This window comes from Oryctolagus cuniculus, chromosome 1 (assembly GCF_964237555.1).
Source record: "Oryctolagus cuniculus chromosome 1, mOryCun1.1, whole genome shotgun sequence".
Classification (NCBI taxonomy): Eukaryota; Metazoa; Chordata; class Mammalia; order Lagomorpha; family Leporidae; genus Oryctolagus; species Oryctolagus cuniculus.
The window spans coordinates 67,570,645-67,639,052 of NC_091432.1; the positions used below are offsets into that span (position 1 = coordinate 67,570,645).

General features: G+C 59.5%; 1 protein-coding gene and 1 long non-coding RNA gene across 3 annotated transcripts; one reads left to right on the forward strand and one right to left on the reverse strand.

The window, feature by feature from the left end:
* Positions 1-35,906: 35,906 nt before the first annotated feature.
* LRRC32 (leucine rich repeat containing 32) lies at positions 35,907-47,096 on the reverse strand. Of its 2 annotated transcripts, none has more exons than XM_051850863.2 (3): positions 46,870-47,096; positions 43,053-43,143; positions 35,907-39,763 (listed from the first exon to the last, which is right to left on the reverse strand). In XM_051850863.2, the coding sequence occupies exons 2-3, from the start codon at positions 43,137-43,139 to the stop codon at positions 37,856-37,858; spliced, it is 1,995 nt and encodes a 664-aa protein (XP_051706823.2). In that variant the 5' UTR covers positions 43,140-43,143; positions 46,870-47,096; the 3' UTR covers positions 35,907-37,855. The 2 variants fall into 2 exon arrangements, with proteins under 2 accessions (XP_051706823.2, XP_008261952.3); XM_008263730.4 differs by lacking the exon at positions 46,870-47,096 and adding an exon at positions 46,176-46,488.
* Positions 47,097-47,574: 478 nt separating this feature from the next.
* On the forward strand, positions 47,575-49,493 carry LOC138850045 (uncharacterized). Its single transcript, XR_011389406.1, has 2 exons — positions 47,575-48,103; positions 49,077-49,493. It is a non-coding gene; the product is annotated as an uncharacterized lncRNA (long non-coding RNA).
* The last annotated feature ends 18,915 nt before the right edge of the window (positions 49,494-68,408 follow it).

A 68,408-nucleotide genomic window follows, 5' to 3' on the forward strand; every position in this document is an offset into this window, starting at 1 on the left:
TTCTTCAGAAACAGACATTAGATTAGTGGCTGCTTGATTGGGACAAGTGACTGCTAATGAGCATGTGAGATTGTGTGTGGGGGGGCAAACAGTCTGAACACTCATAGTGGTGATGGTTCCCCAACTCTATACACATACTAAAAATCTTTGAATTGTGCATTATAAATAACTGAGTTTAATGATATAGAGTTATATATTAATAAAATAATTTTTAAAAAGATGGAAGGATGAAAAGAAAAGAACAACAACAACAAAAAAAGATGGAAGGATGAAGAAGCACTATTGTGGATGTAGCAAAGTGGCCTGAGTGTTAGAGAGTGCCTTCTAAACCAAGGAAATGGCGTGTGCAAAAGCCCTGTGGCCAGGCTCCTGGTCTGTTCAAGAAAGCAAGGAAGCTCATGTGACAGGAGCTCAGGGGAAAGCCAAGAGGCTGGACAGCCCATGGGGCCAGATTGCCCTGAACCTCCAGGGTCCAGCAGGGCCTCAGGACCAGTAGAGGCAGGTGAGTGGGGCAGGTGACGGCTTACAGCTCTCCACCTTCCTCTCTTTCTGACCTGGCCTATCTGCCCGGGGAACCCCAGGACTTGGCAGGGGTGAGTCCTGGAGGAACCGCAGGGGTCTCCTGTCAGAAGCACCCACGGAGGATGGTTCAGGTCCCAGCTCTGCCACTTGGCGTGTGACTCGGACCTGGGGCAGGCGATTTCCTCTCTCCCCGGCAGTCCTGGCCCTTCATTCCCCTGCTCCCCCCGCCTGGTAAAGCGGGTTCAAGCGTGGGGGCCGGCCTCCATGGAGGAAGTCAGCCAGACCCTTATCTCCGGGCCGCCAGCTGCCTCCTTTCGGAATTCCAGCTCCTGGGATCTGCCTGCCGCGCCCCCACCCTGGGCTCTGCTGCAGCGTGTGCTCTACCCCGGGTCTGTGGGCTGAGGGCCTGGGCCACCGGAATCAGCCCGCTTCTCCAGACAGGCACAGGGGCCATCTGGGTGAGCTTAGCAATCGTGCTGGCTCCGCGTTAGCTGGGGCTGGGGCCCAGCGTCGGGGAAGCCTGGCATCAGGCCGCAGGGTCAATAAAGGGAAAACAAAGATAGCAGAAAAAGCCAAAGAGGGGGCTGGAGGCGGCTGGCCCAGCCTTTGCCTGGTGTGTGGAACAGGAGCTGCAGTCCCCAGGGCCTGGGCAGGGATCTGCCCTGCTCTCCAGGTTTCTCTGCGCCAACCCCGTGCCTCCTGCTGACTCCCTGGAGCGGACGCTGCCTCGAGCACTTCCCCTGCACCCATGCCTTGTCCTGCTCTCCCCACCCGCCCCACCCTGCACTGGCGTCTCCCACCCCCTGCCCACCCCTGCTGCATTCTGCTGCCTGCCCTGGAGCCGGCCTCACCTGACCTTTGCTGGCCCGGAGCCCGGGGTTGCAGCCACCCTCTCGTGCTCCAGTGTCCCAAACACAGCCCTCTGCCTGGCCTCTCCCTACCCTCGGGTATCTGCCATGGCTGACCCCGTCCCCCCATCTATGCCCTGGCCGGCTGGACCCTGGGGTCACCCCACCCCTGATGACTTCTTACTTCCCAAGGCTGCCCCTTCGTCTCCAAAAGAGCCCCTCCCTGCTGGGGTACCTGCCAGGACACTCCCCCAACCCCTGGCCAGGCCCCGCCTCCTCTCAAAGCCCTTCCTTGGCTCCCTGGCACAGCCCATGTTTCCAGCCAGTGAACCACTACATCCAGCTGTTGCCACAGCTCTGCCACCGGCCCTGCTCCAGATCCCACCTCCAGGCCTCGGTCCCCTGGCTCTCTGAGCTTCTGCTCTGCCTAGCAACACCTGCTCAGCCCTCAAGGATCACGTCCCCTCAAGATTTCCCCAAGGCGGCCCTGATCCCCGCTCCTGCCTCCCCCTCTGCACTGCACCCTGCACAGACCTCCACAGAACCCGCTGAACACCCAGCCCCTCTGCAGGCTCCGAGTGCCTCTGTGGGGACAGCCGCACTGGGCTCTATGTGGGATGACTGCTCATTGCCTCCTCCCCCAGGGAGACCCCCAGATAGGCGGCCTCGCGCATCTCTGTGTGGCACAGTCACTGTGTTTCTGCTGGGTCTGGAGTGCCGGGCTGATGGCCACAGCCAGCTTCACAGCTGGGGGAAGTGAGCCCAAAGCTGAGCCTGAGCTGCAGGGAGCGGCTATGCCAACGGAACAGGACCAGGATGGACTGATGTTGCCTGAGTCTGTCTGGCGCCGGGCAGGGACCTGCTCCCAGGGACAATAGAGCCCACAGGGGCCTCGCCTGGACCAACGGGAGCCCCAGGCTGCAGGCCCTAGGGGGCGCGGAGCGGGGCTCTGGGCTGGGTGGGCAGTGGGGCAAGGCCTCTGCAGGGCACCTGCTCTGTGCCAACCCCTCCCAACCCTCTGTCTCACAGCTGAGCTGAACTCCTGATCCCATTCCCCTCCCCCTGCGGTGGGCTTAGTTCCCAGCTCTAGAACTACCCATTTGGGAACTTGTGCAACTGCAGCGACCTCCCAGGGCCTCGGTTTCCTCCCCAGTCAGCCAGAGAGGCCACCGAGGCTGCTTCCTAGGGCTACTGTGTGCCCTCTGTGAGTGATTGCTCATGCGCCACTTGGAGCCATGCCCAGCATGTGTTGAGTGCTCAGGGCCTTGGGGCCTCATTTTCACCCTCATTGTGACCTCTCTGGCCAACCCGTCAGCGAACCCCAGGGCATTTTGTCTCCTGGATCCCAGTCCTGCTGTGTGAGGAAGAGTGCTGGGTGGCGCACGTACAGCCACCTGCGGGTCTTGCTTCTCATTCTCTGGCCAGGTAGGCACTGTGCTGCTTGCACGTGGGGCATTGTGGACACCATGACATTAACAGAAAAGGTTTCTGGGCGGTGGTGGTGGGGGGAGGGCTGCAATGTGGCATAGCAGGTAAAGCTGTTGCTTGCAACGCCAGCATCCCTATGTGCGCCGGTTCGATTCCCTGCTGCGCCACTTCTGATCCAGCGCCCTGATAATGTACCTGGGAAAACAGCGGCAGATGGCCCAAGTGTTTGGGCCCCTGCACCCACATGGGAGACCCAGAAAAGCTCCTGGCTCTTAGCAGCAATAGATGGAAACTCCCTCTTCTATGACTCTTTCAAATAAATAAATAAATCTAAAAAAAAGGGCGGGGGGAGAAAGGGTTGCTGGAGGCCCCTCTACACCAGGGTGACTGGAGGGGAAGAGAATGCGACAGGGAGGGAGTGGTTGGCATGGGGGTGGGGTCTGCTTTGTGTCTTCCCAGGGCTTGCTGGCTTCCCAGTGAGTTTACATTCCCAGAGCTGCAGATAAGAGAGCCTGTGACTGGGAGCCTGGCCGGGACTTTATCTCTTCAGATAGGGTCCTGGCGCTTCTGAGCTGGCTCAGAGGCAGACGCTCAGGTGCGGCTGTGGTTTCCCGGCCTCCTCTTGGGCCTCACTCCTGCCTGCTCTGCCCTCCTCCCCAACCTCAGTCCAGCCCCACCCCACTGCCAGCCTACCTCGGCTGGGTCCCGCTGGGGCACCTGCCTGGAGCTGGATACCTGGCTTTTTTTTTTTTTTTTAAGTTTATTTATTTATTTGAAAGGCAGAGTTACAGAGTGCCAGAGGTAGAGAGGGGAGAGAGAGAGAGAGAGAGAGAGAGAGAGAGAGAGAGAGAAAGATATCTTCCATCCACTGGTTCACTCCCCAAGCAGCTGAAATGAATGGAACGGCTGGGCTGGACCAGACAGAAGCCAGGAGCCAGGAGCCCCATCTGGGTCTTCTATGTGGGTGGCAGGGGCCCAAGGACTTGAACTGGCGCCCATATGGGATGCTGTTGGTGTCCTGTGAGCCTAGCGCTGCAGGCCCAGCCACCTGAGACCTAGTGGCCTGAAACAGCGACATTTATTTTGTTCTCTAATCTGCACTGGGGCAGGGCTGGGAGGGGGCAGCTCATCTCTGCTGCACTTGGCATTGCCTGCAAGGCTTTGAGCTGGAATCACTCGAAGACTCACGGGCGTGCAGGTCCAGTGTGTCCAGCGGTCGGGACTGTAGAGGGGCTGTTGACCTGAATCCCTGCAGTGGTCTGGCCGTGTGTGGCTCAGCTTCTGTTCAGTATGGAGTCTGGGTCCTGAGGGAGACAGAAAGAGAGAGAGAGAGTCAGAAATGCAGGTAGACAGACAGGTGGCAGCTGTGTATCCTAAGAGACTATGGAATGCCACACCTGCCACATTCTCTCTTGACACTCTTGGGATTTGGGTCCCCAAACTCAAACACACATTTAAACCCCCAAGTCTTTCGTTTCCAGTTGATGAATGAACCCTGCTGGTTGATAGATGGGGGTACTGCTAGCTCTCATGACAAGGCCTGAAGGAGTAACCCTTGGGAAGTCATGGTTCGGTTGGGTTGGGTTGAGTTGGGCTTCGAGGGTGAGGCCCACGGCGGACGCACACGGAAGGCAGGAGAGCAGCATGCTCCCCGGGGCTCTCCGCCTCCCGGCCCACCGCATGATCAAACCTCTGCCATCCTCCGGCCTCTGCAGATACCCCATCTTGGATGGTGAACCTCCAAAACTGGAAGCCAAGAGCCCTTCTTCCTCCCAAAGGAGTCCTTCTCAGGGCTTCCCACCGAAGTGAGTGCCAACTGTGGTCACAGTCACAAAGGCAGCCCACTTCCAGGGCAGGCACCCTGGGCTCTGTGTCCTGATGTGAGCGACAAGGCTCCTGTGCATAGACCTGGAAATGCCTCCGGGACTTGCAGTCGGCCACGGGGACTTCCTCTCCCAGCCTCTCACCAGTGGTCCCAACTCCCTGGCCCTGGCAAAACCCTCGTCTCGCCTCAACTTTGGAAGCGTGGACCTCAGGGGCGGAGAGGGAGTCAGTGAGTGGCTGTGCTGAGCCCCAGCCTCATGCCCAGCCCTCGAAGGGTCCTCACCACCACCCTACGTAACAGGCCATGTGGCCCCTACTATGCCGGTGAGGCAGTTGAGGCTGAGACAGTGGGGTGACTGCCAAGACCCCAGGAGTCATCAGAGGCTGGGATTGGGAACCTGGAAGCCTTGCCTGTGTGGCTCTGAGGCCCCACTCTTTCCCCTGGGCCAGCTGTCCTCGGCCAAGGTGGGGAAAGCATGACAGTGAGGATTGAAGCTCTGCGACTCCATCTCCCCGAGCCTCAGCTTCCCCATCTGCCCAATGGGCTCATAACCTCTGCAGCACAGTTTTAAAAACAAGGAACTAGAGCAATCTCCGTTATAAGCTTGGCACAGCCTACACACGACCCAGGCCACCTGGGTTCTCCCTAGGGGCCAGAGAAGGTCTTAGGCTGGGGGCTGGGCCTTTGCCACCCACCAAGGGGGAGCCCCAACATTCCTGTTGGCTATTTTTAGGCCTGTGCGGGCAACCACAGAACCACACGTGGGGTTTACCATGGCCTGGCCAAGGCCGTAAGAGCAGGAAACCCTTCTGAGGACAGAGGGTGGGAACTGAGGTCAGGAGGGCCCTCCCTATCTCCCCGCCATCTCCGGGATGACTTTGGACCGAGTCAGGCAGCCCCGCTCCGAGCCTCAGTTTCCTCATCTGTAAGATGGATAGCGGCAAGCACCACAGCCCCCGCATGGCATCCAGATGCTGGCAGAATCCTCCTGGGCGTCGGCTCACCGGAGCTGGGGGGGGAGGCTCCCTGGGCCAGGGGAGGCTGGAAGAGGCGGAAGTCGCTCAGCTGGGAGAGGGGACAGGAATGCAGTGAGGGCCAGCTCTCTAACTACTCTGCAGCCAGACTGGAAGTCAGGTCCTGAGGATTAGGCGGGATTACGGATGTGCATGTGTTGTTTAAACTGCAAACTGGAATGTAAACGGAACAGGCCCAGGGACAGCCCAGGCTAAAGGCTTAGAGCTGAGTTCCAGAGGACCTCCTGCCCGAGCCCTCCTGCACCCCAGCCTTCAGCCAGCGCTCATCAGTGAAGATCGCTGGCCTGCTCTCCACGGAGGGGTCCTTGGAAGATTCCATTTTGGCTCCACTACAAAAAAAAAAAAACAAAAGTCTTTGAAAGCCCCTGAGGGTCAGACTCCAGATCAGAGCTGGTAGTGCTGAGCCCAGGGCATATGGTGGGGAAGTGGGGCGCTGAGGCCCTGCTCGGCTGAGAGAGGAGCACACACCTCAGGCTCACCCCCTTCCTCACTCTCATGGGGCCCTGACGTGCTCACGACTCGGGTCCAGGAAAGCGTGTTCCTGGAAGAGCCACCCACCGGTTAGTGCTCAGAAGCTCTGTTAATTCCCCACATGGCAAGGAAAGCCAAGGGCAAGAGGGTGTGCTTGTGTGTGCACGTCCACAGCACGACCGCACCACCCGTGTCACGGCCACTCATAGACACACCTCTCACGCAGGCACACCCACAAACCCATCACACCTGGCTGCGTTCCTACACCCACAGGGAAGGGCACTTGGAGCAGCAGTTCAGATGCAGCTCGGGACACCTCATCCTGTACTGCACTGCCCAGGTTCGAGTCCCAGCTCCCTGCTGATGTGCACCCTGGGAGGCAGCAGGTGATGGCCCAAGTGCTGGAGTCCCTGCCATCCACGTGGGAGACTCAGATGGAGTCCCAGCCTCCTGGCTTAGGCCTGCCCAGCTCTGGCTCTTGTGGACATTTTGGGAACAAACTAAAGAGAGATAGGAGATCTCTATCTCCCTGCCTTTCAAATAAAATGAAAAGAAATTTTTAAAAAGCTTTAAAACTTGAAAAGGGTGCATAGAGTATTGTACATCTTATACAAACAGACACACATATCCCTCACACTTACATGGATTAGTATACCAGTGTGTATTTATGCAAGAGTGCAAATAGGCACGCACACATCCTCCCACACAGCCAATCATCATGCACTTCTGTGGATAGACAGGTTATAAAGGCCCCATGTACTTGTCTTGTAAAAGCTTGCACACACGCGTGTGTCCACCTCGATTACACGTATCCAGAGACAACAACAGCCCATACAGGTCTGTAAACACACGTGTGCACACAGCAGTGCCACCCACCCCAGCTGCCCCATGTGCATAAGCAAACCGCAGGCATGCACACCCACAGACACACGTGCACATGTGCAAGCTCACCGGTGCTGCACGCCGTGTGCACACACAGCCTGTGCTGGCTGTTTTGGTACTGAGCCATCCTGCGAAGGTGTAGAGACACAAGCACCTAGCTCAGCTTCACCTGAAAAGCTCCAGCCCCTGCATGTGTGGGAGGGTGAACCCCACGCCATCCCTGCAGGGGGCACAGTGGAAAGTATGATATAACCCGAGCTGGCTTTTGCAAGGGGAGCAAAGGTGAGGGTTTTTCCCACCTTGTTGGCTCACTGTGTCAGGGTGACCAGGCCCACCATGACTAACCCCTCCCCTCTCCCCGCCATGGGCCCCTCCAACCACTCAGGCACGCAGAGCCAGCACCAGAATCCCACACCTGTAGCTTACTTGTCGCAATTCTGAGTGCCAGGCACTGGGCTGAGGGTTAGGCGTAGGGAGGTGAACTGGCCCTTGGCCAGGCCCCTGGGACTCAAAGAGGGAAGGGAGATGTGGTGGGGGGATGGATCTGTGGGGGCTCAAGATCAAGTCCCTAAAAATGCATTCTCTTGATGCCAACTTGTCAACTGATCAGCATTTTGATGACCAATTTGCTGCATATTCTAGAGCTGCTGTATTTTTTTTGAAACTCAAAAGCTTAGGGCAGTTACATTGGCCAGGATGGTGTTTTACTCCATTTGGTGTGCATAGCAGCATTTCAGGAACTGTTGGGGCGGTCGACAGCTGAGGGTAAGGGGGTGGCTCCATTGCATAAAGGCGTTTGGTATCTGGAACTGAACATGGACTTTCTAGGGGCAGTCGCCGGAAACAGGGCATTCTGGGAGGCTCCTGGGACCACCTGACTTGCAACTGTCACGTGACCTGCTCTGTGGCCTCCGCCAGGTCTGCTCTCTGACAAGCACTGAGACCTGGAGCTCCCGGTGACTTCAGTTCCCATGTGTGGCCAGGGTGCCAGCCACGGGCCCCAGAGAAGGTGCTCACGGCGTGGGGTGTGGGCCAGGCCTGCTCAGAAGACGGGGCAGATGAGGTGGTGCCTCTGTGTGAACTGTGACATTTCTGGGGCCCCCTCTCAGCCCCAGGTGGTGGGGGAGTTGCCTAGCACGCTTTTTGGTGGGGAGCAGGGCTGCCGAGGTGGGGCCCTGAGCACTTTCCTTTCCTGCTAACACGCTCGCTAACCTCATTTCCTTTTGTTCTGAAGGGAAATGCCACTGACATCACAGCTGGATGTTCAGCAGGGCCAGGGGAGGACGTGTGACCCCTACACCGCCACGGGGGATGCACACTGGGCTAGACACAAATCCGTCCAGGCTGTGGCTCCCACCCCCTGCCCTGGAGGTAGGCCTGCTCACCCCGAGGCGGCAGAGACAGGTACTGGGCTCCACAGGCAGACAGCAGGTGAGGGCCAGGACTCCAGCCCTGGCCTCCAGCCCCCAGCTCTGGGTGGAGAACCGTGTAGCTCAAAGCAGAAACTGGCCTCCCTCAGGGCTCCTGCTGACCGCTACCCAGACCACTGCCTAGCTCAGGCCTCTTGGTTCGGTCTGTTTCCAGGACCCCTGCCCAGGGCATACCAGCTCCGCCTACACACACACAGGCCTCCGGCTCCCATCCAGCCTCTGTCCAGTTGGCCGGTGACATCACTGGGTGTCACTGCCCAGTGCGAGCCTTCCCCGGGCTCGGGGGCAGGGGTCCGAGGCCCTCTGCAGTCTTCCCAGCATCCTCTCAGCCGCTGAGGCCCCTCTGCTCTCAGCCCATGCAGAGCTAGCTCCCATCCCAGGCGCACAACTTTCTCCCCTAGGAACGCCTCCTGCTTAGGCTCACTCCTGGGCAGAGCTCGGCACTCCCCCATCCACCTCCCTTGCCCCTCAACCCATCTCTTTGTCCCACCTCCTCGAGAGCAGCAAAGGAATTTGTTTTATTGTGGGGAATGTCAAGCACAGGGCCAGCGCTGTAACACAGCAGATTAAGACACCGCCTATAGCGCCAGCATCCTATTTGGGCCCTGGTTTGTGCCCCAGCTGCTCCTCTTCCAATTCAGCTCTCTGCTTTAGTCCTGGGAAAGCAGCAGAAGGCCCACGTCCTTGGGCCCCTGAACCCACGTGGGAGACCCAGATGAGGCTACTGGCTTTGGCCTGGCCCAGCTTTGGTCATTGTGGCCATTTGGGGAGTGAACCAGTGGATGGGGATTTCTTTTTCTCTGTCTCTCCCTCTCTCTCCATAACTCTACTTTTCAAATAAATAAATAATCTTTTAAAAAACTGTCACACACACAACAAAAATAGAGACAAAGGCCCTGCTTCTTCCTCCCCTGGCCTCAGCCCTCACCAGCTCATGACTACTCTCATTCAATCTGCAGCCCCCGACCCCTCCCACCGTGGGTTAGACTATCCAGAGCATCAAGTAACTTTTTTCAATTATGCTTTTAAAAGGCTGGGTGAAGCTGATACGCCTGAAGCTATGGCTTTTTAAAGTTAATCAACTTATTTGAAAGGCAGAGTTACAGAGAGGGAGGGGGAGAAGGAGAGGGAGGGAGGAGAGAGAGAGAGAGAGAGAGAGAGAGAGAGAGAGAAATAGAAGGATCTTCCATCCACTGGTTCACTCCCCAAATGGCTGCAACAGCCAGAGCTGGGCCACTCTGAAGCCAGGAGCCAGGAGCTTCCTCTGGGTCTCCCATGTGAGTGCAGGGGCCTAAGCACTTGAGCCATCTTCCACTGCTTTCCCAGGCAATCAGCAGGGAGTTGGATCAGAAGTGGAGCAGCTGGGACTCAAATTGATGCTGATGTGGGGTGCTGATGCCACAGGCGGAGGCTTAGCCTACTATGCCATAGTGCTGGCCCCAAGATTTATTTTTTAAATTTATTTGAAAGCAGAGTTGCAGAGAGAGAGAGACAGAGAAACAGAGAGAACAAGATCTTCCATCCACTGGTTCACTCATCATATGGCTGCAACAGACAGAGCTGGGCCGATCTAAAGCCAGGAGCCAGGAGCTTCTTCCAGGTCTCCCACACGGGTGCAGGGGCCAAACACTTGGGCCATCTTCTGCTGCTTTCCCAGGAGCATTAGTAGGGAGCTAGATTGGAAGTGGAGCATCTGGAACTCAAATGGTTGCCCATATGGGAGGCCAGCGTCACAGGTGGAGGCTTTACTTGCTAGGCCCCAACGTGGGTCACCTTCTGCTGCTTTCCCAGACACATTGGTGAGGAGCACCCAGGACTTGAAACAGTGCTCTTATAGGATGCTAGAGTTGTAGATGGCAGCTTCACCTAGTGCATCACAACGCTGGCCTCAGCACCAAATACTTTTATCCCCCCAGTCAACACAGATTCATTTACTGTATTTTTCTCGAGTTTGGGGATTGCTCTTGCCTTTCATATGGGTTTCATTTCATTTTGCTTTTATGACAAGCTTTACTTAGCTCTGAGCATCACTTACAGAAGGAGGCTTGTTCAGAGAGGCCCGACTTGCACCTCTGCTTGCCTTACCCCGGTTCCCCCTCCTCCAGCAGGGAACAATCTCTAAGTCGACTTGTGATACATATTTTTAAAATTTTATTTATTTATTTGAAAGTCCAAGAGTTACACAGAGAGAATAGAGGGAGAGAGAAAGATCTTGCGTCCGATGGTTCACTCCCCAACTGGCCACAATGGCCGGAGCTGTGCTGATCGGAAGCCAGGAGCCAGGAGCTTCTTCCAGGTCTCCCACGTGGGTGCAGGGGCCCAAAGTCTTGGGCCACCTTCTACTGCTTTCCCAGGCCATAGCAGAGAGCTGGATCAGAAGAGGAGCAGTCGGGATTAGAACTGGTGCCCACATGGGATGCCAGCACTGCAGGCCAGGACGTTAACTCGCTGCACCACAGCGCCGGCCCTGACTTATAATATTTTAATCAGTGTTTTGATCAAAGAAAGCATGCATATGCTTGTGTAAAGAATAAAGTGCTACTTATATTTTATTCCAATTTTCCACTTAACATTGTGCCCTGGGGTCTCCCTCGCTCCCCTTGCCAGCTGCAGGGTCATCCACTGTATGGCCAGCTAATGCTGCTGATGGGCATTTGAGTTGTTTCTTTTTATTTCTTTTTTTAAAAACTGGAGTGGCAGAGACATAGAGAGAGAGGGAGAGGGAGAAAGTTGGTTCACTCCCCAAATGCCTGCAACAGCAAAGGCTGAGCCAGGGTCAAAGCCAGGAACCAGAAACTCAATTACTTGAGCCATCACTGCTGCCTCCCAGGGACCACACTGTCAGGAAGCTGGGGTCAGAGCCGAAGCCTGCATCAAAGCCAGGCCCTCCGACACGGGCTGCGGGTGTCTTAGCCGCTGCTCCCCCGTTCCCAGTATTTCCTGCTGCCATGAATAGCCTTGTGCATACATCTTGCCTTATTTTTGCCAGTTTATCTTTGGGGTGGATTCCTGGAAGTGGGACTGGCAGATCAAAGGGCACACACATATGGAACTTTGCTAGAAACTGCTAACTTTCCCTCCATATAGGGCCTGCCTCATGTTGTGTTCCCACCAGACAGGGTATGAGAGAGCCTGCTTTCCCACAGTCTCGATGACAGCGTGCGCTCTCACACTTTTGAGTTTTTGCCAACCTGATAGATGAGAAATGGCATCATGAGTTAGCTTTAGTGGGCATTTTTCTGAGTATGGACAAGGTGAAACATCTTTTTGAATGTTTAGATTCTGATTCCATTTTGGGTTCCTAGTGTCCAGCTTGGGGCCCTGCTTAGATGAGAAGCCCTTGGGAGAGCTTTCTAGAATGATGGGAGGAGCGGATGAACAAATCCGGGAGTGAGTGAAGTCTTACCCGAGGTTGTGTGTCCCTTCGTTACCAGAGTCGCAAGTATAATTGATCTCTGTTTTTAATCTCTTGTCCAATTTTTTTCCTGACTATAAAATGGAGAGTTTATAGGACAAAGTTTGGAAAGCACAAGAAAGCATAAACATGAGAAAACTTTGAATCCTTCTACCCTAAGCCAACCGTTTTTAGCACTTGCGTCTATGTCTTTCCAGTTATGATCATATCACATGTATGGCTTTGCCTTCTGTTACTTTGACTTCACGCTTTTTGCCGAGGTGACGTTCATGGCCATACAGTACTTCACTATTGGAACATGCATCCGTATATCGTCCTTCTGTTACTGTGAGGCTTCCAGATTGCTTCCAGATTTTTGCTGTTGTAGCTAAATTCTGCCATGCTCATCTTTGTTCACATCCCAGATCCTTCCCCTTAGCACGGATTCCTGGAAGTGGAGCTCCTGGAATCCCAGCCCTGAGTTCCAAGTTCAGGGCTTTTCTTGGCGGTGCTCAGAGGGGAGTGTTTGCTAAACTTTGCCCCTGTGACCTGACCTAGCAAGGCCCAGTTTTTTTGGTCTAGTTTCTTTCTTTCTTTTTTTTAAGATTTATTTATTTTGTTTGAAAGACAGAGTTACAGAGAGGCAGAGGCAGAGAGAGGGGTCTTCCATCCACTGGTTCACTCCCCAAATAGCCTCAGCGGCTGGAGCTGGCCAATCTGAAGCCAGAAGCCAGGAGCCAGGAGCTTCCTCCAGGTCTCCCACATGGATCCAGGAGCCCAAGGACTTGGGTCATCTTCCACTGTTTCCCCAGGCCAAAAACAGAGCTGGATCAGAAGTGGAGCAGCCAGGACTTGAACCGGTGCCCATATGGGATGCTGGCACCGCAGGCAGCAGCTTTACCAGCTATACCATAGCACCCCCACCCCCACATTTTTTTTTTTGACAGGCAGAGTTAGACAGTGAAAGAGAGAGAGACAGAGAGAAAGGTCTTCCTTCCGTTGGTTCACCCCAAAATGGCTGCTACAGCCAGCGCGCTGCAGCCGGCACGCTACGCCGATCCGAAGCCAGGAGCCAGGTGCTCTCCTGGTCTCCCATGCGGCTGCAGGGCCCAAGCACTTGGGTCATCCTCCACTGCCTTCCCGGGCCACAGCAGAGAGCTGGACTGGAAGAGGAGCAACCGGGACAGAATCCGGCGCCCCAACTGTGACTAGAACCCAGGGTGCCGGCGCCGCAGGCGGAGGATTAGCCAAGTGAGCCGCGGCACCGGCTTTTTTTTTTTTTTTTTTTTTTTTTTAGAATGGCAGAGTTACAGAGAGAATCTTCCATCCTATGGTTCAATCCCCAACTGGCTGAAACAGCTGGAACGGCTGGGCTGGACCAGGCAGAAGCCAGGAGCCAGGAGCCTCATCCGGGTCTCCTATGTGGGTGGCAGGAGCCCAGGGACTTGAATCGGCATCCATATGAAGTGTCAGCATAACAGGTGGTGGCTTAACCTGCTGTGCCACAGCACCAGCTCCCTGGCCTAGTTCTTGAGTGCAGACCCACTCAGACCTGCTCAGTACGATGACATCTCCTACCACTAGCCCCCTACTCCTTGCCTTCCCAGGGCTGTGGCCAGAGAACCTGCAGGCAGCAAAAGAGAACTGCACAAGGGCCAGGTCCAGCCTGGTTCAGGCACAGGGTGGGCACGATGCTGAGCAGAGTTGGTCTGTGCTTTGTAAGCACTGACAGGGCAGCAGGAGAGATGCCAGGGCCAGACCCTCCCACCCTGCAGAGGGCTCCTTGATCTGGTCAGACAGCACCGCTCACAGATGGAGGGGGCTGGGAAAACTGCCTGGAGGAAGCAACAGCTGAGTGTCGCAGCAGTGGACTGTCCCAGGCCGGGGTGGAGGTGGGGCAACGTTGTGGCACAGCAGGTTAAGCCTCCACTTCAATGCTGGCATTCCACATCAGAGTGCCGGTTCTAGTCCTGCCTAACTAGCTTCCAATCCAGCTCCCTGTTAATGTGCCTGTGGATGAGAGCCCACGTGACTGGGCCCCTGCCACCCACATGGGAGACCCAGATGGAATTCCTGGCTTCTGGCTGCAGCCTGGCCTAGCCCTGGCTGTTGTGGCTATTTGGGGAGTGAACCAGTAGATGGAAGCTTTCTCTCTCTCTTGCTGTTTCATTCTCTTTCTTTATCACTCTGCCTTTCAATAAATACAAAATAAATATTAAAACAGCAAAAAGGCCCGGCTAGGGACCCTGCATCTTGTCCTCTAGGCAGTGAAGCAGGGCAATGGCACTGCGGCCTGCAGAAGGGACAGTGCCTCTGGCCACTGTGTCGGGGCAGGACCGCAGCTGCGAACTGGACAGACCTAGGATATCTGCATCACAGCAGTGGGCACGAGACAGACAAGTTGGATGAGAATAAGGAACACCGAGATGTATTCAATTAGCAAAACAGAAAAAGTTGGGCCAACATACGACCTTCCAACGCTGGGCGGGAAGAGCGCCGGGATGAGACTCAAGCCCCTGGTCCCAGTCCCGGCCTTGTGTCTCTCTCGCCTCTATCAGTTCCCACTTGCACACCCGAGGAGATCACAGTAGGTCATCTCCAAGGGCGCGTATGTTTTGGAAACTGTGATCCTAGGGCCGCTGAGGTCCCTGGAGGGAAAAGGGGGGAAATGCAGGGGTTGAACAGAGAGAGCAGCCAGGGCTGGGTTTCTGGAATCCGAGCTCTGTCTCCTGTGCCATCCATTTTGCAGCAGGAACATCAGCAAGGCCAGAGGCCAGCGGCCAGCGGTAGAGAGGGAGGGGTTGTCTCCGGCTCAAGAAGCAGAGAAGAGAAAATACAGAGCTCCCCGCAAGTCCCGAACAAGCTGTCAGCTCTGGCAGGGTGCCCGGGTTTCGTAACTGCCCTGCCGTGAGCACGCACAGGGAGGGCAGCCTCAGCCCCCCCCCCGCCCCCCGCCCCCCCGCAAGGTGATCAGGCCTGGATGCAAGTAAGAGCAGGGAGAGGCCCCTTCTCCATCACCGCAAGTCCAGGGTCAGGGGTGTGGCACTGGCAGTGGCGCCCACTCTGCTACTCTCCTCTCCTGGCCTCAGCTGCTTCCCTGCGTGGCCCCTGACACGGCTGCTCTCCTCAGAGGTGAACGGTGGCTGTGGGTGGCAGCAGGGGCCCCACGCTTGTATGCAAGTGACCAGGGGAGGGCCAGACAGGACTTTTCTCCTGACCTTGTTAGTCCTTCTCTTTGGTCTGAATGGGCCAAGTTCCAACCAATCACTATCCCTCCAGGAATGCCGCACGCTGACTGGCTTAGATGAGCTGGGCTCTAGGGCTAAGTGTGTATGTGTGGGGGATGGGGGAGGCAGAGTATCCCGACAGAACCAGAGTGCTCTGAAGACAGAAGAGGAACAGGTGCTGGGTGAGCGAACAGCATGCACACACAGCAGTGAGCCTCCAACCCCCAACAGCAAATCCAGGGCCCACCCAGCCCGGGGCCAGTGGGGCAGGCAGCACCCTAGACAGCCAGCTGGCTCTGAGAGGCAGATGGGAGGGGTGTGTGCGTGCCCAGGGGCAGTGGCCCAGCCTGCATTGAGAAAAATAATGATGTGAGGAACAACCTGACCAGGCTGCCCTCGGCTCCTGCCCCTGCGCCAAACGCAGGGAGATGCTGTCTCCTCAGGGCTCCCACGGCCCTGGTCCCAGGGGCACCTCTGTCTCCAGCCTGGGCTTGTATGACTCACTGATTGCATGAGGCTTCCTGAGAGCTTGGCAGGATCCAAGGCAAGGGATGTGGGTTCTAATCCTGGCTTTGAACTTCCACGTCCTCCACTGGGAGAAGGGGCTCTGAGCCCCATCTCCAGTGCCTCTTGGCACAACTGTGGTGGTGATGGTGGGGTGTGAGATAAGGAGGCTGTGCTCTGCTAACCGTGAAGCACTGTGGAACCATCATTCCCTTCTGGGTTCTGGCGAAGGGCTCATTCCATGGGCCTGGTCTGAGCTGAGCACCGGAAGATGGCAAACGGGCAGCCAGAGGACCCACGGGAGAGCCAGACCTGGATTTGTTCAACTGCAGATGCACGGTGTGAATCCACCCACTAGCAAATGGGGAGACCTGTATCCAGAGGGAGGTGGCACCCCGCCCAAGGTCACCCACCACTAGAACCCAGTCCCCCAGTTCCCAGCCCCGTCCTTCTACACCAGGTCCATCCCCTAGCCTGGGGGGAGGGGGCAGCACAGCTGCAACACAATCCCAGCTGCTAGCACATCCCCAAGTTTCTCGGGGGGCCACCCTTCAGGGGTTCGCCGAGGCGAGGCCATACTTCCCCTCGGGCAGCTTCCTGTTTTGGCCAAACAATGGCTCTTGGCGGCTCCGGTGCCAGCTGGCTGCAGTGCTGCGGCTGTTGCCAAGGCCTTGACTTCTCGTATGCAGAGAGGGGAGAAGCACCGGGCACTGAGGACATGCTGCTGGCCTACCCCCACCAGGGGCCCCATGCTCAGGTGTGGCCTTCGGGTGCCTCTGACTTGGGTCACTCGTTCGAGTGCTGCTCACCGCAGGAACACCTGCCGTCTTGATGGCACAGGCGCGTCCTGACCCATGAGAAGCAGGGCACTGCGCTGCATACGAGGGACATGGGTGTGAGCAAGACACACCCTCAAAACCTGCCAGCCAATCTGTTTATCCTCCTGGCATCTTGCAAAAGCCCAGAGTTCACAACAGCCAGGGCAGGGCCAGGCAGAACCCAGAGGCCACAAAGCCCACTCAGGTCTCCAGCATGTGCGGCAGGGACCCAAGCATTTGAGCCACCATCTGCTGCCTCCCATGGTTTGTATTAGCAGGAAGCTGGCGCCAGAAGTCACAGCTGGGAACGCAACCCTGGTGCTCGGACGTGGGACACAGGTGTCTTCACCATTGGGTTAAACACCTGCTCCTGACGAATTCTTTTTAATGGGCAAGGAAGTCAAGATCGGGAGATGAAAGAGACTAGCCTAAGATGTGGGACAGAGATGGGCTCTAGCCCAGGTCTGCAGACCCCTTGCACACCAGGGGGCTAAACAGCAGCCACGTCCCTGGTAGCCTACGCACGGGAGCTGCAGTGCGAGGGCCGGTGTGTGCACAGGGCGGGGCGCTTGCTGCTGAGTAAAGTACTGGAGGAGACCAGAGGCAGGAAGGGAGGCGCTGACTGCCCGCCGTGTGACAGGCAGCTGTCGTCATTCCAGCTCCGAGCACCTGCTACAGTGCAGGCTGCGGCTGCTCGGCCAGGTCTCGCGCTGAGCTCCTGCCCAACCTCTGTCAGCCCCCAGGCCCCTTCTTCCTGCGCCTTCTGGGCTGACCGCTGTGGAGGTATCACCTTCCCTTGGCCAGTGCATGGCTGTGGTGGACGGCAGAACGAGCAGGAGAGGGGGTCACAGCTTCCAGCTCTCCTGCCCCTCTACCTCCCCATGAGGCCATCTGCTGCTGCTGCACTCTGAGCTCCCGGCTGCCGGGGGGCGTCCCTGGCACGCACCTGGCCGCCGTCTGCCCCTGGCCCCTCGCTGCTCCCTTCACCCTGCCCACAGCTCCACCCTTCACCCTCGGTCTCCTTGAGTGGGGCCCGCTTCCTCCTGGCGTCTTGCCTGGCACAGCCACCAAAGCCGCGACCCTGCATGCTTTGCCCTGCCTCTTGCCGCACTCCGTCGGGACGCCCCACGCCCACCCCACTCACACTAGCCTGAGGCCAGGCAGTGACTCCACAGTTCCCCATGAGCCACTGGCATTGTTTCTGGGTGCTGGAGCTGCTGCAGAGATGATGAGAGGCAGGGGGCCCACCACTGGCCCTGTCCCCCATCTTCTGAGCCAGCCTCTTCCTCCTGGGCTGTGTGTCCTGCTGGTGGGTCTTGGGGAGTACTGGTTTGGCCTGGGCTTCTGTGCTCCCCACACTCTGGCTGGGGCAGGACGGTGCTGGAGACCATGTGGAAGCAGAGGCAGGGCCCCTCCTGCTGAGCAGTGGGCCCTAGGAGCCACCTGAGGGGACGCTTTTCCCTCCAGCAGCAGGAACAAGCCAGGCCATGGGACACAGCTGAGGCTACAGGGTGGACACCTCCTAAGTCCTAAGTGTGCTTCCAGCCCAGGTCTCCCTCCTGAGAGCCACGCACACGCCTCCGCGGGTCTCCAAGGCCCTTAACGACCCATGAGAAGCTACCAGCCAACCTGGACGCCCCCTCTTCTTCCGGAAGTCTGGTGTCAGCCCTGCCTGTCTCACTCTCCTGCACTTGCCCAGGCTCTGGTTGAGTCTGGGGTGTTCTCCTCTCCAAGGTGCAGGCTTGGCCTCAGGCCGCCGCCACCTCCCCAGGCCGGGTCTCACAGCCACTCTGTTACCCCAACTTCCGCTCACCATTCTCCCTGACAGCTCTCTGTCCTCCCGCCGGCTGCCAGGACGGTCTTCCAGAAAGATCCATCTAAGAATGTGAACAGAGCCCAAACCCGGGGACCCGCCTCCCTTTCCCACTTCACCTGTCAGTCTGTGCCACCCTCCTCACCAGCAACCTCTGCTGCGGTCTCCTTAGAGCGGGCCCTGGCATGGGGCACCTTCCCTCCGGCAGCGTCCTCACCTGCCTCTGGGACGAGGACTCGGCGCAGGTATTGGCAGGCGGAAGGTCAGTGCTGGCGTGTTCCCTTAGCCCCCGCCAGGGCAACAGGGCTGCGGCCCCGCAGAAGCCTACAAGAGGCCTCGCAGAATCTGCTACCTGCAGAACCGGAAGCGGAAATGCGTCGGCGGGCTCCAGTAAGGGCCCTTAGACTTCCGGGCTAGGTCGCTTACCAGGCGCGCTGCCCTGGTGCCGGGGAGCCTGTGGCAGACGCCGAAGCTTTGGCCCAGGCCCGGGAAGGAGGGGGACAGTGACCGTGTGAGGTGAGTCTGGGGTGGCCAGGGGTGGTCTGAAATCCGCCAGGGGCCGAGGTGGCTGCCCGGAAGCATGCGTTCGTTCGCTGATGCGCATGCGTGGTTCGCAGTAGGCCACGCACGGGCTTTGCTGCTACCCTGGCTGAGCTCCCGTCCCGCTTATGCTGGTAGCTGCGGTGGGACCCAGAATGGGAAATGGGGGTTGTGGGAGCGCGGTAGAAAGTGGCCGTCACGGGCTGCCCAGCAGTCACGTGCTTTTGTAATCCCCATCGGCCACCACTGCCTTCCTCCAGCCGCTGTTCCGACCCGGCTGCCTTTTCCACTTCGGCCCATGTACCCAGAGCCAGAGCACCAGCAGCCCCGTCCCGCCACACTCCTGCCGGCCCTCCAGGTTCTGGGCTCCCCGCATCTGTTACGGTTGGGTGTCCAGCCCCTCTCTAATTCGTTTGTTGAAGTCCTAACCCTCAGGACCTCCTAATGTGGCCGTAGCAGAAACAGGGGTGCTGGGAGTGTTAGTTGGGATGAGGCTGAAGCAGGTGGCCCTGGAGCCAGTGGCCACTGTCCTGTTTATAAAGGGGCATTGGCGCTCAGGGCCACAGCACAGGGAGGGGCCGTGTGGCGTTCTGCTGCCCTGGGCCCAGAAACTGGAAGGGAGGCCTGGGATCTGTCCTTCCCAGCGCCTTCCGAGGGAGACGCCCTGCCAGCACCTGGACCTTGAACTTGCAGCTTCCAGAACCAGGAAGCAGCCCCAGTTCGTGGGACTTTGCTACAGCACCGAGGACACTGACCCACCAGCTGCAAGGGCCACTTTTGTTTCTGCTGTAAACACGGATCTCCCGTCCTCCCCTTCACACGCAGCCTGGCTTATGTTTGGATTTCGCGACTTCCTCGTGGACTCTGCACCCCTTGGAGCCAGATCCTATGTTGATGCTTTTGGTTGTGTCTTAAGGGCCTGGAACAGAGCCCGGCCATGGCAGCCAGTCAGGAAAGGATTGCTGAAGACCTTGTCGTAGAGGAGGTTTTAAAAATTCATTTGAGGCCGGCGCCGCAGCTCGCTAGGCTAATCCTCCGCCTGCGGCACCGGCACCCCGGGTTCTAGTCCCGGTTGGGGCACCAAATTCTGTCCCTTGCTCCTCTTCCAGTCCAGCTATCTGCTGTGGCCCAGGAGGGCAGTGGAGGATGGCCCAAGTCCTTGGGCCCTGCACCCCATGGGAGACCAGGAGGAAGCACCTGGCTCCTGGCTTCGGATCGGTGCAGCGCACCTGCTGTAGCGGCCATTTGGGGGGGGGGGTGAGACCCAACAGCAAAGGAAGACCTTTCTCTCTCTCTCTCTCTCTCTTTCAAATGAAAAAAAAAATTTTTTTCAGAGAGAGAGGAGAGAGAGAGAGATTCCATCCACTGGTTCACTCCACAGATGCCCACACAACCTGTGCTGGACCAGGCTGAAGCCGAGAGCCTGGAACTCCACCTGGGTCTCCCATGTGGGAGGCAGGGCCCCAGCACCTCCCACAGCACACATCACAGAGGTAGCTTTGACGCATGCCCTTGAGTGGTGGTCCCGACTGGGACAGGCAGCACTGTCCATGGAAGGCATTCCGGGGCTCTGCAAAGGCACAGTGATGGTGGGAGGCAGGAAGGGGCGGCTAGGAAAACTCTGGGCAGCCCACAGCTGGCTGGGGTGCAAATCCCGGGCATGGGGAGAGGTAGGCTGTGAGCAGAGGGTGTCAGGGTCAGGGTTCAAGAATGCTTTGAACTATGTAGGCAGTGCAGTGGTCGGGAGCCGTGGGAAGGCGGCAGGCCTCTGGGAAGGTCACTCAGACCCAGAATAGACCGAGCACGGGACACAGGGGGTCTGTGGCTGGGGCCAGGGCAGATGGCGGGGGCTCGCACCCTCCCATGAGGCTGTGAGGATGGAGGCAAGCTGAGCGACGTTGCAGAGGGAGCTGCCGGCCTGGTGACCGACTCGCAGGTGCTTTCCCCCTTGAGGCCCTGCCTCCAGGCTCTTCCTCCTTCTGAAGATGCCACGCTGAGACTTTCCGTGATGTCTGCAGTGACATATAAATCACCCCCCCTGCCCCTAACAGTGCACAGCCTAGGGGGAGAGCAGAGGAATGAGCTGCCCCCGCCGCAGCCTGCTCAAATGTCAGTTCATGGAAGCAGGTGACTTTTCACCTTTCTGTAGAGCAATGCTGTACCCACTCATGAGTGATATATAAGTAAGTTAGCTGCACAAAAAACCAAAAGCACAGTGGCAATGACAGGGTATATGATGAAAACCACATATGGTTAAAAAAATGCCTCTGGATATGGGAAATTCAGAGGGCAAAGATTTCATTATTTAATTCTCTTCACCGTTTGCCAGGACCTCCTTTGTCCTGGAGAATCAAAGGCCAAGGCCCCGCTCAGAGTGGGACCAGAGGGCAGGGCTTGGCGGTGGTGGGCGTCTCGATTAAATGCTTGTTGGGGATAAGCCCACCAGATCGCTAAGTCAAAGAGGGAAATAAAAACCACCAGCAATCTTTTTTTTTTTTTTTTTTTTTTTTTTAATGACAGGTAGAGTTATAGACAGAGAGACAGAGAGAAAGGTCTTCCTTCCATTGGTTTACCCCCAAAATGGCCGCTACAGCTGGAGCTACGCCGATCCGAAGCTGGGAGCCAGGTGCTTCCTCCTGGTCTCCCATGCTGGTGCAGGGGCCCAAGCACTTGGGTCAATCTCCACTGCCCTCCCAGGCCACAGCAGAGAGCTGGACTGGAAGAGGAGCAACTGGGACTAGAACCCAGCGCCCATATGGGATGCCGCGCTGCAGGCGGAGGATTAACCAAGTGAGCCACGGTGCCGGCCCCACCTGCAATCTTTCTCCTACTCTTATGTGTGTGTGTGTGTGTGGATATCCTCATTCAGCCCCTCCCTCCACCAATGTGTGTTGAAAGTTAGGCCCAGAGGTGGGCATTCGGCCTCGCAGTTAAGTCACCATTTAGGGAGCCCCCATCCTATATTGGAGTGCCCGGGCTCTGGTCCTGGTTCCATTCCTGATTCCAGCTTCCTGCTGCTGTGTATCCTGGGAGGTGGTGCTGATGGCCCAAATAGTTGGGTCCCTGCCACTCACATGGAAGACCTGGATGGAGTTCCCAGGTTCTGGTTCCTGGCCCCTGGATGGTGCAGGTATTTGAGGAGTGAACCAGAGGATGGGTGTTCTCTCTTGTGTCCCTGCCCCCCAACCTGCCACTCAAACAATTTTTTTTTTTTTTTAATTTTTGACAGGCAGAGTGGACAGTGAGAGAGAGAGACAGAGAGAGAAAGGTCTTCCTTTGCCGTTGGTTCACCCTCCAATGGCCGCCGCTGCAGCCGGCGCACCGCGCTGATCCGATGGCAGGAGCCAGGATCCAGGTGCTTTTTCCTGGTCTCCCATGGGGTGCAGGGCCCAAGCACCTGGGCCATCCTCCACTGTACTCCCTGGCCATAGCAGAGAGCTGGCCTGGAAGAGGGGCAACCGGGACAGAATCCGGCGCCCCAACCGGGACTAGAACCCGGTGTGCCGGCGCCGCAAGGTGGAGGATTAGCCTATTGAGCCACGGCGCCAGCTTTCAAACAAATTTTAAAGACAGAAAACCCGAGGCTCGGAGGGGCAGAATCATGGACTAGCTTTCTCCTTCTGATGAGGCTCTTTCCAGCCTCTTTCTTCCAGTGGCCTGCCTCTCCTTCATCCCACATAGTGAAACCTGAAGCAGGTGGGCTGTGGGTGGGGAGTATGTCAACTACCCATAAAGAGTTTCATTCTATTACTCTTTAAAGTAAAATAAGGGGCCCGTGCTGTGGTGTAGCGGGTAAAGCCACTGCCTGCAGTGCCAGAATCCCATGTGGATGCCGGTTCATGTGCCAGCTGCTCCTCTTCCAATCCAGCTCCCTGCTATGGCCTGAGAAAGCAGTGGAAGATGGCCCCAGTCCTTGGGCCCCTGCACCTGCGTGGGAGATCTGGAAGAGGCTCCTGGCTCCTGGCTTCGCATGGGTGCAGCTCTGGCTATTGCAGCCAATTGGGGAGTGAACCAGAAGACCTTTCTCTCTCTGCCTCTCCTCTCACTGTGTAACTCTGACTTTCAAATAAATAAATACATCTTTAAAAAAAATAAAGTAAAATAAAAGGGCTGGGGTGAAGTGCCTCCTGATGTGGTTTCCTGAGAAAAACGCAGCCTCACTTCTGGGGGGCGATACTGTGCTATAATAAGAAATAGATACTTGGCCTCTGCCCCTGGGTCCTGGCACACAGCCCCAAAGCCCTCGGACTCTCTGGAGTGCTGCGTGGCTTTTTATGCCCATGAGGTGGCTGGTGGCTGGGTCCCTACATGGCTTCTGGATGGGGGCTGGCCGCTGGAAAGACTGAGGCAAGATTAGAGAGTTGGAACTTCAGCCTGCCCTCCAACCTCAGGAGAGGGGTGCGGGGCCAGGGGTTGAGTTGATCCCAGTGGCCGAGGGTACAGTCACTTCTGCCTGTGGTGAAGCCTCTGTCCGGACCCCGAGGGCGGGGGAGCTGGACATGTGCAGGCTGCCAGGACAGGCACCGTGAGCTCCACGGCTCTTCTGTCTGACTGGTCATCTCGATCCCTTATGAAATCCTCTGGGAACAGGGAAGCATAAGTCAAGTGTGCTGAGTCCTGCGAGCCACTCCACTCGGCCCTGAGGAGGGGGCTGTGGGAACCTGGATTCTTAGCCCTCTGCTCACAAGCCAGAGCTCGCAAATGGCACCTGAGGGGGAGGCTGTGCTGGGAACTGAGCCGTGAGCCTTGGGATCTGGCGCTGTCTCCACGTGCTCAGGGTCCGAAGTGAAGTGAACCATAGGACACCCAGCTGGGGTCCACTGAAGAAAGAATTGGCTGCTGGTGGGGAGGAATCTCTGGTGCACAGAGATGAAGTCCAGAAAGACTTCAAAAAGCTTTTGGGGAGGGGTCAGTGTTGGAACACAGCGGGTTAAGCCACAGCCTGCAACTCCAGCATCCCATATGGGACTGGGCACTAGTCTGAGTCCTGGCTGCCCCACTTCCGATCCAGCTCCTTGCTAATGCACCTGGGAAGGCAGTGGAAGATGGCCCAGGTACACCCACATGGGAGGCCTGGATGGAATTCCAGGCTCCTGGCTTTGGCCCAGCCCCAGCCTCAGCCATTACAGCCATTTGAGGAGTGAACCAGTAGGTGGAAGATTCTGTGTCTCCATCTGTCTCTGTCACTCCACCTTTCAAATCAATCAAATAAATATTTAAGAAAAATTAGCCCAGGGGCCGGCACCGTGGCCTAGCGGGTAGTCTCTGCTGGCAGTGCCTCATCCCATATGGGCGCCAGTTTGAGTCCCGGCTGCTCCACTTCCGATCCAGCTCTCTGCCATGGCCTGGGAAAGCAGTGGAAGATGGCCCAAGTGCTTGGGCCCTTGCACCCACGTGGGCGATCCTGAAGAAACTCCTGGCTCCTGGCTTTGGATTGGCGCAGCTCCAGCCATTGCAGTCATCTGGGGAGTGAACCAATGGATGGAAGACCTCTTAATTTCTCTTTCTCCCTCTCTATAACTTTCTTTCTAATAAATAAAATAAATCCTAAAAAAGAAAAACCAGGATATTTATAGCAGCTTTATTCACCATTGCCAACATGTGGAAGCAACCAAGAAGCGCTTCAGTATGTGAACTGATAAGTAGATTGTGGTTCTTGCAGACAATGTAAGGTTGTTAAGCACGACAAATAAATGATCTAAGGAGCCATGACAAGACCCAGAGGACATCTACATATGTGTCTTACTAAGTGAGAGAAGCCCATCTGAAAAGACTACGTGTAAATCAAGCTGCTGGCCAGTGCCGCAGCTCACTAGGCTAATCCTCCGCCTTGCAGCGCCAGCACACCAGGTTCTAGTCCCGGTCAGGGCGCCGGATTCTGTCCCGGTTGCCCCTCTTCCAGGCCAGCTCTCTGCTGTGGCCAGGGAGTGCAGTGGAGGATGGCCCAAGTGCTTGGGCCCTGCACCCCATGGGAGACCAGGATAAGTACCTGGCTCCTGCCATCGGATCAGCACGGTGCGCCTGCCACAGCGCACCAGCCGTGGTGGCCATTGGAGGGTGAACCAACGGCAAAGGAAGACCTTTCTTTCTCTCTGTCTCTCTCACTGTCCACTCTGCCTGTCAAAAAAAATAAAAATCAAGCTGCTTTATTTATAATTGCTTCAAAGTGCAGACAATCAGATGCCCTTCAGCGGTGAATGGTGAGTTCCAACAGCGTGACATCCCGGGAAAGGCGAAACTCCAGCCGAGGTAAAAAGGTGTGTCATCAGCAGGGCGCGGGAGGGAGGGGGACGGGGAGACAGAGGACCCCTGGAGTCGGGAAGCCGTGCTGTGTGATGCTGTGATGGTGAGGACAGGTCATTCTGTTGGTCAGATCCTGCAGAATGTGCAGCACCCGGGGGAACCTGGGGGAAGCTGTGTGATAATGCTAGCGAGCTGATCGTGAGGCATCGGTGTAGGCTCACCAATTGACCGTAGCAAAGGCACCGCAGGGGAGACGGGGGAGGCTCTGCGCGTGCGGGGGCAGGGGCCTGTGGGAGCTCTGCATTCTGCTCATTTTGCTGTGAGCCTGGAACTGCTCTAACGTACAGAGTCCATTGAAAAACCAGAGTCAGCCCCCTCCTATGTTCTCATTAAATGGATTTTTCAAAAGAGTGACAACACTCAGTGCTGGTGAGGGCGTGAGGCAGCTAGAACTCTTCTACCTGGCTGTTGGGAATTGAAAATCAGGACTCATTCTGGAAAACAGTCCGGCGGTGTCTTTGACAGTTAAGGATATGTGCACCGCATGACCCAGCACTCCCACTCCTGGGTACTTGCCAACGAGAAACGAGCACTTGTGTTCACGCAGAAACCTGTGTGTGACTGTTTCTAGAAGCTTCCCTCAGAGCAGAAACAACTCGGATGCCCTGCAGTGTGGGTGGTGAGACAAGCTGTGGTCCATCCACTCAGTGGAATGCCACTCGCTCCTGGGGAGAAACCTCTGGCACCGTTGCATCTGGGATGAATCACAAGTGCCACGCGCTGGGCGAGGAAGCCCGGACCCACAGGTTACACACTGTGGTGTACTTCCTGTGAAATTCCGGAAAAGGGGAAACCAGATCAGCGGCTCCTCCGAGCTGGGGATGCCGGAGGGCGTGACTATAAGGGGCAAGAGGAAGGAAATGTTTTATACCTTGATGGTGGTAATAGTGGCGCAACCGTGTGTTAAACTCAGAGCGGAGCTGGATTGAGGGCGCCTTTGCCCACGTGTAAATGATGCCCCAACAAAACAGGTTCCCACCCAGCAGCCAGCTTCTGTCCTGCCCTGTGGCTCTCTGGCAGGCCCAGGCCTTGGCAGGAGCCTTGTCCCTCTCTTTCTGTTCTGCATCTTTGAATTGGGCCCAAGGCTGAGCAGGAGTTGAGCAAGATTGAGGCAAGGTCTCCTCTCAATGGAGTCATTGCACATTGGTGATGGACCCCTGGGAGTGCAGAGGCCCAGTCCCCTTGCTCTCCAGGGACAAACACCTTTTGGGTTGTGTGGAGTCCCCTGTATGGATTTCCTTCAAGTACCTCCTGGCCTTGGAGGACGCAACACCCCCCGGCTGGGCTCCTTGTGCCTGCTGCCTGGAGGCGACCTGTGGGCAGGGTTGGGGTGGCTGACATCACAGCCTGCAGTGTTGCACTGGGGTCGGAGGCTCCTGTTGTTCTCCGCCCTGCTCTGCCCTCGTGGGCCACTCCCACCGCAGTCCCCATCCCACATGCTACCACCAGCAGCAGCTCCCCTGGCCTCTCCCATCTCCTGGGAAGAAGCAGGCCAGGCTGTGGTCCTCCCCGCTCCCAGAACTCCTTTGGGGTCCAGCTGGTTTGCAGCTGGAGGTGGGGGCTGGGGTGAGCCCTCACAATCTGCCCGACCCCTGCTGGGCTGTGTGTGGGGCTAGGCTCTGGGTCTCACTACAATTCTGAGACAGGAACAGTCCCAGTTCATAGCCTGTTGCACATTACTGATATGGCATTTTAACAAAACCAGGGTCTTACTGCGTGTGTCATTTTATAACTTGCTTTCCCCCCCACTATATTTTGAGCATTTTTTTCCATGTCAGTAAATAAACCTCTACATTCACAGCTTTTTATTCTACTAAAATTGTAATTGTGTTAGTTGAGAGGCGGGGGGAGGGGGGGAGTTTGTGCTTGTTCACACCCTAAGTTCCTGCAATGGCCAGGGCTGGGCTGGGGCCAAAGCTGGGAGCCAGGAACTCAATCCAGGTCTCCCACAGGGGTGGCAGGATCCTAAGTGCTTGAGTCATCACCTGCTGCCTCTTAGGAGCTGCATGGGCCGGAAGCTGGAATCAGGAGCTGGGGCGCGGGATTGAACCCAGGCACTCCGAGTGGGACCAGATGCACGACAGCTTATTCCAACGATCCCCCCTTGTTGGCTGCTTGAGCTTGTTTCTGGTTTTAGCTTATGATTAATGATGTCATGTTTGGGATGAATTTCTTTGAAATGGATGAAGGGGCCCTCCTGCGCACGGGACTTTTTCAAGCGCCTTGAAGAGACCTGGCAGCTTGAGGCCCGTCATTTTGTATTTGTGTTCAAGGGGCTCCCGAAGTTGTATAAACTGCAGACTCCATAAAAACTGAATGCAGCCTCAGTGATGATAAACATCCTCACTCAGTTTTACTGTTTCTGTTTAAGCTACAACTTTATATCCTTAGGATAAACTCCCGGAAACAGAATGGCTGGACCAAGCAGGTGCACACTTTTAAGATTCTTAGACGTATTACGCAGGGTCACCCAGAAAAGCTGATCTGATTTACACCCGGCCCTCCCTGACCCAGAACGCCCCTCCCTGGGTGGGTTCCGTGCGGTTGGGTTCCAGCTGGAGCTGCTCTCAGCACCTCCTCCCAAGGCGGAGCTCTTGCTCTGAGACCCACTGGGCCTGTGTGTGGCATTCCTGAGATCTGCGAACCAGGTTGACGTAAAAAGTTCACTCTGGACTTTGTCCTCAGCCTCTCCTTGAAATGGGATGGTTCTTTCCCTCTAGAAGGTAGACCGCGGATCCCCGTGGTCTCTGTGAGCAGCACCTGGGGCCTGAGCCGTCCTGGAGGCAGCCGGGATCACAGGTGTCCTCCAGCCTTGTGCGGCTGTTGCAGGTCTGGCAAGACACCGCTGCTGTGGGTTAGGCCTGCGGAACGGCCGTGGCAGCCACGCCTAGATCTTGTTACCTGGGGTTCCTGGGAAACGTGCATCTGAATAGCAGTTTAGCTGTTGACACCCTGATAACTTCATGTATGTGAGAGTGAGAGGGGTACAGAGACAGAGAGAAGGCTCCTCCGTCTGTGGGTCCACTCTCCAAATGCCTCCAACAGCTGGGGCTGGGCCAAGCCAAAGCCAGGAGCCTGGAGCTTAATCTGGCTCTCCCAAGGAGGGGGCAGGGACCCCATCACCTGCCACCTCTCAGGGTGTGCATTAGCAGGAAGCTGGAATCGAAGTGCACTTATTTTTTTAAGTGAATTCTAAAACCTTATTCTGAGAGGGGCTCACAGGTTTCACCAGACTTCTAAGGGGGCCGTAACACAATCAAGTTCAGAATTCTGATTGCATGAATTCACTTGCATCTCTTTTTAAAAAAAAAAAGATTATTTATTTGAGAGGTAGAGTTACAGACAGTGAAAGAGAGAGGAAACATAAAGATCTTCCTTCTGCTGGTTCACTCCCCAGATGGCTGCAATGGCTGGAGCTGCGCTGATCCGAAGCCAGGAGCCAGGAGCTTCTTCCAGGTCTCCCACATGGGTGCAGGGGCCCAAGCACTTGGGCCATCCTCCATTGCTTTTCCAGGCTACAGCAGAGAGCTGGGTTGAAAGAACAGCCAGGATTAGAACCAGCGCCCATATGGGATGCTGGTGCCGCAGGCGGAGGATTAACCTACTATGCCACAGTGCTAGCCCCTCACTTACGTATCTTTAAAACTTGTGCCTGGCCCTGCACCCACATGAGACCAGGAGAAGCACCTGGCTCCTGGCTTCGGATCAGCGCGGTGCACTGGCCGCAGCGTGCCAGCCGCAGCGGCCATTGAAGGGTGAACCAACGGCAAAGGAAGACCTTTCTCTCTGTCTCTCTCTCTCTCTCTCTCTCTCTCACTGTCCACTCTGCCTGTCAAAAAATAAAATAAAAATAAAAATAAAAAAAACTTGTGCCTGACACTGAAGGAGAGAAGTTAGATTCTCCTGAGTCCCCTGCCTGGAGCCTGGCCCTGTACTGGATGTGGGAGTGGAAGAGGGGTGGGAGGAGAGACAGGGGCTCCCCTCTGCCATGCATCATCTGTGGGCTGAGGCTCTGAGTTCTCAAATTGTCCAGAATTTTAAGAAAAATCAGAAATCCAGATTTCTATATATTCCCGTATAAAACAACTCAGATCATTTTTAAATATTGGCAACTAATCAAAAATGTTGTGGGCCAAATAAGGCATGTCTGAAGCTAAATCTGGCCCCTAGGTTTTCAGTGTTGACTCTAGAAGAATTAAATTCCAGTTAAGAGGGAACAAATATGCTCTGTGGAACAAAGCAACAGGGCCCCCGAGTCCTCTGCTGCCACCTTCACCCCACTCCTGCAAACCAGAGGGGTAGACGGGAGCCCTGGGCTGGGGAGGGCTGGGGAGGGCCAGGGCGGGGCTCTGTGGGGCAGTGGGAGTTCCCGTATGGGCGCCGGTTCATGTCCCAGCCACTCCACTTCCAATCCAGCTCCTTGCTAATGCCCTGGGAAAAGCAGCAGAAGATGACCCAAGTGCCTGGGCCCCTGCACCCACATAAGACCCAGAAGAAGCCCCTGGCTCCTGGCTTTGTCCTTGCTTAGCCCTTGACTGTTGTGTCCTCTGGAGAGTGAAGCAGCGGATAGAAGATTCTCTCTCTCTCTCTCTTTCTCTCTCTCTCTCGATTTCTTTGTCCCTGCCTCTCCCTCTCTTTCTGGAACTCTGACTTTTAAATAAATAAATGAATCTTAAATGAATAAAGAAATAAAGAAGTCAATGTCTAAAAATAGACAAAAAGGTGTGGGAAGTAATAACAGTGCAAGAGGACTTGTCTCACAGGTATCAGAGCAAACTCTAAAACAAGCCAATATGGGGCCAGCGCTGTGGCACAGGGGATAAAGCTGCTGCCTGCAATGCAATGCCAGCATCCCATATGGGGACTGATTCGAGTCCCCACTGCTCCACTTCTGATCCAGCTCCCTGCTAATGCACCCAGGAAAGTGCTTGAGCCCCTGCACTCGCGTGGGAGACCCTGGCTTCAGCCTGGTCCAGCCCCAGCCGTTGTGGCCATTTGGGGAGTGAACTAGCGAATAGAAGTTCGATCTCTCTCCCCACAAGCCTGTCTGCAACTCTGCCTTTCAAATAAAAAAATAAATACATAAATAAATAAATCATTTAAAGAAATGTAAAAAATAAAACAAAAAATCATAAAGAAAATTTAGGAACTGTATGAGCAATCTGAAGGAAACAGTCAAATTGAGAAGCCATGAAAGAAGAGTGAGGTCCAGAAAACAGTGCGAGCTAGAACACTTAGTGCAAGTCAGCCGGCACGTGGAGCCAACATTGGCTATGAAGATGCTTGGCCAAGTTTAATAGCCACACTGCACCGCACTTGACAAGTTGACAAGGAGTCGTGACCTCAATAGTGGGCGGGCCAGCGCCGTGGCTCAATAGGCTAATCCTCTACCTGCAGCACCGGCACACCGGGTTCTAGTCCCGGTCAGGGCGCCGGATTCTGTCCCCGTTGCCCCTCTTCCAGGCCAGCTCTCTGCTGTGGCCAGGGAGTGCGGTGGAGGATGGTCCAAGTCCTTGGGCCCTGCACCCCATGGGAGACCAGGAGAAGTACCTGGCTCCTGCTATCGGATCAGCGCGGTGCGCCGGCCGCAGTGCGCCGGCCGCGGCGGCCATTGGAGGGTGAACCAACGGAAAAGGAAGACCTTTCTTTCTCTCTCTCTCACTGTCCACTGCCTGTCCAAAAAAAAAAAAAATAGTGGGCGAAGGACAGAAGTGAGCTTTTCATAGAATTCATCCAAATGGCTGAGAAACAAGTAAAAGGCTGCTCAGATACAGCAGAAGGGAAATGCAATTCAGAATCCCCGTGAGGGCCCATTGCACAGCCGAAGCCAAAGCTGGAGAGCACAGGGCCAGACATCGTGGAAGTGGAAAACGTAGATTTTCTCGAACTCTGCATTAACATATGTTAAGTAGATAAGCAGATAGCTATTGATCTAGAATCTCATCTCCAGGTGTCCCCACAGATACACCACCCCCAGAGGGAACAGGGGCAGGAACCAGGAATTTTGGGGGCAGCATATTTAAAGATTTATTTATTTATTTGGAAGGCAGAGTTACAGAGAGCCAAAGAGAGAGAGAGAGAGAGGTGTCTTCCATCCGCTGGTTCTCTCCCCAAATGGTCAAAACAGCCAGAGCTGCGCCAATCCAAATCCAGGAGCCAGGAGCTTCTTCCAGGTCTTCCACACAAGTGCAGAGGCCCAAGGACTTGGGCCATCTTCTACTGCTTTCCCAGGCCATAGCAGAGACCTGGATCAGGAGCGGAGCAGCCGGGACTAGAACTGGCATCCATATGGGATGCTGGCACTGCAGGCGGCAGCTTTACCCGCTACGCCACAGCACCGCCCCAGATGGGCAGCATGTTTATAGTTGCAGGAAAAGGTAACAAGTGAACTGCAACAAGGAGTGGTAACCCAAGGGGATTTCGTGTGTTGTGGGAATGAGTGGGCACTGGCCCTATCACGGCTGGGCCATTTCTCTGGAGTATTACTGGATAAAGCAAACTGCAGGGGAGTGTCTAGAATAGGATCCCATTTTTATAAACTCAGGATCAAAAATCCCTAATGTGTATCCCACATGTGTATTTGGTCTGTAGCTATTTATTGTGTATTTCTTGTTTGGGAGGCAGAGAAAGAGAAGGTCAGGCAGAGATCTTCCATCTGCTGGTTCACTCCCCAAATGCCCACAATATCAGGGCTGGGTCAGCCCAGTCCAGGAGCTGCGAACTCAGTCAAGACAAAACCACTAGATCTGTCTCCCAGGGTTGAATTAGCAGGAAGCTGGAGCCAGGGGCTGGCTGCAGCCAGGTATGGACCCTAGGCACTCCAGTACAGGAGGAGGGCATGGCACCCCCTGCCCCTCCCTGCGCAATCCTGTTTGACTGTATCTGTCAGCTATTGTGCGGGTCTGTCATTGTCAGTGTGGGCCACTGGGGGTGGCGCAGGTGGACAGGGGTGACAAGGAGGTGACAGAGGAGCCAAGCCCGTGCTCTGCCTCTTCCACACACAACCCTCCCCTCCATCCCTGAAGAGCTGGGGCCTTTGGGAATGGGGTTCTCTCGGCTCGCAGCCCCTGGTGCTTGACTCCTGGGGCCCCCTCAGCCTGTGTTTCCCTGACGCCACCCTCTTGGTGACCTTCGCGTTTTTCTTTCTTTCCTTTTTTGACAGGCAGAGTGGACAATGAGAGAGAGACAGAGAGAAAGGTCTCCCTTTGCCGCTGGTTCACCCTCCGCACTGCGGCCTGTGCACCGCGCTGACCCGAAGGCAGGAGCCAGGTACTTATCCTGGTCTCCCATGGGGTGCAGGGCCCAAGGATTTGGGCCATCCTCCACTGCACTTCCTGGCCACAGCAGAGAGCTGTGCCTGGAAGAGGGGCAACCAGGACAGAATCTGGCCCCCCGCCCGGGACTAGAACCCGGTGTGCCAGTGCCACTAGGTGGAGGATTAGCCTATTGAGCCACGGCGCCGGCCGACCTTCTGCGTTTTTCTCCGTGACTCCAGGCTGAGGTGCAGGGAGCCTGGGAGGGCCTGGGAAGGGGGCTGCCTCCAGGGCCCCCCCGGGGTGGGAAGGAGCTTTCACTGACACACGGCGGCCTCGGGGGACTCTCCATCTCGATGGCCTCCTGTCCTTTCCTCCCATTGCACACATCATGACTCTGTTGTTGTGTGTGTGTGTTTAGTGTCCTTTCCTTAACAAGCTGTCCGATTCCCAGAGGGAGGGCTTGTCTCCCGTAAGGACCTCAGCGGGGCTTGGGCACCGTGGGTCGCTCTGGGAAACTGACTCACGGACTCTGGTTTCACTGATTCACTCTTTCAATCACTCCTCGATTCATTTGTTCCCTTATTCACTCCAGAAACATGTGCTATTGGCACTGGCTTTTCCCGATTGAGTCCTCCACTTACTGGGGTGGCTTTTTTTTTTCTGGTGGGGTGGTGGGGGGCAGCTGGGAGGGGAACATGACGGCAGAATTCTGGGAATGCATCCACGGCTTGGGAGCGCTCCTGGGAAGGAGGGAAGATTCCAGAGGGCCAGGAGTTCTGAGCAGGAGGTGCTGAAGGAACACCAGCAGAGGGCGGTGGCTCTGTCCCCAGGCTCGCCGGGACCTTTTGGCTGCCGGGTTTGTTCTGCGTGGAAGGCCTCTCTGGTCCCCCACATGCTGAAACCCGACCCTTCTTGGCAGGCCAGCCCAGATGTCCTCGCTGTCTGCCATCTCCCCTCACTCCTCCAGCAGGAAGGGCTGCTCTCTGCTTGCAAACAAACTCCCCATGCACGAACTCTGGACCTCCCTCGTGGTGTGGGCCACTTCCTGCTCAGGCCATAGTGTGCCCCTCTCTGCAGCTCCTAGGCAGGGGCTCAGCCAATTGCTCCCACATAGGCACAGGGCTCCGCGTCCAGGGCCCAAGCCACTGTGTCCGACAAATGAACAGTGCTCTGACTTGAGTGGGGGCAGTGTGTGGACAGCAACGGTGGCCCTGTTTCATGGGTGGGGAAAGGAGGCACTGGCAAGTGACTCACCCATGGGAAGGGGTCGCAGGGCCCCGACTTTCTGGTCCCAGAGGCCATTCCTTCCAGACAGCTTGGTGGGAGGTGGGGGTAGGGCGGGGTGGAGCTGGTTCTCAGGACCCAGCAGGCCAGAGAGACTTGGAGTTCAGATGGCCAAGTTCAGGGAAAGCACAGCTGGGGCGGAGCCAAGGTATTTATTATGCTTGGTTTCCAGCTCCAAACAGAGCTGATGGATGGAGCTGCTCCAGTTCCTATAAACAGCTCAGGCCCTGCCCCTCCAGCCCGCCCTGTTTCCAGTGAGATAGGGGATGGGGGCAGGGAGGAGATGACCAAGGGAGGAAAGGAAGGGAAGGGTGGGGGGAGGACAAAGATGAGCGAAGGCCCTAGAGGTGCGGGGAGACTTGGCGGGGGAGGTGGTCAGAGTGGGTTCTTTTTTTGCCTCCCTTGGGGCCACTGCTTCCCCCCATGCCCCTGCGCTCTGTGTCTGTGGATCTGTCAGGGACGCCTCAGCACCCCATTCCCTGGCTGAGGGCGGGTCTGGGAGTCGTGGAGGACAAGGGCCCGTGGCCATCTGTGTTGGCTCACAGGCCCCAGGGACACACAGAGGCTCTGGCTGGGAGCCCCCTCCAGGAGCCCTTGGCCTGGTGGCAGTGTGTGCAGCTGGAAGAGGGAAATCCAGGCAGTCAGCCCCGAGGAGGTGATGTGGGCCGAGGCTGGAGGAGGAGGCGCTGCAGGTGGTCTGAGGGGGGGGCGGGGTCGGGAGGCAGTGCTGGCTCTGGAGTGGGACAGACCTGGGTTCAAGCCACAGCTCTGGAATGAGTTTCTCTGAAATGAGGCTGGGAACAAGGAAAATCTCTTCCAAGCATGTCAGGATTAACGATCGCAGCGCCCACCGCGTGCTCGGACACGATCAGCTTGGAGCACGCGGGGAGAGGCACCGGGCCGTGGAGCTCGCGGGGCCGGCACAGAGAGGGGGCGGCAGCCGTGGCCGTGCGCCCCAGTAGCACCCTGGCTGACTGTGACTGGGGCCCAGGGGAGCCTCCCTGCTCCCTGGAACTTGCTCAGAGCTCGGGCAGCCGGATGCTCCGATGACCTAGTTGGCAGCTGTGTCCTCATTTGGCTGAAAACAGGAATTTCTGCCTGGCTGGGGGTCTTGGCCAGGTGAGCAAACTCCCCTGTTTGCCAGGAAAGGGGGTCAGGGCCCTGGAGGGCTCCGGGCTAGAGCAGAGGCCTCAGAGCCTGGGCCGAGCTCAGCCTGTGCAACTGCCTCGCCCCTCGGCCCTCACGGACCCCACCCCGAGGAACGGGCATTTCACATTGTCCTCGGAGAGCGTAAGCCCTGAGCCCTGAGCAGAATGTGAGAGGTCAAGGTCAGAGAAGCAGGTGGGAGGAATCTCGGGCAGGCAGAGCTGCCCACACCAGGGCCAGCAGGTGCGGGAGAGGTGGGCTGGGGCAAGGGCGGGCACCTGCAGTGGCGGCAGAGTGCGCTCTGGGCTGCTGAGAAGAGGAAGTGCACCCATAGGACAAGGGTATGTGTGGGCTGCAGAACAGCCGTGGGGAGGCCGAGCCGGTGGCTGTGCCTGGGGTCTCTCGCCGCCTCTCACTGCTCACTTTTCCCCCCCATTCTCACCCCAGGTGAGGCAGCTCCGGCCCCTCCCACAGACCACTGCCTCTTACCCTTCAGCTCCACCCAGGAGCCAGGAGTGCTCTTCCGCCACGTGCAGCTTGGCCTGCAGCCCCGCTGCCCACATTCTGCCGCCCCAGTAGGCCCTTAGCCCTCGGGCTTGGGGTTGGACACTCGGGAGGCGTGCAGTGGGCACCACAGCAGTACCACGCAGTGATGGCGTGCGCGTGGGGCCACAGAGACCCAGGCCCCCCCTCGGAGACCTCGGCGGGGCAGTGTGGCTGGGGTGAGGCCAGGAGGGCAGGGGCACTGCCAGGGGCTTCTGACTGTGACCGGCAGAGGGAAGGGGGTGCAGCTTAGGATCCTCCCACGATTTTGTAGGTGGGCAGGACTTGAGTCTGACTGGTGGCTGAGAGGAAGACGTGACCAGAGAGGGAGCGGATGAGAGAGGAGGGATGAGGCGGGGAGGGGACAGTGCCTCTGGGCAGGGGTGAGAGAGATGGGCATGGAGAAGGAGAGGGCAGCAGCAGGTGGGCATGGGCAGGGCTGGGATGAGGGTGGGAGTGGGGGTGGGGGACAGCAGGGTGGCGGGGCGGTGATGGTGGCTGAAGCCCCAAAGGTCCAGAGCCTCAGAGCCCTCAGGATTTGCCACCAGGCTGGAAAGACCGCAGGGGAAGTTGAGGCAAGCTGGCCCCCGGACGCTGCGATGCTGGCTCTCCGTGCACGGGGGATTGGCAAGCTGCAGTTTCTGCAAAATTACTTTTTAATATATTCACGTGCGTGTGATACAAAGAGCTGGTCCCCAGGCTGCGCTGGGGCCCGGCCCCTGGGGCTGACAGCAGCACCGTGTAGTGTTTTCAAGATCAGACGCCGGGGCCAACACTGCGGCCTCCAGGCCTGAGGGTAGTGTTCCCCGGTAGCACCCTTGAGCTTGGCTCCCACCGGGATGGTGGCTACGCCGACTGCCCCAGGCTGGGGCCGGGATGCCGGGCTCTGCCCATGACCCGTCTGAATCCGTGACCCTGGGCCTCTGTTTCCGCATCTGTAAAACAGGGTGCGTGAGTGGCATTTTTATTCCCTCCCACGTCACCGAGTGCCTGTCCTGGACCCAAGCAAGGACCAAGCACGGGCTAGAGGATGGTGATGGTGACAGTGTGGTTCCTGGTTGGGTCTGGGGCTTTCTTCCCAGGCAGCTCCTGATTCCACAGTAAGAAGCACAGGGGACTGTCTGCATGGGTTTTTCTAGTCCTTTTTCAAAAAGGAAAAACAAACCCTGCATGAGGAACAGATGAGGAACAGAGCGTGGAGCCAGCGGTACCAGATGTGACCCGGGGAGAGGACAGTCCCACCCCCAGCCGCCTTTCCCACAGCCTCTGCGCCGACTTGTGCAGCTCTGAGCATTCCCCACTCTCGGGCCTCAGTTTCCTGTTCTGTGCAATGGGGAGGTTGGGCGGATGAGTCTCAGACTCCAGACCAAGCTCATTGGAGAGAAGAAATGAGAGCAAGCTGGATAGGAAGGGTACGGAAGAGCCCACGCTAGCCTGCAAGGGAGGGAAAAGGGGGAAACTGAGGCAGCAAAGGAGGACAGGGCCTGCAGCTGCCTGGGAGAGAGGGGAGCATGGGTGCTCAGCCCTGTCTGGGTAAAATGGGGTCGCTTCTTGTCCCCCCACCCCGGCAGTCAGCAGCCCCTGCAGCGGCAGAGACAGAGGGAGGGACCTGAGTCTCAGCTCCACAGGGCTGAGCTGTGGGCCACGGACACTTTTGGAGCCTTCGCTTCCTCTCCTGGGAAATGAGAATAAAATACCCAAACCTCTGCAGCTGGCAGGCACAAGGCTGGGATTTGCATCTGTGGCTTCCAAGACGGGTGTGAAACAGCAGCAGCCAGCAGCCAGCATGGGGCCTGGTTGGAGATGGGGCCTGGCAGCCACTGGGGTTCAGGAGCAGTGGGGACCATGGGGGCCGCAGGAGAGTGTGGGGGTGGGGGCAGGGCTTGTCAACAGCAGGAAGCAGAATGGCGCAGGGCTGGGCCACAGCCCCAGGGTGGAGGGGCGGGGACCACCTCTTAATCAGACCCTGTGGGAGCTGCCGCAGCCCGGCCTCCCAGCGCTGGATTCAACACAGACTCCCGTGGCTCTTCCGGTCACAAGGTCTTCATTTTCCAGGGGCTGAGAGTCATTATCAGAAGATGTGACAAACAGTCCTCTTGGAAACATCTCAGACACATCCTCCCAGGCACGGGCCTCCCTTGCCTGGACAACAGCCAGGGCAGCGGGCCACATGGCACCGGCCGTGGCTGCAGAGCCCTGACCACGCCGTGCAGTCACCGCACTGCCGTGTCTCCCACCAGGCTGAGGGAGCCTGGAGGACACGGATGTGTTTCACTGGCGTCCTCCATGCCCAGATGCGTGCCTGGGAGTGGGAGGACACATGCTCGCTGAAGGTGTGCTCATCGGCTGGGTCGGCTTTATTCTCCGCCACCCCTGACACCGCCCACCTTCTGGCTGCCAAAGCTGGACGCACGTGCAGCGGCGGCCATGGGTCACCTGCTGATACAGCAGGTTGCAGAGAAGGCAGCCCTGCGCTGGGGTTGAGCAGCCAGAGTCCTTGGACCTCGGCTCCCTTTGTGACCGCGAATCAGCCCCCCTCTCCTCTGCCCCGCCGTGCACCCCAGTTGGCCTGGGTCTCCTGGCTTCCCTAGGCTTTGTACTGCTGGTTAAACCTCTGCCGGCGGACGCAGCAGCAGGTGGCCAGCGTGGTGAGGACGATGGCCAAGAGCAGCGTGAAGGTGAGGATGATGATGAGGTTGACGTTCTTGAGCCCTCCCTTCTCGCAGTCCTCGGGCCGCACGTGGCTCAGGGACACCTCCTCCTGGGAGCCAAAGCGGCAGATCAGGCCCTGTGTGGCGTCCACATCCACGCGGCCCTGGTGCAGCTGGGCGGCGAGCCAGCCGTTGCCGCAGCAGCTGAGCGGGTTGCCCTGCAGGTAGAGGCGCCGGAGGCTGGGCTCCAGGCCGCCCATGGCGCTGCCCGGCAGCAGGCTGAAGCTGTTGTTGCGCAGGTCCAGCACCTCCAGCGACACGGCCTGCGTCCAGGCGGGCAGGTGGCTGAGGCGGTTCCCGGCCAGGTTGAGCCGCTTGAGGCAGCTGAAACAGGGCAGGTCCACCTGCAGGACGGCCAGCCCGTTGCCCTGCAGCGCCAGGACCTCCAGGGAGGCCTCCAGGCCCGCCAGGGCCCCTGTGGCCACCTCCAGCCCCGGGTTGGCAGACAGGTCGAGCTCCGTCAGCGGGGTGCGGAGGAAGGCCCCCGCCCTGAGCGTCCCCATCTCGTTGTCCACCAGGTTGAGGACTCGGAGGGAGGAGATGCCGGAGAAGGCCACGCAGCCCGGGGGCGCGGGCTCGGCCGGGCCCCCACAGGGGCTCACGCGGTTCCCCTGCAGGTTGAGCCTCTGCAGGCTGGCCAGGCCGGCAAAGGTGTACGGGGGCAGGCTCCGCAGGGCGTTGTCCTGTAGCAGCAGCGTCCGCAGGGAGCCCAGGGCTCTGGCGCCCAGCTCCAGGGCCTCCAGCGCGTTGTGACTGAGATCCAGGAGCACCAGGAGGGGCAGGGAGCCCGCGTGCCCGGCCTCGAAGGCCCGCAGGCAGTTGCGGCTGAGGTTCAGGAAGCGCAGGGAGGCCAGGTGCTCCAGAAAGCCGCCAGGCACCAGCTCGATCTCGTTGTAGCTCAGATCCAAGTTCAAGAGCTGGGAGAGGGGCTGGCTGCTGGAGTTCCAGCCGGGGCTCCCCCCCGGGGGCCAGGCCGGCCAGCCTTGGGAGGGCGCGGGGCTGGCCTCGCCACCCTGGGGCGGCCCCGCAGGGAGCCGGATGAGGTTGTTGGACATGTTCAGGTACAGGAGTTTCGGGAGCGCGGCTAGGTCCGGGAGCTGGAGCAGGCGGTTCTCGCGCAGGTCCAGCCAGGTGAGCTGGTACTCTGCGGGGGGCTCCGGGGCCGTCTGGAAGGCCTCGATGCTGTTGCAGCTCAGGTCGAGCACCTGCAGCTGCGGCAGGCTGAAGTCGGAGATGCAGGTGAGGGAGTTCCTGGAAAGGTTGAGATGGGCCAGGCGGGGCAGGGCCTCGAAAGCGCCGTCCTCGATGTCCATCAGCACGTTGCTGTGCAGGTCCAGGCGCTCCAGTGCGGGCAGGCCCCGGAAGGTGCGGCGGCCCAGGCGCGTGAGGCTGTTCTCAGCCAGCGAGAGGCTGTGCAGGTGGGGCGCCTCGCCCAGCAGCTGCTCCAGCAGGCCGCTGTACAGGCTATTCCCCGACAGGTCCAGGGAGGTCACGTGCGGCAGGGGGCTCAGGCTGCCAGCGCTCAGCGCGGTGCCCGCCGCCAGGCGGTTATGAGCCAGGTTGAGGTGCTGCAGCTGGGGCAGGGCCTGGAAGACTCCTGGCTGCAGAAAGCTGATCTCGTTGGCGCTCAGGTCCAGGTGACGCAGCGACGTATAGAAGTCCAGGGGCGAGGCCAGGACACTCCGCAGCTGGTTCCCAGACAGGTCGAGGGTCTCGATGTCGGCCAGGAGCATGGCGGGGACCTGCAGCAGGCCCAGGCCCTGGCACAAGGCCTCTTTGCCCACCTGGGGAGGGAGAGCAGCCGGCATTAACAGGTGCGGTAGGGATGCACCCTTCTCCAGGGAGACATTCTGCCCCTCCCAGGCTCTGGCCTTTCCCCTGGCACCGTGCAGGGCACAGGGAAGGCTTGACGAGTTTTGGGTGGAGCGATGACAGCAGGCATAGGGAAAATGAGCTAACAGACAGCGACCCTGATTATTAGCCCAGGTTCCAGGACACGGAGCCACACAGCACCCAGAGTGACACGGAGTCAGGGAGCAGCCACGCCAAGCCGGGCCCCAGGGCTCTGGGTTCCACATGCAGGTCCCCTGTGCAGGTCCATACAGTTACCATGCTCATGTTACACTGGAAAGCATGCTGGGACAATGTCTCCAAAAGGGAAAGCCAGTTTGCTCTCCTGTCATCAGTTCTCATTTTAGTCTCTCTCCGTCAGGTCTCATGCAAGCCGTCAGCCCATGAGGCAGGAGCCTGGAGCGAGCTCTGCGGATGCTGCCCCTCCTGTCCAAGGCCTGGCTTCCCACGGCCTGGCCCAGCAGCAGCCCCTGGCAGGGAGGAGGGGGCACAGAGAGGGGGGACGGCCAGGGTCCCAACATGCACGCTCGGGTAACGTGGCAGTAAGCTTGCTGTGTGACCTCCATCAAGTCACGGGACCACTCTGGGTCCCTCGGCAGTGAGTAATTCAGCACCCACTCGGCACTTTACAGCTGACGTTCAGGCCTGGGGTCTCACTGGAGCCGTACGACAGCCAACCCACCACTCAGGGAGGGTCACGGGGGCTCCCGCTGGCGAGGAGTAGACCAGGATTTGAACCCAGGTCTTTAACAACCAAAGGCCTCACTCTTGTCTTTCAACAGAGCGTTGACTTCTGGGCCAGAAGCTTTGTGCAGAGGCGGCTGGCTCTCCCTTCCAGCCAGCAACCCTGGCCTCTCCCAGCAGAGTCCCTCGCTCAGGCCTGCTCCTGCCCTGTCCCAGCATCTCCCTGCCAGTGCCCACGCATGGCCTAAAGCTCCGCTCTGAGCCTGCAGCACCTCCCAAGGCCCCCAGGGCAGTGACCAGGATGCTCGGCAGGCATTTATGGCTCTCTGCGGCCTCTGCTAAGCTGTCCCCTCCCCTCCTGCCTCACTCTACACACGGTGACCATGGCCGACCACTGCCACCTCTGGGCCTCCCCCAACCCATGCTGCTTACACCACACCTACCTGATGTGGGGGGAGACTCTTCACCCTGAGCCCTGGGGTCTCCTCTACCAGGGAGCCCTACCTGACTGCTTCCTCTCCATTGGCTTTGTCCCAGTGAAGTGTGGCCGTGTAGGGGGACCTGCTGGACACTGAGACCACCCTGAACAGAACCGGCTTGGTTGGTGTGGCTGCCTGGGACCTGGCCCACAGGAGGCGGTCAGTAATTCTTTTAATGAATGAGGAAAGGCCTGCGACACTGAGCCAACCACCTGGCTGACAGGAAAGAAAAGCTGACCCACTATGTTCAGCCTGGAGACTAAGACCATCAGGGCAAGGAGTCTGGCTGCCCACTTTCAGGATGGGGAGACTGAGGCCCAAAGAGGCAGTGACGCAAGTGAGGTCACAGTGAGCCTGTGGCTGAGCCGGCAGGGAAGGAGCCCAAGCTGGTTGCTCCTCACCTGGCCCAGTTCTGTCCTGTGAGGATGAGGACGGAGCTGCCCGGCGGAGCTTCTGTGTGACTCCACCCAGCGTGGTGATGGGCCCTACCCTCTCCCGGGGAGGCCCCTGCTGCTGGGTGCCCACCCGGCCACTGTGCCTGCCCTTGCCCCTCCCTTCCTTGTCACTGCCTTGCTGGAGCCGCCAGGCGGAGCCTCCTCATCGCTACACCCAGCCCCCCCACCCGGGGCCCCCCTGGCTTGGAGAAGAGACAACACAAAGGAGGTAGCGGCCGCTCCTGTCGCCAGGCACCAGCTCTGAGCCCAGTGCACAGGTCCCAACATCCCACTGTCACCGCACGCCCTAGGAAACTGAGGCTGGAGGTGGGCCGAGGCTGCCGGAGTCAAAGGGCCCGGGGCTCGGAACTCCTCTCCCCACCCAGCAAGGCGAGTCCTGCCTTCCAGGCCCTCGGCTGCTCAGCACCAGGCTGATGCCTTCTGCCCAGCAAACACCCCCAGACACTGCCGGCAGAGCGGTCACAGGGCAGGGCGCCCCACATGCACACCCACGCCCCGCTTCACCTCGGGACCGGCACAGGAGCCCTGGGGCGCAGCTCCTGAGCTGGTCCAGCCCAGGGCCCGAGGCTTGCTGGCTCTGACTGCCACGTGCGTTCTCTGCCATGCCCTCCCATCCACTGTCTCGCCTCCCGGACACCATGGTGCACCCAGCCTTCCCCACTCTGTGTCTGAGTCTCCCCGAGGCGGAGGGCGCACCTGTATTTGGTGACACCTGGGGCCTCCTCTGCCCATTCCTCTAGGGTCTGAGAATCCCCGAGGGCCTCTGAGGAGCAGGAAGGGTGATGGCCACAGGGGGACAGTGCAACCTCAAAGCCGTCGGCCACTCTGTGCCCAGGGCCTGTCCTCCCCCCAGCCCAGGCTTCAGCCTTGACCTCCGTGACTGCCCAGCCTGACTCTTGGACCTGGGGAGCCTCTCCCCTATACCACAGCCTCACAGCAACTTTACGACCAGTCTCCTTGGCTCAGGGCAGGAACAAGGAACAGAAGTGAATCAAATCTGGTCCCCGCCCTACAGAAGTTCTTGGTCTGGCAGGTGAGACAGGAGGGAACCCGTCACCGACACCCCATGTGCACAGTGGGCTCAGTGTGGACATGGAGGGAAGCCAAGGGACTGTAGGAGCCCAGAAGAGGGCGCCACCTCTGGGAAGGGCCAGGGAGGCTTCCTGGAGGAGGCAGCATTTGACCTAGGTAGTAATGGGCAAGAAGCATCCCAGCTAGGGAACCCAGCTAGGGAAGGGGATTTGTCCCAGGAGGAACCAGTCCAGAGGAGCCCCTCCCAGCTGGCACACCTCACATTTCCCCGACATTGACACATCTTAGATCCCCCGGTGGAGCCAACTGCCCTACAGAGACAGCGTCAGGGTCCTACTGTTCCGAGCTGAGTGAACCTGGACAAGCCACCTACCCTCTCTAAGCTGCAGTTTCCTCCTCCAGGACGGAAAGGTATTTAAACATTCCACTAGGTGCTCACTCAAGGCAGGGGACACGTCCCCTCCTCCTCTGACTCATCCCAGCTCCGGCCTCTGGGGCTGCTGCAGGAGGACAGCGAGGCCAGGGGCCCCGGGAGGCCTCTTCCCCGCCCCGGCCAGAGCAGAGCATCTTACCATCTTACAGGGCACCTTGAGTCGGTGCTGGGAGGTGGCCAGGGCTGGGCTCAGCACGGTCAGCAGCAGCAGCATCTGGGGGCTCATGGCTCTGTGCAGGACAGGAAGGAAGGGGACACGGTCAGTCCACTGGCTCCCTCCCATGGCCACCCCCGCCACTCCACCCTTTCCGTACCTGCCCCTGGGAATGCTGGACTGGAGTAAGGGTGTTAGGAGAGGGGCAGGGGGCAATGGCCCCTCTCGAAGGGCTTCCAACCCTGGGTCTGGGCGCGCAGCCACATTCAGGGACAGCAAGTCTTACAGTGGAGCATGGCTTGGCCACATGTGGGTTTTTAAGAGACAACATCTGGTGGAAGACAGGCTGGAAGTGGTGTCCAGGAGGCAGAGGGACCCTGCGGGCTGCACTGGGCCACTCTCAGGGTGGGGTCGGCCGGAGGTGGGGAGGCGGGCTCTGACTCCACTTCCTCCCTGGCCATAAGCAGTTCCCCCGTGCCAGTCCCTCAGGCCCCTCTCTGCCCCTGCCTCCCTCCCCACTCTGTTTTGCCCATTTCTTTTGATTCTCCGATTCTCCGGGGCCTTTGCCATTGTTCAAGGGGAGGGCCACGGCCTTGACCGGAAGCCAGCCAGGAGGCCAGCCCTGCCCCAGCCCCGCTCCTGCTGGCTTCCCCAGGAGCAGCCGGGGCCCTGCACTTTCACTGAGGCCACCGGCTGTGCAGGGGTCATGCAGGGCTGCTGGGCCGGCCCTTTGTTGCTGACAGCCAGGGCTGGCATGGAAGGGGAGGCAGAGGCCCCTGCGGGGTGAATCCCAGGGCTGCTGGGGCCCCCTCGCCCCCTCACTGAAGCCCTGAGCGAGCGCCAGGGCTACACCAACCAGCTGGTGCATTTCTTTCAGGCGTTCACGCATTCAATTGGCCTTCCCTGCCTGCCTCATCTCTGGCTCCGTGCTAGGATTGAGGACACACAAGACTGCACAGAGGTGACCAGAACCTGTACAGAGCGGGTTACCAAGGGGGACCCCCAAAGTCCTCCTAGAGAGAGCACGGGGCTCAGGGTCCCACGGACGGCTCTCTCCTCTACTGACTTGCCCTGTGTCCCTGTACAAGTGACTTCGCCACACCGAACCCAGCGCCGGCCATAGCAGGCTGTGTTGAGGACCAAATGAGATGGCGTCCTTAGGCACTGGGCGCCACTCTCCTCGCTCTCACAACAGCTCTGTGGCCAGTTCCACAGTCACCACTTTGTTCTCGGAAGGGGAAACTGAGGTTCAGAGAGCCCAAGCCACCCAAGAGGTGCCCAAGGTCACCCGGCTAGCCAGTGGTAGGCCACGCCAGTGTGGCCCCTGGCTCTGCGCCCTTAACCTTGGCACTCTCAAGCCTCTCCCAGCAGGTGCTCTGTGAACTAGCGCTGAGTTGGGATTCCGTGAGCCGCGTCAGGAGACAGGACATCGGCAGGGCCTTTGAGGGCTGTGACTTGGACCGCTGAACCCTCTAGTGGCAATGAACATGGCTGCTCTGGGGCTCTTTCCTGCTGGAACGTGCAAGGGACATTGCTGAGTCTTTCCAGCCGCAGCCACATCCCCGGGCTCCCTCCTCCGGGCCCCGGCCCCAGGCCCCTGCCACCACCATGGTGCTCCTCTCACCTGCAGGGGTCTGCTCTGTCCAAGGTAGAGGCTCCTGGACCTGGCCAGCCCTGCTCCCCAGCCTCCTCTCTCACCACCCCCTCTCCCTCTGTTTCGAGGTCACCTCCTTCCAGAAGCCTCTTTGGTTTCCCAAGTCTGGGCCACGGCCCGGAGCTTTCCACACCTCTGAGCTTCCGGTGGGCACAGCACCATGCACTGCAGGGCTCGCCCCACTCCCCCGGAACACACCCAGGCAGAGGCATGCTGTCCTCTGAGAGACCCCTCTCACAGCACAGGCCAGCCGAGGGAGGACAGTGTGGGTGACATGGTGACAGCAGCCCTCCACGACCTTCCCTCCCCTCCCTGCCACACACCTGCTTCCATCCGTGGGTGTGACCCTGGGTCTGCCCAGCTCCCTCCTCCATCCCTGGCCCCAGGACTTGAGGGTGGCAGGAGCAGCCCCAGTCACTTCTTCCCCATTTCCACCTGACCCCTTATTCAAAGCAGCCAGGGGGATATTTGAAAGTCACTTACGTGACTCTGCTGTTGGAAGACCTCCAGTCGGGGCCAGGCTTCACCCAGTCTCCTCTCTGGCTCCATCTACCATTTCCCTTCCCCACCAAACCCCAGACTCGGCCAAGGTCACTGCTGCCTCGGCACCTTGCCCTGCCATTCCCCTTGCCAGCAGTGCCAGTCCCCCTCCCCTCGCAGCCGTCACTTCCTAAGCACTTATTCAGATGGGAAGGGGACAGGGGCTCACCCAAGATTCAGTCAACAGGTAGCCGAGCGGGGCTGGGCTCCACGGCGGCCGACTGAGTGGTGAGTGCGAGGGAAGGGCAAGGTCGGGTTCAGCTCCGAGCCTGGAGAGCCCTGTCTCCTCCTTCCCGAGGCGGGCACCTGCACACCCAGAAGGGCCTCGCAGCACACGGGGACTCCACTCTGGGGAGTGCCCGAGGACACAGGTCACTTGAACCCAGGCTCACCGGGAAGCTCCACCACTCTGCCCCGCTGGCCGCCCCAGCCACAGTGACAGCAGACAGAGAGTGGCCAGGAAGGTGTCCAGGCGGGACGATGAGCTACAGGGCTGAGCATCCCAGGTGAGGCATGCAGAGGAGGGAAGCCCCGGGGAAGGGGGAAGAAAGGGCAGCTCACTGCTGACTCAGAAAAGAGCCAGAGGATATGAGAGAGAGAGAGAGAGACAGACAGACAGACAGAGAGGACACTGGCAATGCCCGCAGTCACAAGCCCACCCTACTACATAAGGATGTCACTCTGCTAAGCACCAGAGTTCTATCATCTCATTTAACTTTCACAACCACCCAAGGAGGTGACTGCTGTGCGTCCCAATTCACAGATGAGAAGAGGGAGGCTCAGGAAGCTGGGGGAACTGGCCCCCAGGGCTTCCAGCTCCCAGTGGTTTCACCCAGGTATGCAGGACCCCAAGGCTGTGCTTTCTCCAGCCCCCTAGAGAACTGTGCCCATTCTGCCCCGGAGACATGACTTACCCAAAGTCACCCAGGCAGCCAGCCGGAGATCAGGATCAGAACCCCGGGCCAGGCAGGCCCTGCGCTCCCGGGCTGACCCCGGCCAAGGCCCCCCACACAGACGCACAGCGGCCGCCTACTCACAGAGTCAGTCTGGGCTTCTCCCCTGCCCCGGGTCAGACTGAGTGGCTGAGGAGGGTCCCCGGAGGGCCGCAGTGAATCAGCGAGGCCAGCCCTCTCTGGAGACGTGTGCGTCCCACGGGGATCAGACCTTAACCCAGAGGAATGCGGCCGCCACGGCAGAATTCCAGGCGGCCCGGGGCGGGGTGGGGGTCCCTCCCTCCCCCGCTCCCACTCCACCCCCCTCCCCGCACCTCGGCGGCTGCGGACAGACGCGCGAGCGCGCCCAGGGGCGCTGGGACGAGCCCTGGAGGCGGGCAGTAGAGACTGCAGGAGACCTGGATTCAAATGCCAGCGGGGTGTTCCTGAGCCTCCTACCTCGGCTTGCCCAGCTGTCAAATGGGCGCGCCGACCTCAGCCCCGGGCGGGAAAGACCCGCCGCGACAGCCGCCCCGAGGCGTCCTGGGGACCGAAGGAGGGTCAAGTCCGGCTCGGCGCGCGCCTCAGGGGCGACCGGAGGGCGAGGGCCCTGGCCCCGGCCCCCGCCGGCGAGCGGCGCGGGACAGCGCTCCGTGGGGCCCCCGGCGGCTCCTACCTGGTTCAGCGCGGCCGGCGCTCCGCTCGCGGGTCGCCCCGGCGCATCGTGCGTACACCTGCCCCGGTCCTGCCCGGCCCGGCGCCAGGCCCCGGGTCCCGGCCCGAGGAGGCGCTCGGCAGCTCCGCTGCCCCAAGGGAGCCGACCCGCGAGGGGGCGGCCCCGGCGCCCATTTAAAGCCCGCTCGCGCCGGCCCGCCCCCGCCCCCTCGGCGGCGCCGCGCGGTCCTAGCGCCCTGCGGCCGCCCGAGACCCGCGAGCCCCCGCGGCGTCGGCGTCGGGAGGCCGGGGCGTCTGCTCCGAGTTGGAAGCCCGCGGGGAAGACGAGGCGAGCGCCAGCGGGGAGCAGGGTCGCCAGCACGCTCCGAGGGGGCGAGGCGAGACCGGCGTCGGCAACCGCACGTGCGGTCCCCAGCCCCGAGGGCTTGGGGGCTTGCTTGGTGGCTCTGGGAGCCGCAGGTCCGCGAAGGAAATCCGGCCTGGCCGCGATCTTCCAGCTGTCGGCGGCGCCGATGCTCTTCGCCCGGGGCGAGCGGGAAGGCCGGCGTGGGGGACGCGGAAGGAAGTGACCCGCACTGCGGCGCGGCCTGGCGGCCACTCTACCACCTAAACGAGCTATAGCGCCCGCGACCGTCCTCCTCTATCAGCTCTTGGGCCGTCGACTTCCGCAGCTTTGCGGCTTGAAAGCCAAGTGCGTGAGACCGCGGGGACCTGCTTTGCAGCTGCAGAAACTGAGCCTTAGCAAGGCTAAACGGCAACCCCACCGTCGCGCAGCTTTTTGGCATTGGCACTCGGGCGCCCGCTGTCCAGTTGGGGCACCATCGCGCCTGGTGGCTTAGCTGCTGTCCAGATGCTGCGCCATGGCCTTGGCGCCAAAGATCGTGGGCGTCTGGCCCTTGCCACATCCCTGTGCTCTGCTCTGCTAGGTGGCCGTTCCTCCAGGCCCTGGTCCAAGCAGAGAAGACTCCTCTTCCACAGTGCGTCTCTTCCCTGCCGGCCACCAGCCCCGAGAGTGGGGCCTTGGGGCCAACTGGGCTGAAGCTGGGCGATGTGGACACTGGCTTCCCTGGAGCCTACACAGCTGTCACTTTTTTTTTTTTTTGACAGGCAGAGTGGACAGTGAGAGAGAGACAGAGAGAGAAACGTCTTCCTTTGCCGTTGGTTCACCCTCCAATGGCCGCCGCGGCCGGCGCACTGCGGCCGGCGCACCGCGCTGATCTGATGGCAGGAGCCAGGTACTTATCCTGGTCTCCCATGTGGGTGCAGGGCCCAAGGACTTGGGCCATTCTCCACTGCACTTCCTGGCCACAGCAGGGAGCTGGACTGGAAGAGGAGCAACCGGGACAGAATCCAGTGCCCGGACTGGGACTAGAACCCTGGGTGCCAGCGCCACAGGTGGAGGATTAGCCTATTGAGCCACGGTGCTGGCCTGTCACCTCTTCTTGCTCCTGTCCAGTCCTCAGGGGTAGACCTGTGTAGATGGGACTCGTGTCAACCCAAGAGAGGCCAGCGAGTAGCTCCGGGGGCTGAGTTGGCTTCAGAAGAGACCTGGGATGGTTCCCTAACCTGGGCCTGGGCTGCATGTGGGGGGAGCGTGGGAGGTGCTGTGGGGACCCCTACAAGGCCAAGGAGGAGGCTCCAGCCCTCCCCCACCCCACGCCAGCCAGTGAGGCTGCAGATCTGTGCTCGTAGGAGTCTGGGCTGGCCCTCTCTGGTCTAGTGGAACATCAGTGTCCCTGCCCATCAAGTGGCAAAAACGTAGCTACATCTTGGGGTTGGTACCAGAGCTAGGGGAAGGGATCCAGGCTGGGGCCCGCAGCCAGTGGGTGCTGGGTGACTCTGGCTGTTTATTGCGCTGTGATTGGCGGATATTTCTGCTACACCCTGCAGGCTTCCTGCCAGGTCCTTGTCCTGGGAAGGGCTTCACAGCCCTGCAGCGGTGGGATCAGAGCAGGGTCCAGGTCATCACTGGACCCGCTCTCCCCCCCCCCCCCGCCCCCAGCTGGCGCCCTGCCTCCAGGCCCAGGCCACTGAGCATCGCCTCACCCTCCCTTCCCATTCCTGGAGCCGCCTTGAAGCAGAAACTCCTGGGCTGACCCAGAGCTTGGGCCAGGGCTGGGGCCACAGTGGGCTGGGGTGGGCAGCCTGCCTCCCACACACCCCAGAGCCTGTGGTTGTGGTTAGTTCATGGGGTTCCACCTTCCGCAGTGCTCAGATGGGGCGCCACATGAGTTGGGGATGGACGGGCAACCAGGCGAGCCCACCTGCCACCCAAGCCCCTCGGGACCTGTGGCTGGAAGCCGGGAACTCCTCAGCACCCCGCTTTGGTGACCTCTTCAGCAGTCACGTCGCCGTGTGTCTCCATCTCGCTTCGTCTTTCTGACCTCAGTTTGTTGATCTGGACAGGAAGTCTAATAACAGCACCGATGTCGTGGGTTTGTCTTGAAGATGGGACCTGACTCTGTGTATGAGGGGCGGGAGGGCAGACCTGGGCAGAGGGCCTGGCCCATGGGATTTGCTCAGTAAACATGACACCACCCCCCTCTCTGGTGGGCCCCAGGTAGCTGGCAAATAAAATCATCCAGCACTTCTGGTCGGGCTTCCAGTCCAGCTGGGATGACAGTCGGAGGCCTTTTTCTGAATCTGTGGGGGTGGGGGGTTGGGAACTGGCTGGTGGCCGGCAGGGAAGAGACCCACTTTCTTTCCAAGGCCACTGAGGTCAGCTTTCCGTCTGGCAGCTGGGAGCCGGCTTCCTCGCCCTGGTGCTTTGTTCAGAGCTCCTGTGCCTTGTGCACCTGTGTCTTCAGGACCCCAATCGGAGGTAGGAGAATCCTCTCTGGGGCCAGGTTAGGCTCAAGCCTCTCCCGGAGGTCTCACTCAGGCTGGGCTGAAAGCTGAGGGTCATCCCCAGGAGCTAGGGGCCATGAAATCCTGGGTGACCACGCCCAAGTGGCTGCACCCCTGGGAGCCTTGCCATCCTCTTCTAACTGTAGAAGCACCGTGGGTGCCAGGGACCCCCCACTTAGGCTCCGCTGCTCTTTGCTGAGCACCCACTGTGGGCCAGCACTCCCTCCCTCCCTGGGTCAAATCCAAGGACAGAGCCTTTATTCTCAATTACAGACCAGGAAACTGAGGCTCTGAGACGTTACGTAACTGGCCAAGTCACACAGCTTGTAGAGCCAGGCCTCCTGACTCCCAGACTCGTCTCGATGCAAACATGTGGCTGTTCTCACTCTCTGCCTCTGCCGAGCACCCACACTGGCCCCTGGGAGTCAGGGAGTTCCCCCGGCAGCCCCCGCTGGGGCCCTGCCTTCTGGGGCAGAACCCTGGGTTCCCCAGTTCTCCCCCTGCCCACCGTCCCTGGCTCCCTAGGGGGATCTGGGTTCAGATCTCAGCAGCTATGGGCCATCTCCTAGAGAGACAACAGCAGGGACAGCAACTGCAGCTGGTGCCAGCTGTGGGGCGTTGCTGAGTGGGAAGTCAACACAGGGCTTGAGAAGCACACAGCGTAAAGGGTCGGCAGGGTGTCCCTGGTTCCAAGTGGCCGCTCTGTTGAATGGGAATAGTGGGAGCTGGTGGGAACAGGCCTGGCCAGCAGGAGGCCCTGGGGACGCTCTGGCCTGTCCGACGCACAGTGGAGACGGCAGGGTGCTGTAGGCACTCCCAGGGGGTTCCTCAGGCTCCCAAGCCCTGTGTGTGGCCAGAGCCCTGCCCCGTCTGGTTTGCTGTTCTCAGTGGGGGCCAGGGCTGCAGGTGCTGGTGCGCCCCGTGGACCCCGTTCCCCTCCCCCTCCCCAGCTGCCACAGGGGAGGCTCCTGGCTCAGAGTCGGTGCAGGGCTGTGCGGGCTCCCAGGGGCCCCCAGGGAGGGGGGGAGATGTTAAGTGACATAATTCGAGACTGAGTGAGCAAAGGGGGCCGACATTGGAAGCGTCTCCACAGCTTGACTCTGTGCCGAGCCATGGAGCGTGAAACCGCAGCTTTCTGTGTGCCTGGGCTGCTGGGAACCTGAGGCTCTGCCCTTTCAGCCACGCACGGCTCCCTGCACCCCAGTTTAACCATTTGGAGGTCAAAACCGCTGCACCCTTTCCTAGATGAGCTAGGCTTTCATTGTCTGGTCACTGGTCCTGGTGGGTGACACCATGCAGCCCCCTCCCCAAGCTCCACCCCCAACTGCCTTCTGCCCGGGGAGCCCTGGGGCTAGCTGATGGAAGCAGGTGCCGGCACAGGTGGTCCAGCCACAAGGGTGCTGGGCAGCCCCCTGAGCAAGCCGTGCCCTGCACAGTCTCGGTTTCCTTGCATGTGGAGGGGAGACGGCAAGGTGCAGGTCTTGCGGAGGTGACTGGGCTGCAGGAAGCAGTGGCCCTCCCCGGGAAATGCTGCCCCCCGTGGGTCACTGAAGGGAGCCGAGGGCAAAGGGAGCCACAGGGGCGGGGGCCGCAGCCTCGGTCTGGGAGAGCAGCTGAGTCAGGGAGCCTCTGGCACTGTTGGCTTGGGCAGGGTGGGGTGGGGGGCTAAGGCAGAGCCGCACCCCTGCTGCAGCTGCCTCTCTGGGGTCCCTGCAGAGCTCTGTTCCCTCGGGCTCCCTTCCCAGCCTCAGGACCCAGGTGCTGGGCTCCCAGTAGATCATCAGCTCGTTAGCCTCCCCGTGGTCAAAGCCGGGTCACAGGCACCCCAGTGGTCCCTACATCGTTGGGCGACTCAGAAACCTCTGCAGCTTCCTCCATTTCCACTCCAAGATGGATGGTAGACTCCAGGCCCAGAGAGGGCAAGGCCGTGGCCTGCGGCGATGCAGCAAGCTAAGGCCCTGCCAGTCCCCCTCACCCGCCCTCCTTGCACAAGGCCAGGGCACTCTGGTCCACAGCCACCTCTCAGAGTCCTGCCCGGTTTTCCGCAAACTGCGGCAAGTGGCGGTTCCCTGAGGACCCTTTCAGATAGACGGCTGGACCCCTGCCCTGGGGAGAGCCGGTCCCATCACTTGGAGGTGGGGCCTGGGCTCTGCGTCCCTGTCAGCCCCCCATGGGGCTGGCGCTGCCTGTCCAGGGACACTCTGAGGAGCGCAGGGACTGTGTGAGAGCCAGAGCAAGCCCCGCCCCTGCCCCACTCCAACAGGGGAGTGCAAGTCACCCACAACCGACCCCGACAGAGCTAAGCGCAGCCCTCCCTCCCCGGCCAGCAGGACGGAAGGAATGAGATGGCAAAGGTCGGGTTAGCCGGTGATGAATCTTACTGTAAGCGCAGGCTGGGAAGGGGATGGGCAGGGCCAGACAGCTTTCCAAGGCAGCTTTCCTGTTGCAACTGTTTAACCTACACCATGCAGCCATGCAAGAGGAGCCAGATCCTGTTACTACTGCTGCTACTGTTGTTATTGCCATTCGCAGACCACCCCTGAGGAAATCCAGAGAGGTTAAGTCACTACCTTAAGGTCACACAGCTGGTGCAGATGAATCCGGGCAGTGGGGCTCCAGCACCTCCCCTGTTAATACTTTTGTTGCTTTGTCACTTGCCACAGCATGAATTAGCCAAAAGAGCAGTTACAGTCATGCGTGGTTTAACTCCGAGAACTGTCGCTGGCTGTGTTGTCAATGTACAAGTGTCACAGTGTGCAAACTAAGACGGCTGTGGCATGGCGGGGTGATGTGCTCTTCCCGCATCGCTGTCGTCGGCGAGGCCCATCGTCAGCTGAAGAGTCAGCACCTGGCATGAGCCTGCCATCCGTTAGCTCAGCACGGAGGGTCGTATTCTCCCTCCCACCTTAGGTGGGGTGAGGGGGACCCGAGGAAGGCAAAGCAGGGAGAGAAGAGGCCCAGAGAGAGAGTGGGGGCAGTGAGCGGGGGCTGTCCAGGCTCCCATGTTCATAGGGCTGCTTGCTGCTGTGCGACCCGGGGCTGGCGGCCCAACCTCTCTGAACCTCTCTGTCTCTGTAATGTAGGGACCACCATGGACGTTGAGCTCACTTGGTTCGGGTGCCCACCTGCCCAGGGCACTGGCCCGGCACTGGCCCTGTGTGCATTGCCTCCTGGCAGCTGGCGGCATTCCTGGCTGCAGCTGTCTTCTTTGCGTGGCTGTGACCCAGGGAACGGTGGAGTGCTTGCGAAGCTTCCCTCAGCGGTGCCTGGGGGCATGGGGAGGGGGCCTGCCTGAGGGGAGCTGTGGCCACCCAGTAGGGCAGGGAGAGTGGCCAGCGTTCCCGTCCTGTGGAGGGCAGGTGCTGGCCCCCTGGTAGGCGAGGTGGCAAGGCTGGGGCACACCCAGCTGTGCCTGGGACGGGCTCTGCTTGGGCCCACCAGCCTAACCTCCCTCCTCGTGACCACAGGGCCTTCCCAGAGCATTCAAGCGCTGTCCTTTGGGCGGAAGCCAAGGCTCCAGCAGGGCAGGTGCTAGCTCAAGGTCATGGCTAGGAAGTGGCAAAGCAGGGGCTACCCGCCCCACAGCACCAGGTGCTCACCCCTCCCCCCATGACATTCCTCCACCTGCCAGCAGGAGCCACACACCTGCCCCATCCACACAGTGCACCTGCCAAGCACCCTTGCTGCCCGCCCCCCCCCCACACACCCTTCATAGACACCTTCCGGGACAACCCAGGGCACATGGGGTCCCCACTCATGGGAACAAGCATGTGTTGGCCTCCCACTAACATGTCAGCCAGACACACAATAGACATTCCAGGGATACCTACGTGGTCTCCGCACGGACACACACCTCAGACAAATCTCACTCTCAGGTGTGCACTGCACAGGCAGAACACATCACCAGCAGGCACGCTGAGTGGATACATGGCACACACAGGCTCTCACACAAACACCACAGCACACCCACACCCTGCACGACTTGCACGCAAGCAGCTCACAACCTGCACACAAAGACCGGAAACGTCCAGTGCACTGAGAAGCCAGAGTCGTGGTGTGGGCACGCACATGCACGCACAGACACTCGGCACAAACGTGCACACGGGCGTGCATGTGCACCTGCTCACGGGAACACGGCTTGTGAGCAGCCTTCCCAGAAGCTGCCCACGCTGGAGTCAAGTGTTTGCCACCAGGAATGAGTCCCTGGGGTGTGAAAAGGAAAGAGGAGGAGTGGACACAGGCTGGCGTGTTCTAGCCAGATGGTCTGCAGGACCTCCCTGGGGTCCGAGGGCCAGAGCAGGTGGGGGCTCTGAGCTTAGCGCACCGGGAGCCAGGCAGCCAGGCTGGGGCTCTGGACTGCACAGCTCCGGGTGCCGGGCCCTGTGCCCAGCCAGCAGCGCTGGGAGCTTGGGGTTGGGTTATTTGGCCTTCAGTGCAGCTGCTCCCTGGCCTCACCTGGGCTGTGTGACCTCTCCCCGCTCTCCCCTGGGCACTGCTGGCAGAGACCAGGGTTGGAGGCTGGAACTTGACTCCCCTCCCCTCCTGCCTCCGGGGAACCTGGCAGCTCCTCCGCCAGCAGCACAGACACGGCCCTCCTTCCCGGGCCTCCCAGGACCCCTTCAGCTGTTGCAGCCCTGCCATCCCCTCCTCGCCAGAACCATAAGGGAGGCACCCGCCGTCCCCGATTCTCCTCGATTCTGCCCCCAGGTGTCTCCAGCCCCTTACCCCCACCCGCTGCACACACACACACACACACACACACCAGCTCCCCATAGCCTGCACAGCGGAGCTGCCATGGATGGAGCTGTCACAGTCACTTGGCTATGCCTTGTAACACCCTCTGCGGCTTCTCATCTCGCCTCTCTAGCACCTCCTTCTGGATCCTTCTGCAGGCTGCTTCTCTTCCTCCTCCTCCTCCTCCTCCTCCTCCTCTTCCTCTTCCTCCTCCACCACCACCACCTGATCTCGAGCTGTGGAGGCACCTGGTCTCCCTCGGCTGCTGGCCTCGGCGATTTTCTCATCCTCTCCCAGGACAGCTGCCCGGCCCACGGTCCCCCTTTCCCGTCCTTTCACCCACTATTCACCCTCCATGTAGCAGCCACATGGAGTTGCTCCAAAACACAGAGCTGACCAGGTTACGTCCCTGCTTAAAATGTTGACCAGGGTGGGTGGGCAGGTGTTGCGGCACAGCGGGTAAAGCCACTTGCCTGCAATGCCGACAGCGAACGTGGGCGCCAGGTGCAGAACTGCCTGCTCCGCTTCTGATCCCTGCAGCTCCATTCCCTGGTCCCCGCCTGCAGCAGCTGACCGTGTCCGTGTAGGATGTGGCTGCGGCCTGTAAGGCAGCCAGGGTGGTGCAGATGCAGAGGGGAGGCTTGGAGGTGAGGTCCAGTTCTGCCACTTGCTTGCCGAGTGACCTTGGATTGAGTCTTTTTTTGAAAGGCAGAGTGGACAGTGAGAGAGAGAGACAGAGAGAAAGGAGAAAGGTCTTCCTTTTGCCGTTGGTTCACCCTCCAATGGCCGCCGCGGCCGGCGCGCTGCAGCCAGCGCACCGCGCTGATCCGATGGCAGGAGCCAGGAGCCAGGTGCTTTTCCTGGTCTCCCATGGGGTGCAGGGCCCAAGCACCTGGGCCATCCTCCACTGCACTCCCTGGCCACAGCAGAGGGCTGGCCTGGAAGAGGGGCAACCGGGACAGAATCCAGCACCCCGACCGGGACTAGAACCCGGTGTGCCGGCGCCGCTAGGCGGAGGATTAGCCTAGTGAGCTGCGGCGCCGGCCCTGATTGAGTCTTAATAGCTTCATCTCAAAACGGAGAGAATGATAATTACCATGCACCACTGGTGAGGGCATCCCATCCCATGCCAGAGCTCCCTCCTCGCAGCCAGTCCTGCGGCTGCCACAGGGGGGCGCTCCAAAGACAGGGGAGAGTCAGCCCTCTGAACTGTCCCCAGCCTCTGATCAATCTTGGGGCTGCTCCTTGGGTGGCTGCCAGTAAAGCAGGAAGCGGGGGCTGGGCACTGGTGGGTTTGGGACGACAGAGGGTGGTGGGGATGGTGGGGTAGGGGGACGACAGTGCTGGAGGCTGGACAACAGAGAGGTTGGCGGGAGTTTGGGAGGTCTGGCTGCGTGGTGAGCTCTCTTCTTCCCTGGCTCCATTCTTCTGCCACCCTGAGAAGTGGGGTCTGGCTCTCGGGCTGTACCGCGATGCAGAGGGTGGGCTCCAGGTGGGTAGGCAGGGACAGCCCCCACGGCTGGTTCCGCCCAGGGTCATGCAGGCTGAACACAGGCAGAGTGGATCTGGTAACGTTCCCCGGCTGCAAGGCTTTGCCCCACGCAGTGCTCACTCAGCCCCAGGCCACCCCAGGGCTGGGTCTTGAGGAGTTACTACACCCAGTAATAGGAATTCTTTGTATAATGAAAATTCCCGGGAATCAGAGGTCTGAGCAGCTGCAGAGCACAGGACGGCTGGGGGAGGGAGCTGGGGGTGGGAAAGGGCCGGGCAGTGGGGAGACTCGGGGAGGCCCTGGGCAGGTGGCCCATGGCTAAGGGCCTTGGTCGCCAGCAGCAGGGCACATGCTAAATAGGCAAGCGACACGGCAAGGCCCGTGCCAGGACAGAAAGGGAGGCAGGAGGGCAGTGAGAAGGCCTGGCCTCACTGAGGATCGAGACGATGAGGTTTAGACACCAGCAGAGGTGTCTAAACCCCAGGACTGACTGCGAGGGTGGGGGCGGGGGCGAGGTGTCATCAGGACAAGAAAGGGAGGGTTCTCACCCCTGAGCCAGGAGACCTGGCTGAGCACAGTCACGGTGGTCTGGGCCCATCCAGGAAATGCCCAGAGGTCAGAGAAGCTTCTAGGTCTCAGCAACAGAGGAGCGCTGGCAGCAAGAGCCACTGTCCTGGTGGGCGGGCATGGTTTCACCTGCCTCCCGAGAGGGCGGGGTCAGCCACGTGGGCTGGTACCCCCCCCCCCCGCCCCCGCTGTGTCTTGTAGGAGCAAGTGTGAAGGGCTGGAGGCAGGCAGCCTTCCACACCTGCCAGCCTAGGCCGGCTTTGTGGCTGGAGGCAGAACACTGACAGTTGGGGTCCTCTCGCTGGCCTCTGTCGTCAGGGAGACACGGGCCCCCAGTCACTAGGTCCCTCCCCTGAACCTCCCAGCCAGGCAGCCCTGCTGAGCCCACGGAGCCTCCGGGCTCACTGGCTGGGCTTCTGATTCCCTCTGGAACAACCTGCCTGCCCCCTAGTGGACTTCTGAAGGGCTCCTCACCACGTCAAAGGCACCGCACCGGGCATTCAGTCCAAGGCTGTCCACGGCCCCAGGCAGCTGGAGCCTCCAGCATCGGACGTGTGCAAGGAAGCCCCGGGCTGAGCCAGGACAGGAGGCAGAGCTCAGCCCTTGCGAAGGCACACAGACTCAGGCATCCTGATCCCCGGGAAACCAGCAACAGTGCGTGGCCAGGCAGTCTCCTCCCGGGTCTGGGGTCCTCACAGGGCTGCTGGCTCCTCCTTAGGGCCGCGAGGATGGCACCGGCGCTCAGTCCTGTGTGGCCCTCCCTCCTGCTCTGCCCACTTCACCTCCTCCCATCACACAGACTCCACTCTGGCTGTCTTTTGAGCAGCTCCGGGCTCCGGTACATGTGGATTCCCTAAAGCACCTGCTGCCACAGCAGCCTTCCCCACCTCCCCTGCCCCTTAACCTTGAATTTCTTCCCCACTAACCTTTGCTGACCTTGCCCTCTGGAAGCCCCGAGTCTGCAGGGAGAGGTCGACTCAGGGCCACAATGGAACATGGACAGTGTTGGACAGAGTGGCTCAGTAGCTGAGGGACCAGAGGAGGTACCCCTGCCATAGCACATGGGGATGGGGAGGAGGGTTTGGGGGAAGGCTTCCTGGAGGAGGAGGTAGAGGAGCAGAGGTCTGGGGAGGAAGGAGGAGTTGGCAGGAAGGGGTGGGAAGCAGGAGCCTGGGGAAGAGCACCCAGCTGGTGCAGGGCTGGGCAGTGAGAGTGTCCGTGGCGGTGGGAGGGGGTGGGGGGAAACAGGTCAGCAGGGAAGCCAGGGGCCCCAACTGAGCATAAGACCAACCAATCCCAGATGAGAGACACCAGGCGGGCGACCTGGGGAGCTGGTGGTGCTGGGGGCAGGTAGAGTGGTCGGCAAAGCCTCGGGCTGGCGGCTCATTCACTGGCCCGAGCGGCCACTCAGCCTCCTGGCACATGCCTCTTCCTGGGCACTGGGCTAAGGGAGGAGCTGGGTGGGCTTCTGGGGCTGGGGTGCCCACGGCAGCCGCTCATTACACCGAGGAGGGCTGGGGAAGGGTTGGATGGAGGTGGCATGGCAGGTGCTGTCCCTGGATGAGTCAGAGAAAGCAGCAAGAGCAGAGCTGTGCATCGCAGGGGACAGAGTGGAGTAAGGGGCACACGAAGACCCAAGAGTGGGTGTGAATGGGCAGGTGCTGTTGACCAGCATGTGCAGGGCCTCGAATAACCAGGCTAAAATGTTCGGACTTTTCCAAGCAGTCCATCCCAAACTGCGCCCACCTGCAGAACCTGGAGCCAAGCAACTCTGGACCCTTCTGAAGCTTGCGTGCCCACCTGCTACCGAGAACTCCATGTCCTAGAGGCCAGGGACATCCCATTGCTGGGAACCAACCCCAGGGATTAGGAGGATGGCCCCAGGCTGGCGGGGGAGGCGTGGGGACTTCACGGAGCAGCAGCTGGCACTGGGTGGCTGTGAAAGTTATAACCCGGAGTTCCCTGGCTCGGGGCTCCCACGTGGACCCACACGCTGGGGCCCAGGCAAATGCTGGCCTGGCTTCTTGCGGGAGCTGTCCAGCCTGGCTCCCAGCGTGTCCCAGCCTCAGCAGGAAGCTGCTAGCCTCACCCCTGTTCTGCAGAAAAGGCGTGTGTCCCCCGCTGGGTCCCCAGCTCAGCTCAGAAGGCAGAGGGGTTGCACAAAGGCACTGCACCCCTCCCAGCCTCTGTGCCCATCTAGAGGCTGAGCAAATAACTCTTGTCTCATGGGGTGGGCGTGGTTGAGACAGGTGCACAGAAGGTACCTAACCTCTCGGTGTGGGCAGCTCAGAAGGTGGGCAGAGGGGCATGGCCCCCCACACACTGCAAGGGACTCATACCAGCAGACAGGGCATAGATGCATATGAACACATGCAACACGTATGAACACACAATGTAAGCACAGGTACAGGGACAGACACACTCAGAACACGCACAGCTGAAGTTGCAAGCATGTGATTGTCAGGGCACACACACACACACACAGCCCTCCAGGAACAAGCACGCCCGTGCCCACACAGACCCAGTGATGGCCCGCATGTGCCCACGTGCACGGGCTTGCTCTGATGTGCCGGGTAAGGGCCTGTGTGCTCTGACGTCCCAGGGTGGGCTCTGTGGCTCCAGGGTAGCAGGTGCCTCCCGCTGGCTGTGTGAGCCCACGGGCTGCCTCTTCTCTGGAGGGCACCGATCTCATGCCTGAGTGCTCTGCCCTGGGACCTGATCACCTCCATTACAGCAGGATTGAGGGCTCAACGCACGGATCTGGGGACACAGACGCTCAGCCCGCCGGGGAACAAGCTGCGTTCCACTGTGATTCTGGGCTCTGGGCCTGTCTGAGTGCTGGGTGGGTCTCCATCTACCCACACGTGCATCATGGTGCTCATGGCCTGCACACAGGCCACACCTGCCCATTTCACAGATGAAGAAACTGAGGCCCCCTAATGTGGGCAAACAGAGGCCACCGGGGAACCAGGGCCACTCGCCTGTCCCCTGTCTCCCATGCCATGCCATGCACAGCCGTGCTCACACACACACACACACACACACCATGACACAATGGGTAGAGCCTCCCTACCCAGCACCCTTGTAGGCTTCAGGGCTGGACATGGAGTTCCAGGTCCTCTGGTTTAATTTTTTATTATTTATTTGAGAGGTAGAGTTACAGACAGAGAGAGGGAGAGACAAGGAGAAAGGTCTTCCATCCATTGGTTCACTCCCCAATTGGCCATAACAGCTGGAGCTGCGCCTATCCGAAGCCAGGAGCCAGGAGCTTCTTCCGGTCTCCCATACAGGTGTAGTGGCCCAAGGACTTGGGCCATCTTCTACTGCTTTCCCAGGCCACAGCAGAGAGCTGGATGGGAAGAGGAGCAGCCGGGACTAGAACTGGCACCCATATGGGATGCCAGTGCCACAGGCAGAGGATTAACCTGCTATGCCATGGCGCCGGCCCCAGGGTCCTCTGGTTTAATTCTCACCGTGCTGTGTGAAGGAAGAGTGACTGATCCCATTCTGCATTTGAGGAAGCTGAGACATAGAAAGGTGAGGACCGGAGCTGTGCAGGTAGGGACGGGCCTGGCAGCTCTCAGAGCCGAGTGCACACACAGCACCTGTTCCCTGTATACACGCACACACATACACACGCATGCGCGCGGGAATCCCAGCATCAGCGGATGTGTGGTCCCTGTATGGAATGTTTTCCCAAGGACCTCTGCCCAGCTCCAAGTTGTTGGGTCAGACCCACCTCCAGAGGTCTGCTGAAGAAGGTGAGTTTGTTTAGGGCGCCACCTGCCATTGGCCCCGCCCCCTCCTGTCAGTCAGGAAATGAATTCCCCGGGTGTGCGTGCACCTGCCCTGGAGCCACCTGCGTGGATCTGGTGAGCAGCTCTGATGCTGGGAGCCATTGTTTTTGTCTTCTGCAAGGTAGAGGCCTCATGTTCCTGAGAGCCAGTGTTTCTCACTCTTTCTCCACTATCCTGAGATTCTGGGAGCCCGAGGCCCACACTCCTGGGTTCAGACGGAAGTGGGGAGGCGAGCCGGGAAGGAGGCAGCCTACTCTGAGTGTTTCCTATGTTTGGACCTGTCTGCATCCTCTCATGGTGCATTTTACTATTATTTTTTTTTTTAAATTTTGTTTATTTGAGAGGCAGGGACATAGAGAAGCAATAGAGAGCTCGCATCTGCTGGTTCACTCTCCAAGTGCCAGCAACGGCTGGGGCTGTGCCGAGGCCAAAGCCGGGAGCCAGGAACTCAGTCCAGGTCTCCCACATAGATTGCAGGAACAGTTACTTGAGCAGTCACTGCTGCCCCTCCCAGGGTCTGCATCAGCGGGAAGCCGGAGTCAGGAGGCAGAGCCGGGAATGGAACCCAGGTTCTCCGCACTAGGTGGCAGGCATCTTACCTGGTGTCTTAACTGCTGGGCTGAATGTCTGCTCCATCCAGGCCCATTATAGAGATAAGAAAACAAAGGCTGTGAGACGTGCTGGGACAGGAATAGAGGAGCCAGCTGAGCCCGGAGCCCTCGTCTGTCTGCCTCCAGCTCCTGGTGCCAACCCGCTCCTGCCCTTGGCAGCTGTGCCACCTGGGGCTCCCAGGTGCACAGCGGGGACCAGGCTCCTCTTTGGGAGGTGTCACAAGCTCCCCTGAGCGTGAGCGCTGAGCGCCAGCCTCTCAAGAGCGAGCGCTGCGTGGAAGGGAGGCGCTACTTCTGTCTGTGTTGCTTCTGCGGCAGGGGTGAGTTCACACCCAGGACGCCTGGAGGAACAAACACATCAGTTCACAGCCGCTCCCAGGCACTCACTAGTGAGTGCCTGGTCGCCGCCAGGGGGCCCTGGGAGGGCTCATTGCAGGAAGCGGAGCAGGGAGGGTGGGGTGCGTTCAGCCCAGGGGTCTCTGAGCCCGCTCTGGGCCTCTCCGCAGGGCCGGGCCCAGGCCTTCCCCCAGCTCTGGGTCCCCGTCATGCCCCAGCGGGCTTTGGCAAAGGCCGCCTTGATTTCCTGGTTTATGAGGTCCCGCCAGGGATCCCTGAGGAGCAAGGAGAAGCACGAGTCATAAACCAGCGGGAGCCGTAGCTGTGGACACCGCGAGCCCAGCCTGCTGCCAGGCGCTCCTCTCCCTCTCTGTCACCCCTCGTGCCTGCCGCTGCAGGGCCTACCACCACCTCTGCACCCTTGACCCTTAGGGACCTGAGGCTCCCAGAACTGAGCCCTCCCTAGGCCACACAGCTGCTGACTCGGGGCCTCCGGGAGACAGGAGCTGGTCCTGGTGTTGCCCCTGCTCAGGAAGGAGATGACTTCGGGAGTCCTTGGTGAGGGACCCCGTGACAACCCCACCCCCTGCCCGAGACCCAGGGTGGCCACACTTTCACATTCTCATTTGCTGCCGGCAGGTGGGTGGAGCTGGCAGAGCCCGGTCACCCCGGTTCCCGCCTTGATTGGGAGGAGGAAGCCAGGGTCTGAGCTCCGGCCTCCCTGCAAGAGATCCAGGGCAGAGGATGACTGCTTTGTGCAGCATTGGTGTGGCATGTGGGGAGGGGCGGGTCTCTGGTCTCCTTCCCCTGAGCTCCGCCAGTCTCCCCCAGTAAAGACAAAGAACCACAATGCCGGCATCCCATTCAGGCGCCGGTTCATGTCCCAGCTGCTCCACTTCCAACCCAGCTCCCTGCTATGACCTGGGAAAGCCGCAGAAGATGGGCCCCTGCACCCACATGGGAGACCTGAATGAAGCTCCTGCCCTGCCCATTGCAGCCACTTGGGAAAGCAGTGGACGATGACTCAAGTGCTTGGGCCCCTGTAGCCACATGCGAGACCTGGAAGAGGCTCCTGGCTTTTGTCTGGCCCAGCCTTGGCTGTTGGCGGCCATTTGGGGGAGTGAACCAGCAGATGGAAGACCTCTCGTGCTTGCTCTCCTTTTTTCTCTCTCTACCTTTCAAATAAAACCAAAGAATCTTAAGAAAACAAAACAAAACAAAAGGCAAAGAACCACTGCAGTTATGGGAGCTGTGAGGCGAACTGCAGCTGCGAACCAAGTCTGCGCCCAGCCGGCTCCCTGAGCCCCTCCAGCGGAGATGGGCGCCCAGCTGCTGGGATCTCCCACCCAGACAAGTGGAGGCCTGCCAAGGGGTCTCCAAGCATGGGCGACGGCCCGCTGTGGCAGGCCTAATGTATGTTCCTGCGCATGTGCGTCCAGGCTCTGCAAGCTCTCCTGTGGGGTGTGAGGGCAGAGATGGACGCCTGCCTGCCCTAGGGGGCTGGAGGCTCCCCAGGTCAGGTGACGCTTGCTGAGCCTAATCTCTTCTCTCCCCACTCCCTGCGCCAAGCAGATGAAAACATTTCTGGCACTTTCTAAAATTTCTGCCCAGGAATGGAAAAGTCATCAGCTGAGGGAGCTCAGAGGACACGTGGCTGCCAGACCCTGCCAGACCCCAGGCCCAGGGAGAGTGGGGAGCTGGGGGCTTCCCGGTGGTGCCTGTTGGAGACATGGCGTGACCGTGCTGATGGACAGATGAGCACCACGTGAGCCGTCCATGGAAGGGGGGAGATGCTATGGAGACCACCACGCTGGAGGATGGGCTGCAGAGTGACGGCTCCATTAAGAAAGTGTGACCAGGGCCAGCGCTGTAGCATAGCAGGTAAAGCTGCCACCTGTGATGTTGGCATCCCATATGGTGCTGGTTCAAGTCCCGGCTGCTCCACTTCTGATCCAGCTGCCTGCTAATGGCCTGGGAAAGCAGCGGAAGATGGCCCAAACACTTGAGCCCCTGCACCCATGTGGGAGACCTGGATGAAGCTCCTGCCCTGGCCATTGCAGCCGCTTGGACAGTGACCCAGCGAATAGAATCTCTGTCTGTCTGTCTCTCTCTCTCTCTCTATCTCTGTCTCTGTAACTCTGACTTTCAAATAAATAGATAAATCTTTTAAAAAAGAAGAAGAAAGAGTGGCAAGAGCCACCTCCTGACAGAGGTAGCGGTTGAGCTGAGGCCTGCCCAGGAGGCAGGGTGAGGGCGCTCCCTCTACAGGGAGCAGCAGGAGCAAAGGCCCTGGGGTGGGAAGAGCAGAGAGGCTGAGTAAATCGCAAGGTGCCCGCAGGTTGCAGCCCTGGCTTGGTCACCCCAGGGACATTTATCAAACGCTCTGAAAGGTTTGGGGAGATGAGAGCCGAATCAGAATGAGACGTCACCTGGGGTGGGGGGGTCTGACCCCGTGCACTCCATGCGCACGGGCAGCAGGCTGGGGCACGGGGCTGCTATGGTGCTCACAGTCTCCCAGGAGCAGAGACAAAGGGGAAAATGAAGTCAGTGACTCTGTGTTTGTTAGAGAAACAAAGGAGTTAGCAACTCCTGGGATCCCAGCCCCAGTGCAGAGGGCGGGGCGAGGGAGCCCTGGGTGTGCAGAGAAGGAGGGGGGAGAAGGAAGGATGCTCCTGGGTCAGAGCAGGCTGCAGGGAGAGGCAGCGTCTGAGCTGGGGTTCTGAGGGATGAGTAGGAGCCCAAGAATGCTTTGGAGAAGGCACCAGCTTTGGAGCCAGCAGACCCGCATCCTGAGCTATGGGCCTGTGACAAGTCATTTTTGCCTTGCTAATTGAATTCCCTGGATCACGCTGCTGTCACCGCTGAGTGACAAGCACGCTGACCTGTGTCGTGCGTGCATGTGTTCCACAGGCAGGGCGTCCCTAGAAGCGACTTCTCCACTCTTCTCACGAGGACCCCTGTGGTTCCCAGGGAGGAAGAGGAGACAGTGGCCCTGCGAAGGTGATCGGCCGCCTCCCCAGCCCCAGGCAGCCACATCCATCACACCAGGCTCTCGCCTGCAGCCCATAGAGCCTGGGTCCTTGGGGACCAGGAAGCCCACTCAGCTCAGTTGGGCTCTGATGTCAATGTGGTAGCCCTCCTGGAGGGTTTTGCGGCTGCCACGGGGGGTGTCGGCTGAGAAGGGAGGGAGGAGAGACCAGGTCGCCACCTGCTGGCAGCCTGCCTCGTGTTCGGCCCCACCAGCCCCAGTGCCACCTTTCATACCAGCAGCCGTGATGTGTGCACCACCCTTCTTGAGGCAGTGAGTCACTGGAAAAAAACAAACAAACAAACAAAAACCAAGAAAAAGCAAATGACACCGTTGGGGTGTTGGGGGGACTTCAGGGGGAAGTCATTCCTGAGTGCACTAGGCCTTTGGAGAGAGACTTTCAGAAGATCAGCAGTTTTCGCTCTTGCCTCGTGAGCAGGACTCCCCAGTGGGGCGGCCTTACCCAGCGGTGCAGGCTGTGCACTGCACACGAGCGAGCGTGCAGCCACACAACCAGGAATGGAGGCCCTGGGCCTGAGCCGTCCCCGGCTGCTCCCACCGGGCTGTTACAGCCGCTCCTGCTGCCAGCAAGGCCCTGAGATGTCAGAACCGTTCCCATGGAGGGGTCGGGGCTGCCTTGGCAGAACAGGAGCCAGCACAGGGCTGAGAAAGAAAAAAGGCAAGTGGAGAAGGAGTCTCTCCGTGAAGATGGGGTGACAAAGGACCAGACGGACAGCGCTGTGTCCGCAGGCACGAGGCCAGCCCCCCGCGGAGCCAGGGCCAGCACCCAGGCTCCCGCCTCCTGACTCAGCGCCCGCTCTCTGCTGATTCCCTCGTGAGCTCATTGCACAAACCCTCGCGGAAAGTGAAGAGAACCAGTGACAGACGTCAACCCCTCCCAGCTGCTTTGCTAGTCCTGGGGTGTGCTGCCCCCACGTCGCGACCTGGCAGGCCATCAGGGACCCTGAGAAAGAGCCCTGCCCCCGCCACATTCATGAAGCCCTGTGGACTCCATCCGGGAGGCAGCATTGAACGTGTCTCTGAAGAGGCAGTACCAAGGCATGGTGAGACCCATGACTCCTGCCATTCAGGGCCCTGGCACCCAGATGCACCCGTGAGCCCCTCAAGCCCTGGGCCAGAGACAGGGTGCCAATGGAAGCCTCTGCCTGCCCCACCCCTGCTGCCACTCCCCCCTGCACTCCTGGACTCGCTGTCTGGCGTGGCCACCAATGCCGGGACAGGAGGGGCCGGTGCCAGGCTCCAGGCTGGGGTGGGCAGAACACTGAGCAACCAGCTGAGTGGGCAGGGGGCCAGGGCACAGAGGCAGGGCATGGAACCACGGCAGCCGAATGCAGAGGGAGCTGTGGGGGTGGGGTCTTACCCCACAAGAGGAGGGGAATCATGGCGGGGCAGAGGCGTGGGCACTGGGAAGGGTGCATTAGAACCTGGGGTCTCTCCCAGGGCTGTCTCAGCAAGGAGTTAGCGGTTTGCATGCCCAGGGAAGGTTTCTGCCCTGCCTCTTCCATCAGACTATCTATCAGCTCCTCTTCATGGGCTTAAATGCCCTTGACAAGTGCAGAGACAGAAAAAAGAAAGAAAGAAGTGAATCCAGGTATTGTGGATTCTTTGATAACATTAGGACCTTAAAATGACAAGGCCGGCGCCGTGGCTCACTAGGCTAATCCTCCGCCTTGCGGCGCCGGCACCCCAGGTTCTAGTCCCGGTCGGGGCACCGGATTCTGTCCCTGTTGCTCCTCTTCCAGGCCAGCTCTCTGCTGTGGCCCGGGAGTGCAGTGGAGGATGGCCCAAGTGCTTGGGCCCTGCACCCCATGGGAGACCAGGATAAGTACCTGGCTCCTGGCTTCGGATCAGCGCGGTGCGCTGGCCGTGGCGGCCATTGGAGGGTGAACCAACGGCAATGGAAGACCTTTCTCTCTGTCTCTCTCTCTCACTGTCCACTCTACCTGTCAAAAAAAAAAAAAAAAATGACAGAAGGGAAGAGACACGCGACGGTGCTAACAGATATTAGAAGCTCAGAAATCCCAAGCATGCAGGGGGCTGACCCTGCCCACGTGCTGGGGAAGGCTGGGACACCTCTGAGCCCTCCCCGTCGCAGTGCACCCCCACCAGAGTGCAGACAGCCCTGACGCCCACAGGCACATCCGGCACGTGCCTCATGCTGAGGTCCAGGGCCAAGCCGGCAATCTTGGCTGAGCGCTGGCTCCCTGGCGCAGAGGCAGGCCCGACACCACCATGTAGGCATCCCCATGGTCTCCAGGTCTGTGTCCTTGGCGGCCTGGCCCCCATCCTGCCCCCGCCCCCGCCCCCGCCCTGCCAGGCTGTGGGTTCCAGGCGCTTCCCTAGTGCCCAGATCTGTGCCTTTCAGATCACGCTGTCTGCACCAGAGGTGGCCTTGCCTTTTTGAATCTCGGACCCCAAGCCACGAGCTCCCCGGCTACAGATCTGTGCACCCCATCTGCACAAGGCCCCAGCTGCCAATCAGGGCTTCCTCTGGGGGAGAGGGCAGGTGCATTGTCAGGGTTTGGGATCAGATGGTGCCCAGGCTGTGGTCCTTTCCCTCTCTCTCTCGTGGGAGACTCTGTTCCTGCCCTGTGGTGGGGTCAGCCTGTGCAGCAAGGCTGGTCCCACTCCTGGGGCAGCTCTGGAGATGTGTTGCTCTCCGTCCACCACTGGCTGGCCAGGCACAGCGTGCCTGCCCTGGGGATCCTGCTTTGCCTCAAGTGGGTGTCGCCTGGTCCAGACGAGGGGCGGGCAGGACCAGGTCCCCTGCTGGCCACACAGCCAGGGCCCCTCCTCAGAGCTGCTAAACCTTCCTGACCCCTGAGCTAGAAGGCAGAGTGCGGTGTAATTCATCGTCACTCTCAACCCCGGAGACGGAAAGACGGCCAGGCGCAGGCTCCACCGGCTGGGAGCCGTGCACTCAACACCTGTCAGAAGCACTCTCGGCTGCGAGGAAGGGTTGTGGATCGCTGCACACAGACCTGGCTCCCTTCAGGGGCGGAGAGAACACAGGCAGAGCAGAGGCAAGAGCCCGGGGCCCCAGACTAACAGACGCAGATGTGAACTCTCACTGCACCTCTGGTGTGCTGTGACCTTGGGTGAGTCACTTATCCTCTCTCTCTCTCTCTCTTTTTTTTTTTTTTTTTTTTTTTTAATTTTTTGACAGGCAGAGTTAGACAGAGAGAGAGAAAGGTCTTCCTTTTCCGTTGGTTCATCCCCCAAATAGCCGCTATGGCCAGTGCGCTGCACCAATCTGAAGCCAGAGCCAGGTACTTCTCCTGGTCTCCCATGGGGTGCAGGGCCCAAGCATTTGGGCCATCCTCCCTGGCCACAGCAGAGAGCTGGCCTGGAAGAGGAGCAACCGGGACAGAATCCGGCACCCGACTGGGACTAGAACCCTGAGCCTGTGTCCTCAACCGTACAGTAGGGGTACTGACCCATCCCTTTTGAGGGACATGGAGAGGGTTACATGAGATACCCTGTGACAATCCCTGGCCTAGGATGTCCTGTGCTGCTGTGTGTCTCTCCCTCTGTGCCCTCGGGGGTCTAGCACTTGATGTTGTAGGGGTGAATGAGTGTATGAGCGAATGGTAGCTCTCACATTTCTTAATCTGCAGATCAATCCCAACCCAGGGCCCTTTGGTCTCTGCGTTACAAATGCGGGTATTGAAGCTGGAGGGTCCGAGGTCACCGGGCCGCCTGGCCTGAGCTGGGCTAATCCCCTCTCCCGCAGCCACCGGGGGCTCTGCCCTGGACTCAGCCCTCGAAGCGCTGGCTCAGCAATTGCCGGAGGCCAGGCAAACCCTGCAGAACCAGGAAATGATTGCTTGGCTGCCTCCCAACCCAGAGCGGATTAAAGAGCGTAACCCGATCCCGTCCGGGGAAGCGGGTGGGGTGGGGGGCGCGGGGCGAGAGTGATGAGAGCCGCGCTCCCACGTCGTGAGCGCGCGGCCGCCCCGCTTCCCACAGCTGGAGGCTGTGCGGGCGGGCGCGCTGTGTGTCGCTCCGCCAGCCGGCCGCAGACCTCTTGGCCAGGGTTCAGAGCGGACTAGAGGCGTGACTCAGCGCGGGGAACGACGCCTGTGTGAGAGGAGATTAGCAGGGGAG

Excerpts from the sequence above, each read along its gene's own strand:
- LRRC32 (XM_051850863.2), bottom strand. The coding sequence starts at position 43,139 with ATGAGCCCCCAGATGCTGCTGCTGCTGACCGTGCTGAGCCCAGCCCTG. Across the intron at positions 39,764-43,052 it reads TCAAGGTGCCCTGTAAGATG|GTGGGCAAAGAGGCCTTGTG; the intron begins GTAAGATGCTCT and ends CTCCCTCCCCAG.